Genomic DNA, 72,089 nt, shown 5'->3' on the forward strand with positions numbered 1-72,089 from the left:
CCTACCCAGACCCTGAGATCATCTTCTGAGGTCCTCCTTCGTGTGCCTCCTCCTCGAGAGGTCCAGAGGGTGGCAACACGAGAACGGGGCCTTCTCTGCAGTGGCTCCCCGTCTGTGGAATGCTCTCCCCAGGAAAGTTTGCCTGGTGCCTTCATTACACACCTTTAAGCACCAGGCAAAAATGTTCCTTTTTAACCAGGCCTTTGGTTGATCTGTTTGACACCCTTTTAAAATGTGGCTCTTTTCGGGGGGGGCATGTTATTGGGTATATATGTTGTGAACTTTTCTGTGAACTGCCTTGAGACCTCTGGGTATAGGGTGGTATGTAAATAATAAATAAATAAATAAATAAATAAATAAATAAATAAATAAATAAATAGTGCTATTAAAAAAATGATATCTGAAGGGAGTCACCCTGAAGTTCAGTCATAGACTGCAATTTTATTTTGACAAAATATTTGTGCACTGATCAGTAGAGATTCAAAAATAACAGCTGGCTCCCCCCCTTTTTTTTGCCTGCAAAGCAAGACAAAGAAAAAGGGTCCTATCTTTTTTTCAGATACTGTGGCAAAGAAGTGGCAGCCAACAATGCCTGCCATGTTTTCACAGCAGGAATCCAGATGTGTTTACAGTTTTCATGCCATCATGGCAGAGGTCTGCCAAAAAGAGTGCTTCTTGTCTGTCCCCACGTCAGCAGAAAATTCCTGGCTGCTGTCCCAGGAAGCCCTTGGAACGGGATTTGGCAAAGCAGCTTGCGGGCAACCCTCAATTTGCAATGATTTTCCTTAAAAAACATCTATAGGCATTTAAAGGCTCCCCCAAATGCCAGATAAGGTCATGTAACAAATAGCTAGATGTAAATAGCCGACATACCAAGCAGGAAAGGGAATGGGAAAACATGACCCAGGGGTTTGATGCTTGGCAGAGCAGTGGAAATTTGCCTGTCCATTCATCACAATAGCATCCGAGAAAGGAAGCAGGGAGGCGAGGCAAGAAGCAAGGACACACACAAGCCACATCGAGATGGATAATTCACTGGTGAGACTGGATTAAGGTAAAGGTAAAGGTACCCCTGCCCGTACGGGCCAGTCTTGACAGACTCTGGGGTTGTGCGCCCATCTCACTTAAGAGGCCAGGGGCCAGCGCTGTCCGGAGACACTTCCGGGTCACGTGGCCAGCGTGACAAAGCTGCATCTGGCGAGCCAGAGCCGCACACGGAAACGCCGTTTACCTTCCCGCTGGTAAGCGGTCCCTATTTATCTACTTGCACCCGGAGGTGCTTTCGAACTGCTAGGTTGGCAGGCGCTGGGCCGAGCAGCGGGAGCGCACCCCGCCGCAGGGATTCAAACCGCCGACCTTTCGATCGGCAAGTCCTAGGCGCTGAGGCTTTAACCCACAGCGCCACCTGCGTCCCGAGACTGGATTAGGTGAGCACAATTTAACATTTCTCAGCCAACCGGAGGAAGGACTTTGCAATGTCATTCTCTGGCCATTGTCACTCACACCTTGGCAACATCCAGATTTGGTTGCAGTAACTTTCTATATTTGGAGGAGCTATCTCTGAACCGCATACCAAAACTACAACTGATGAAGATGGCTTTTGAATGGAACGCAGTGTCCTGAACACATAACTTTTGTGTGTTCCCAGTTCGGCTCTGGGGCTGATTCAGAACACTGGTTGTCAGAGGTCTAAACCAGGCTTCCTCAAACTCGGCCCTCCATGTGTTTTGAGACTATAGTTCCCATCATCCCTGACCACTGGTCCTGCTAGCTAGGGATCATGGGAATTGTAGGCCAAAAACATCTAGAGGGCTGAGGTTGAGGAAGCCTGGTCTAAACTGTCTAGGTACCAGGGACTTCATGCCATTCTATCAATATTTTGGACTTGTCGTTAGAAGGTTTGTCCACCTGGGCCCATATTATCCAGTCAGCAGCTTGCCAGGGTCTTCTGGCGGAGGTCTTTATTTATTTTTCCTTGATCTAGCAGAAATTGCATCCTGCTTAATCGTAAAAACCTCTATGCGGTTTACATAAGGCATGCATTAAAAGGATGGGCAAAAATCAGAAGTTTGAAACAAGGTGACTTAAACATTCCAAAATATAAATAAAACCAGCGGTTTAAAATATACATTATAAAATAAAATTCCATATTAAAATAGGTCAACTTTATCTATCTGGGCTGGCCGTGGACCATGGTGTGGAAAGGGGGCTTTTTAGAACTCATATCTCATTGCCAATATTGCGGGGTCAGGACACTGCAAGGAGGAAAGGCTTAAAGCGCTACCTCACGATATGCTTCAGAGGTCCAGATTATGGGGAGCCCGGAACAATTAATAATTACAATTTGGACTACGATTTGGTCATTTTTTTATTTTAGTTTATTGTTTTTAATTAGATTATGATGCGGATATGTTGATTCTACCCGGACACTGAGGTCCAGCGCCGAGGGCCTTCTGGCGGTTCCCTCACTGCAAGAAGCCAAGTTACAGGGAACCAGGCACGGGGCCTTCTCGGTAGTGGCGCCTGCCCTGTGGAATGCCCTCCCACCAGATGTCAAAGAGAACAACAACTACCAGACTTTTAGAAGACATCTGAAGGCAGCCTTGTTTAGGGAAGCTTTTAATGTTTGATGTATCATAGTATTTTAATATTCTTTTGGAAGCCGCCCAGAGTGGCTGGGGAGGCCCAGCTAGATGGGTGGGGTATAAATAATAAATTATTATTATTATTATTATTATTATTATTGGCTATTTTTATTGGAAAATCAATAAAAATGATTTAAATAAAATGTAAAATAAAGCACTACCACCCAATCCAGTTTGATACTCTCCCCCACCTGCTGATTCTATGCTCAAGAAAAACCTACCACACCACTGCAACCCACATGGATAATGTCCCGTGCAGTTTGGCCTTGTGATAACACCATTGCGTAAATCAATGCTGTGCTCTTGACAACACTGCTCCCTGCTCCCACATTCTGCTCTGTGAGTGGCCTGAACTCCAATTGCCAAACAGCTGAGTGGAAAAAGTGACCGAGAGCATGTGTGACTCATTGACAGTGGGACAGACATGCTTCTCAGGCGCTCTTTCTGTTTTCAGGCATACCTAAGGCTGCTGCCACTGCTTTTCAAGCAGGGATAGCCAGCTGCTATAGAGCTGAAACATGCATTTCTTTTTTTTTAAATGCACCGGCCCATTAACTCGCCCTGCAAGCTATGCTGCTCTTGTTCTCCACGAACCTTTGCCAGGACCTTGGCCTTGCCTCGCGTCTGTGGCAAATACTGAATCATCCCTCCTGCCTGTTGAATTTTGTCCCACAGCTGTTAATATTTAACACAGGACCGTTGGCTTGAGGGAAATGAAGGTCTTTGGGGGGGGGAAACAGCTGTTTTATACACCCCGTGGTTTCAAAAACAGCAAGGCTCGTAGCTTGGGGTGATTCAGTCGACGTTATCATTCGTTATTGCTTTTGGGGTTTGGGTTCAATGAACCATGAGCAGAAGGAAAATAGCCCCTGGCAAAGCTGGCACAACAGCAACATAAAAATGTAAGATAAAATACAGTGGTACCTCAGGTTACCCTGTAAAGCTGGGAATTGTTGAAAAGTTTAGACCACAGCGCCACCCGTGTCCCATCCCACTTTTCCTTAGGATGTCCCTATTTTCATTGGATAAATGTTGGAGGGTATGGAGTTACCCGACCCCTGAGCCATCTGAAGGCAATTCTGTACAGGGTAGGGTTTTTTTTTAATCTTTAATGTTTTTATATACAGTGGTACCTCAGGTTAAGTACTTACTTTGTTCTGGAGGTCCGTTCTTAACCTGAAACTGTTCTTAACCTGAAGCACCACTTTAGCTAATGGGGCCTCCTGCTGCTGCCGCGCTGCCGGAGCACAATTTCTGTTGATGAGAACAATTTCTGTTCTCATCCTGAAGCAAAGTTCTTAACCCGAGGTACTATTTCTGGGTTAGCGGAGTCTGTAACCTGAAGCGTCTGTAACCCGAGGTACCACTGTACAGAGCTGGCTGAATCACACTGGCTCTTCTTGTTGTGGGGCAGCGATCCAGTGGGGCTGCTGGTGCAGGTGTTGGAAATGCAACAGCCGCTAAGCCGGTCGAGGTTTTTAGTTTGCACACAAATCAACACCATGTAGCCTGATCTTATTCACTGGCACCCACCCACCTGTGGTTAAATGGAACAAGGTACCGTATTTTTTGCTCTATAAGACTCAGTTTTCCCCTCCTAAAAAGTAAGGGGAAATGTGTGTGCATCTTATGGAGCGAACGCAGGCTGTGCAGCTATCCCAGAAGCCAGAACAGCAAGAGGGATCACTGCTTTCACAGCAATCCCTCTTGCTGTTCTGGCTTCCGAGATTCAGAATATTTTTTTTTCTTGTTTTCCTCCTCCAAAAACTAGGTGCGTCTTGTGGTCTGGTGCGTCTTATAGAGCGAAAAAATATGGTAACTTAGGACCTGATATTTTGAGGTATCACCTGTATGGGAGGTAGAGAAAGGTCAATTGTAATAATAATAGTAATTGTAGTGTTATTACAACCTCAGCACATTGAGATATTATATATATATATATATATATATATATATATATATATATATACACTTTTCAACAATTCCCAACTTTACTGGATTCAAATAACCTTATTCAAGGGCATAAATGTTATTTATGTCCTTAATCGTTTAATCTTTTGTTTTGCCTGGCTGTAAATCTTGATTTTTTATGTGAGTTCACTCTTTCCATTAAGCAGGGCAGCAAATCATTAGACTTTCGCCCCCACGGCAAAATTTGTAGCTCGGGCACTGAGTGCCTGAGTAGATTCCCCTCCTCTTCAAAGTCTTTAAAGTGGCCTCTTTTAAATCAAGCCCATTTTATCACCGGGCATCAACTCCAGTTCTTTGCCAATTGGCTAATTAAGGATTTGTGCTTAATTTAGCAAGTAAAACTTATCTGGCTGTAGCAAGATACTTCCAAGTGCTGCTGTGCCCTTTGACCCGTCACCTGAGGTGTGCAGGCCCTCTGGCAGCAGCAAGAGCTGAAAATATTCTGGGCAGCAACTGCTCTGTCACATCAGAAGAGTCAGTCCCTTTGTGGGCACAGCTTCAGTCCATGGTATACACTTCACCTGATTAAAAATCAAGGCCCAAAATCCCAGAAGCAGCTCTCCTACAATAAAGAAAGATACAGTAAACGGGCAACAATTTGCTGCCGTTTAAAACCTACCCAAAACACTCTGTTTCACTCTGCCTCTTTCTGGAGCCAATCCTGGGTGACATTTGCTGAATGGCTGGGTGTGGGGCTGCCGTTCAGCTTTTGCCTAAGTGGTGGCTATTTAAAAACATGATCAGCCCAGGATCTTCAGTTGACGTCTCTCTAAAGGGGAGTTAAAGCTTGGGAGAGACTCCAGTGATTTCTCTGGACTCTCAAGAGGAGGTTGTTTCTGTTGCAGTTTACAGAGTTTTGGATGCAGCAGTACCACTGATGGAGCTTCCTGGGCCAGAACAGGGCAATGGTGTGGCAAAATTGGTAAAAGAGCCAGAAATCAAATAGGAGAGCTATAAGGGGGGGAAAATAAACAGTGATTATATTCGGATCTTGGCCATTATGAACAGCAGTTCCGCAGGATGAACTGCTGAACAAGCACATCCTGAAGCTCACCTGTGGAGGTGAAATTTTGCTTTGGGATAATTACAGTATTTTTCCATGTATAAGATGATTTTTAAAATTATAAATAAATGCTAAAAAATGGGGGTCATCTTATACACGGATAGTGCAGAGGAGGGATGGGCGATTGGTGGCAGCCACAAGCAGGAGATTGTCAGCAGCGATTGGGTGGGTGATTGGTGGCTGCAGCAAGGCCTGGTGATGATTGGCTGCTGTGGTGGCAATTGGTTGTGTGATTGGTGGCTGCTGGAGGTTGCTGGCGGCAAGCGGGCGGACGATTGGTTTCTTTTGTGAGGCGTGCGATTGGCAGTGGTGGTCAGGAGGGTGAGCTATTGTCGGCAATCCCCACCCCAAAAAAGCTCAACAGTTCTGGACCATCTCCCTTCAATCCTTAATTTGGGGTCCCAAAAAATAGGGGTCGTATTATACATAGGAGCATGTTATACACAGAAAAATACGGTGATTTGGCACATCCTTATGGGAATGGGGGGCTTGTTTTCATTCAAGGTACTGGGCTTACCAAATCATATCCCAAGAAAGGAGTCCTTGTAGGTTGTGCTAGGCAGTTGCAAGCCACGCATTTTATAATTTTGATTTATTATGATCATAACTGCATATATAAAACTGCTTTGAACCTTACGTTGTATAGCTATTACATTACATGTTGACTATTGTGTTCTGCGTTGCAAACTACCCTGCATTCTTTTGATTAGGGGTGGTATATATATTTAACTAATTAATAATGAGCAGATAAAATGGGATTAAATGGTGTGGGATGCACACCAAATGTGCAAAGTAATAATTGGCAATAATAATTGAAGGTTTTTGTTTGTTTGTTTTTTACTAAACAGTATTTTGTTTCTCTAGGGTGGTCAGTATAAACTAGATGCTGAATCTGCAAATACACTATGGTTGCAAGAGAACCACCATTCCCATTAAAGGAATCATCAAAGACCAAACATGCTGATGAAGCGATGTCATTGAACAGATTTGTAAGACTCTCTGAAGGTGAAATGGTGCTCTGGTGCTTTTAAGAATGGCTAGCTGCCCTTCACGATCTTGTGGAAAACAGACATTGATGTGAATTTTAATAGGGGCTTCACTACGTATTTTTGTATTGCAAATAAGTACCTTCCGTCGTCTGAAGCTCCTCTGTATTTTCATTGTTGATGTTTTTAGAATGCCTGGGTTATTTTTAAATCCAGAAGTCATATCTGCCCTCTGACCTAATCGAGCACAGATAGATAACCCATCTTGTCAAAATGCCAAACAGTGCCACAGTTATGAGGTTATAACAAAAACTTCTGCCTTGCATTTAATAAAAAAATATTTAGGCAGCTTGCAATGCAATTTTCCAAAGTAAGGGTGAGGGACCTTTGGCTTTTCCAGATGTTACTGAAACTACAGCTCCCATCATCCTTCACCATTGGCCCTGCTGGCCGAGGCTGATGGGAATTGTGGTTCAGCAATCAACTGGAAGGCAAAAGGATCCTCAACCCATCCTGAAGAATCGAAGATGACAGGATGGCAATTCATGAGCAGTAAAACTGCTGCCGGTTGAGGTAACATGTAATTTAACTTGTCTCTGTCAAAGTGGTGACAATCTGTGAGATGACTGTTGTGTGGAGAATCTGTATGAGGGCTTCTATGGGTGGCTGTTCACCCAGAGAATATGCTGTTCTTGAGCATGGGTGGAATGCATCAGCTTTCTTCCAAAACTTGCTGAGAGGGAGTCATGCATAATAAAAACAGGAACAATGTCTAGGTAAAAGAAAGCATGGGACCAAATGGTGGCGCTTGGTCTGAGGCAGGGCCAGTCCACCCATGAGGCAAGGTGAGGCAACTGACTCAGGCAGCAGGATACACAGAGGCAGCAGATTCTAAAGTCACTCTTTCTTCCCCCCTTGTTCCTGATGCAGATCTTCACTCATCCCTTCTTTCCTGGCAATGGGTGTGTGTGTGTGCATTTTGGGGTTTGCCTCAGGCGCCTAAATATCTTGGGCCGGCCCTGGCCCCATTCAGAAAGAATAAAATGATAGTAGCATCAAGTATTTGAATACGGAGTATAATAATAATAATAATAATAATAATAATAATAATAATAATAATAATTTATTATTATTTATGCCCCACCCATCTGGCCGGGCTTCCCCAGCCACTCTGGGCGGCTTCCAAAAAAATATTAAAATACCGTAATACATCAAACATTAAAATTTTCCCTAAACAGGGCTGCCTTCATATGTCTTCTAAAAGTCTGGTAGTTGTTGTTCTCTTTGACATCTGGTGGGAGGGATTTCCACAGGGAAGGCGCCACTACCGAGAAGGCCCTCTGCCTGGTTCCTTGTAACTTGGCTTCTTGCAGTGAGGGAACCGCCAGAAGGCCCTCGGTCCTGGACCTCAGTGTCTGGGTAGAACAATGGGGGTGGAGACGCTCCTTCAGGTATCCTGGGCAGAGGCCGTTTAGGGCTTTAAAGGTCAGCACCAACACTCTGAATTGTGCTCGGAAACGTACTGGGAGCCAATGTTGGTCTTTCATGGCCGGTGTTATGTGGTCTCGGCAGCCGCTTCCAGTCACCAGTCTAGCTGCCGCGTTCTGGATTAGTTGTAGTTTCTGGGTCACCTTCAAAGGTAGGCCCACGTGGAGTGCATTGCAGTAGTCCAAGTGGGAGATAACCAGAGCATGCACGACTCTGGCGAGACAGTCTGCGGGCAGGGAGGGTCTCAGCCTGCGTACCAGATGGAGCTGGTAAACAGCTGCCCTGGACACAGAATTGACCTGCGCCTCAATGGACAGCTGTGAGTCCAAAATGACTCCCAGGCTGCGCACCTGGTCCTTCAGAGGCACATTTACCCCATTCAGGACCAGGGAGTCCCCCACACCCGCCCGCCCCCTGTCCCCCCAAAACAGTACTTCTGTCTTGTCAGGATTCAACCTCAATCTGTTAGCCGCCATCCAACCACCTCCAGACAGGAGAATCGTCTCTGTTATGTACATTGGACAGAGGCATAGATTCACATTGGAGACCACTTCAGATGGCCAGCGGCAGTAGACAGGCAATGAGCTGGATTGGTAGTGAAGGAGTTTTTGAGTGTGGTTTTGAATTAAGGGAACCTATGGGCCTCCAGGTGTTGCTGAACTAGTTTTCACCAGGACTGGCTCAGGATGTTTCGCTGCTTCAGGCAAAACAGAAAATGCCACCCCCACTGTTCCTGCCTTCATCTGCTGCTTCCCATAGCTGTGGCCTCCTCTTATGTGTCCACCTATGGCTGCAGCCGCCTTCTTTGTTTACCTGCAGCCGCCAGGCACAGAGAAGGTGACTGCAGTGGTGAAGGATGAGATGGTGAGATCTGCCACCTGAGGCAACTCCCTCACCTTGCCTCATGAGAGGGCTGGCCCTGGTTTCCACCATCCCTGATCATTGGCCTTGCCAGCTGGGTCTGGTGAAGGTTTGTTTATTTTCTTATATTTCTGTCCTGCCTTTCTTCCACCATGGAACCAAAGTTGGAGTCTAACAACATCTGTAAGGTAAAAGCTTCTCCTCCCACCCTGGATATTGTGTGCATGTGTGTGTGTGAATAAATCTGTGGTGTGTCACCCTTTCCCCAATATAGGTTGGTCATGATAAAGAAGGAGCAGCAACATAAAGTTGGAAACGATACATTTTGGAGAAAGTTGCTTAAATTAGAAACGCCTACCTGAATAAATTGGAAATCTCTTTCTTTTTAAGAAGTGCAGCCCTGTGTCTTCTAAAAGTGACATTTAAGCTGCAATGATAAATCAATGCCTTATTATTCACTATGTTATTCCTAGGCCTGAGCGCCCTAGTTGCTATGGAGTACTCAATGTAAGTGTCAATGAATCAATCTGGTCCCTGATGAACGGCCTGAGGCCTTTAGAACTGAGCTATTCAGATTATATTTCACTGTGCTGGGTTATACTCAAAGCCACACAGGCGTTTAAAGCATGTAACTTCTCCCAGAGAATCCTGGGTACTGTAGTTTGTGAAGAATGCTGGGAATTGTAACTCAGCGAGGAGGAAACCAGGATTTCCCAGGATTCTTTGGGGGAAGTTGTGTTTTATATGTGCATCAAGTGTGCTTTTAATGGATGTGAATGTGTTCCAAGGGATGTGTTCTAAACTCTGCTATTCCACCCCCGCTAAACACTATTTTAATTTTTCGTCTGCAACACCCAGCATCTTTTCCCACTCACCTGCGGCAGGAGGAGAGCTCACTCAGCCAGCAGTTCCGCAAATGATGAAAGCTTGCTGTGACTAAGGAAATATATTTAGCAACTTCTGAGGATGACTCAACCTGTGGATGTGACACTTGGAACAGCCACCTGAGACTCCTGGAAAAGGTCAGCCTCTAGAAGGCGGGCAGTGACCTATTTCACTCTCACCGTATAGGGACAGAGAAGCTCCCAAGGTTTCACTTTAGAATAGGGGTGGGGAACATGTGGCCCTCCAGATGTTGTGGGATAGCAACTCTCATCAGCCTCATTCAGCATCTCCTCCTTAAAAGAAAACGGTGGTTGTGTGTTTGGTACAATTCTATCCTGGAGTTGTCCCTGACCCCGTTTTGAATCTTGATGCACCGGTTACAGGCCAGTGCCCCCCAAGGCTGTTATCTTTCACCTCTCTGCTGCAGCCAGCCTCAGGCTAGTCATTCGCTTTTCAAGATCGGCTGCTCTTCCACGTGCAACCGGTTTCATCACGGCATGATCTCCTGATTCCCCGTGGTCTTAGCCAAGTAATGGAAGTGAACCAGAGTTCAGGACTGATGAGCAGATTATGAACTCACCTATACCGCAGCTCAAGGCTACCTGGAGCCAATGTCCTTTGAGCCAGCATCTCTCTCCTCCAGCCGCCCTAATTTGAGCCCTGCAAGAGCTGACCGCAGTGACTCAGGGGCAGGGTAACACATACAGTCCAAACATATAAGTGAGCCTTGCAAAAAAACAAAACCCAGCCTTGAAGCTCAGCTGCACCACAAAATGCCCAGGTTTACCACGCACCTATCAACATATCTCTCATTATAGTGTACGTCTGTGTGGACTTTAACCATTAGATCAGGAGTTGCGGGACCTCAGGCCTAGGGGCCCAACACAGCCCTCTAGGCAGCTTCAGGAAGTATGAGCCCCAAAATTGTGGATCGCCTCCAAACCAGTGCTAAAACTTCTGTAGGGCTTTGTAGCAGAAACCCCACATTTTTAGTGCCTCCAAACTGGGTAGCTGATATTCAAAACGGGTGGTTATAACACAGAAAAATTAAGCAACTGAGGCAAGCAAATGTAGCATGTTTGATTGGAACAGCCGGCTTGGAAGGGATCCAAAATTTTGAGGTTCTCAGTTAATGAAGCTCCTGCAGGGCCTTTGGAACTTCCCTCAGGTCACAAACCTCCCAAGCCACATTCTCCACCAGCCATGATTTGCGCCCCCTTTTTGCCTGAACTCTGATAGTGCTTTTTAATTACCTGGATGGCAGATAGAGGGGTGTGTGAGAGAGTGTGCAGAAACCAGCCTACTGTACAAAGGTAAAATTTACATTCATTGCTCCACCCACCTTTGCCCCTGACTCCACCCACCACTGGCATTTCAGAAGGGAATGGGGCCCTCTGGGTAAAATAGATTCCTTGCCCCCATATTAAGTGCTTTGGGAGCTAATGTGGGGAGAGAAGATGGGTTTTAAACATAATAAAGACCCCAAAAACCCTTGTTGACACAGTGGAGACAGTTCCTCCTAGATTTGAGCCTGCCTGCCAGCTCATTCCCTCCCATCCACTCAGCCTCCTTCTCTCCCTTGGGTGGTTGACCAAAATGCAAATTCCACAGAAGACTTTTGCCTCATTTTGATCTTTTGGCAAACAGCAGAGAGGAAATCAGGAGGCAATAAATAAGACGCCCTGAAATCCACTCAAACCGTCACTGAATGAGAGCGACAGACCGTCAGCAAAACTTAAGCAAACAAACCCATCTGCTTCCGAATCATTTCCGAAAATGCTGCCGTACCAGTTTGCAAAAGCACACCCTGCGTAAATCTTCGCTTAAATCAACACGTGAGTCATAATAAATCTGTTAGTCTTTTCATATGATTTTGGTCACACCAAAACTATAATTAGTGAAGTGCAAAGGAAAACACAGTTGAAGCAATTCTTTGGTGCTGTCAAGCACATGGCAGGCATTTTTCAGACTAGTTCATATTGGAAGAGGCTTTTTTATTTTTTCAAAAAGATAGCTGCCCTTAGAGATTAGTGTGTTGCTGTTTTTAATTTTTTAAAAATTATTATAATGCGTTTTATGTGTCTACTGGATATGCATCCTGTTTTTTGAATGAAGCCCTGAAAACAGCTCACCCCACATTCCCAGGCATCTTATCATTTATTGCTTGGTCCCTTTTGCCCTTTATTCTTAATTCCAGTCCCCTTAGGGCTCAGCCAATCTTTATCCCCTCTCTCCCCCATCCCAAATTCCTCTTCTGCTTTCAAGTGTTATCAGCTGCCTCTATCTTGGGATGATCAATTCTTTCCCTCTTTCTTACCCAATATCTTTGATTCTTTCCCCCCCACTACTTATAACCATCCACTGAAAAAACAAACAAACCCAGAACTGGGGCACTCAGATCATTGCACCCAAGCCTCCCACCTAATTCCTTCTGATTCTTAGCCAAAAGCTTTCCTATAGCTTCATAAAAATCAGCGTTTTCCTACTGATATCCCCTCCAGCCAGATCTCCTGCTTCCCTCCATTTAGCAAACATCCTCTCCCATTTCTTGTTCCAATTCTTACTGCATGCGTCCTAGTTTTAATGTGTGCTTTTAAGAACATAATTAGTTTTTAACTGTATGAAAATTAGCAGTTAAGTGTGGTGCTTACTGGTTCTATTTAATTAATATCCCAATTCTGTTTTGCTACATGAAAATTTATGTTTATGTTTGATGCCCTTGTTAACTCTTGGGCTACCAAATTGTGCGCATTCAGGTCTCGATGTCAGAAGATCCGAAAAGGGGTATGAGGATTATGTATGAGAACTGCAAGTTTGTGGGCAAACTGCACACTTCATGGCACACCGTAGGTGGCTTTTTACCATTACTGTACTATTCTTGTTTCTTAGACAAATAAAAAATAAGGATTTCCTAGTTGGAGCCATACTGATTGCATGGCATTTATTGCATCAAGAATATTATGTTTCCATGGACATTTAAGTATGCTAGTTACTTTGTTCTAAAGTTCCTTCTCTCAACAGCTCCTAGAAAAGTCAGTATCTGTTTTGTAATGGATACATTCTGTTACGTAAGTTCTAAGAGTAGCCCTGCTTCTCAACTTTATCTTTTACTTTAGGGAGCAGGAGGGTTTATACAAAGGCTGTTATCATTACACCAGAGCGAAGATCTGGCAAACACACAACCAACCTTTCAGAAATGTTGTAACATTAAAGGTCCTTTAAAGGTTTCTATAAAGGACTGTTACAACTTTTTCCTCTGATCAGCAGAAAGGGAGACTGGTGGAAACGCCAGTCATCTTTTGCAAGCAAAATGTAAGTCTTAGTAAGTTAGAATGGAGAAAGTGTGCATGCTATGCTGGTGTGGGAATAATGTTGAAAAGAAGTTATTGCTAGGGGTGCAATACATAGGGTATTTAGCTCATTTGCCACAGGCAGTCAGCCAAACCAGTAGTTTTCTAACCACACCCTTGGGATGGATTTTGGTTTACCAGGGCACTTAAACTGTATCTTGTGTTAGACATGGCATGCTGTCTCCCCAAACAGCATTATGACAAAGGTCCAAGTAACGTTGCTTCATAAAAATGAACTCTTCACTGACCAGAAGAGGAACTGTGTGAAATGGCTAAAAGCCTACTGTTCCTAACCTTGCTGAAGAATATTCTCACACATTCTTCTCATGCTCAGAATTATTAAAATGTAAGCTTCTGGTCAGATGCCAAGCAGAACTGGGAAACAGACTCCAGTGGTTTCTGATTACTACTTATGTCAAGGACCAGGAAACTGCACACTTCACACACCAAAGCCAATAATATATCACATGCATTCTCATGGCATGGGCCAAGCACTTTAGCATTAACTGGAACGAATCAGTAAATACAGTATTAGCACGAACCCCCCAAAAATAAAAAATCGTCTGCTTTTAATAATGTCTTGATCAGACACAAACTAGAAAGGAAAACCATTACATAAATACCGTAGGGAACTGTTAACAGGTTTTACAACTCTGTACCTTCAATCAATCTGTTTCATTATAGCTGTAAAAGGTGGACACCCGCTCCCTGCACTGATGCTTTGGAGCAAAATCCATGCAACTTCACAAGCACGTTGAATATAAAAGATGAAGTAATGGCAAGATGGATAACTTTTTACTTGTATGAAACAAGTCTCCAGTTATTTTGCTTTTGCAATGCAGGTGGCTATGCATTACACAGCTATCCCAATTTTGAATATACCGTCATTTTTTATTTTTTTTTTAAGATTAGAATGAAAGAGTCACAGGTAGAAAGGTCAGAGCTTTCTCCTCCTTCAGACAATGCTGGAAATGGCATGCTTTGCCCGAAATGCTTTGTATGAAAAACAGCACACACAAGAGGGAAATGTTTCCATTTTAATTCCTTACCCTGCCACAATTGTCATTTCCTAGACCTGGGAACAAGCTTGAAACTGATTAATGCTCATGTCTTGCAATTACTCAAGGCTATCTGAAGCACTCCCATGTCAAGACAAAAGAATAATTTTTGCTGGCCATCTTTTTATTTGTTTCTCTTTAAAACAGGGGTGCCAATGATACATAGTTTCCCAAAAACAAAAACAACAAAAACCCAGAAGGCAAAACAAACTGTCAGAAGACCGAGATGCTACATGCTACATTTAACCTAATTATACTCATGCTTGCTTTGGGGATGAGACAAAGGGCATCATTCAGTAAAAACATACAGTAAAAACAAAATGTCTGGCCATATAGAACTTTCAACCTACAGTAATGTTGTACCTTAATTGCTTCCATGCACACAACTAACATTACAAAAATTGTTTTTAAAAAATTAACACAATTAAGACTTCTAGGAGCATTTTATAATAAAACAATTCCTAATTTCTTTGTAGAGATATCAAGCACCTCCAAATTGCAAATTCCTATACACAGTGAGTGCCTTACTTGAAGTGAAATCTCTTTAAAAACTCATATGGATCACCTCAGAATAAGGGGATGTTATTTCATCTCTATTTCAGCTATGTAGGCAATAAACCACAGTGCTAACAAGAACTTTATCTGTAAAGCAAGTTCAATTTTTTTTATACTTTCTATCATGACAGAAAATATAATTTGCTAAAATAAATAAAACGCTGCATATTAACATTTCCACTATAAAGAAGGCATACCAGAATATTTATAAATATTGAATGATTTCTCCATACCACCTACTACAATAATGTTGGCTAAATAGAAGTGCATTATGAAAAGCACTATGGGTGGTTAATGTTTTGCCACATACTGCTGTTACCTTGAGGTAGATAACACATGCGTACCAAATTCTGCATTTATTTTTCAGTTGCTGCTGGTATCATGTGTCTAAGAAATGTGTACAGTATGAAAAATTCTAAAATACATATGAATGAAAATGTTTCAGGGAAAAATAGACATTTTCATGCAAATATGTATAGTCTCACTGTGTAATTTTCAAGGCAAGATTCTTATTTTTCCTCTGCAAAGCATGAACTGTTTAAACTGAAGAGTGTTTCTACTTGGTTTAGTGCATTTTCTTCTTGTTTCCTCCTGCAATGTGCATTGTTTTGCTCTGTTCTTTACTTTTGTGTGCAAATGACATGCCAGTTTTTAAAAAAAGAATTGTCATGTAAATAAAGTAATTCTGGATTGTAAAAACAATGGTAAACAGAAAACTAAGGAAATTCATACCAAAGTTAACATTATCTGATTTCAAGTAAAAAAATTACTTACAATAAAAAAGAACACACATTTCATGAATACAAAAAGAAATGTCTGCCGTTTAGTTTAGGTGTTTCAGAATGCTGCTGTATGTTTTGTGGGGAATCTGAGGAGATGATTTCATAGCAGACGGCGTTAGCGTGGCCTGTATGGATTTAAGTGGTGACCCAACGGGGCTGTGAAACTGAGGAATACCTATCGCTTCAAGGTGCTTGTTAAAGAGAAATTCCCCACTATTGCTTAAAAAGCTCCCCTCTCTTTCTTTCTCCCCAAGCTTCCCATCTTCTACTGGCTCAGTTTCTAGCATCTCAGCATCTTCCTTCTTGCTAAAAAACCTGTCCAGGTAACTGGTGTATGGATTCTCCTTCTCAATCTGCTCATCCTTTCTGACTTCACAACAAAACTGGTCTATGAGGAAACATTCCTCCCCACCATTTACGAGCTGCCCATCCCATGAATTTTGGTAAAGAGCTTCCAATTGGGCCAAGTTGGCCATTCCTTTCTCCTGCTTCTCTCTGCTTACTGACTTGGATATGCCTTTCGACTCTAGGTGGGACACTGAGCTATTCAAGTCATTTAATTTGTCAATATCATTTGACTCGTGCTGCAAACTAAGCTGAATAGTTCCTGCAATAAACGAATCAAAATCAAACCCTTGATTCTTCTCCTTCTCTTTTTCTGCAAGCTGTGAGGCTTCCTCAAGAGCTATCTGAGCTTTCACCAATCCATTCCTTTCACATTTTGACTTGCCTTTTTTATCTGACTTCTCTTTACTCTGCTCCTTCCAGTTGGAAAGATCTATGATAAGCTTGGGCTCATAGTAATGGTTCACTTCACTCTCTCTCCAGACCAGATTATCTAGGTATGAAGAGGACCTCATTTTGTAATTACAAGTGTGGCTACATTCCAGATCGCAGTACTTGTTTTCATGATGATCTGGATACTGCCAGCAAGGCTCAGTGGAAAAGTGGGTATCAAACGCTGGATCCTCTAGATACTTCTCACGATCGCCATCCAAATATTTGCGAGGGTCTACTTGTACTTCTTCCTCATCAGTCCCATCAGAAAGAGCCTTTGGATCACGCTGAACTTCATCAGCTTCAAAATTGTTATGACTAGGCCAGTCATGGTCTGAAAATTGACTGTCATGATATCTGTAATATTAACGGCTTATGTTAGTAAATTACAGGCATCCACTTGCTTACATAGTGCAGAAGAGTCAAGACAGATAAGAGCAATGAAAACTATGAATAGCCACTCATTTTAGACTCAATGGTATGGCAAGTCAACAGGCGACTTCCCACACTCTTCAGAGAGCTTTAATTTTGAAGCTTTTCTCAGTGACAGCAGAACTCATTCCTTAGCATACAATTTGCGAAAGGACTGCATCTTTATTTAAGGTGATGTGAACATTTCAGTGTCCTATTTCAGTTGCAGATTTCTTAGCAGAAGGGAGAAGAGGAACCTTGACTCCCAACAATCATATTAAAAAAAAAGGTTTTTTTGTTCTAACTGCTGCAATTAGCTTTAACCTGAAACTGCAACAGTTTGAGAACTGTTTCAAAATGACACATTTAGATAATGGTTCCAAATATTGGCTGGTGTCATCAATCAGAGTTATAAAGTGCAAACTCTTATGATAAAGAATTTGTGATGCTTCAGTAAGTACAATGTTAATTTTACTAAATGCTCACAGCAAGGTTTCCTCCCCATTGGGGTATTCACATCTTGGTTATAAAATGGAAGTCAACGTATTTGGGGAAGTACATTAATAAAGATGCCACTATTCTGGAAAGTCACATTATTTTCCCAATACATATTTTGCATTGGAATGTACAAGATTCCATCATTCTGTTGCAAAACTAGCTAGAGAACACCCAGTGCATGTGGACTTTTATCCCCTTAGCTGGTCAGCTGAAGCTAATGGGGTAGGTGGTTTGGGACACCATGCAAATGGTAGCAATTAATTATAATAATTAGAATGGAGAAAATTCTAATCTAATTTATAGGGGCGGGGGGGAAATGAGAAGAATTTATGCGCCAAGATCCCTTTCCTCCTCGTCATGGAAAAGCTTCTCCCACCTCACAGCATTCCATCACTGTTAAAAGAAGAAATCAGCTGGTGTTTCAGGCACAGTTGCAACATGCAAACAGAATGATTTTGAAGCTGTTTACCTTTCCCAATTATAGATGTGGCTGTGACTTTCGTCCATGAGCAGAATATCGTCCACCTCGTCCTCAATGTGGAAAGGATGGCTTGAAATGGGCTCATCAGTTGGAAAAGAGTAAATACTCATATAAGGATGGGACAAAGCTTCTTCTGCTGTCAATCGATCCATGGGACTAAACGTCAGTATTTGTTCCAGGAAGTCCAGTGCTAAAGAGGGCAAAATGAATAGCTGGCTGTTTGTTTGTTTTTTAATCATTCTCTAGTAAGGTAAAGTATGAAATGCAAAAACAATGCTTACATTATTTGTGGACAGGTCTTACTTATTTCAATTTTCTGAGCACTAGAACCAAATATTTAGAGTGCCAGTACTATGCAGAAGCAAGGATGTTTTCTTATTTTTTACAGCCTTTCTCTCATTGTGGAACCTCATTTGCTCCACTCTGCTGCTTGTAGAAGACTATATGATTTGTACGATTGCAAAAAGAAAGCACTCGTGTTTTTAGCTCACTTCTACAAGCAGCAATGAATCTGATAGAGACAACAGAAATAAGTGGGGTGGGTGTAAATATGCCAGGCTTGTCAATACTGTAGCTACTTGCACCTTGTTCAGTACGAAAACAAAGAGTTAGAACCTAGCAGCTACGTAGGTAAACTTTATGAAGTACAGCTCTTTTGTCTCTTTTAGGGTACAAATCACTAGTACTTCCCCACGAGGGAACACAAGAAAAGCTTCTTAAGATTATACACTTTTGTGGACTTATTTGGACAAAATACATAGTGTCCACAGTAACAGCCATCAACGGTTTCTACTACCCACCACGATTATACATTTTTTCCCAACCAGTGCAATTCACTAAGGGACTAAGCTCTCAGCCTTGAACTGCCTGGTCTGATTCTCCACGGAATACTGAGTTTCTGTTTAACTCAGCAAATCAGACAGCTCAAGGGGGAAAATGATATTCCCACAGAACACAACCCTTTCCCAAGAGGACTCAGAAACTGGTATAATAAGACACACAAAAACAACTCAATCCACAATTCACCAGAGATTGTCTTGCCCCCAACATGTGTGGAAGGCAGTGTCCATGGCATGCACTAACAGCCTGAAATGTAGATGCCGCTCTTGCCAAACCAGCTCTCTGATGACAAAAAGAAGGGGGAGAGGAAAGAAGAAGCCAAATTACCTTCAGGGCTAATGCCTGGGAGTAGCTGAGTTAAAGGTTTGTGTGGCTCAGTCATATCGTTTTTAATGTAAACTGGGATTACGCTAAGAAGTTCCTGACGATCTTCCTCATGCACAACAGGAATTGATTCTAAAATCAGCTGCATCTGTTCAAGTTCATGGGCACCTAAATGTTAAGACAAAAAGCACATCAGCCCTGTTCCAGACACCCATTTATTCATCAACACAGCTAAGAAATTCCTTATAATGCTCTATGTACTAAATCCAGGCTTCAGAGGGAGAGTGTAGTTAGTTAGGTAGTCAAAGTAGCAGTACCCACACACATCACAGGCATAGAAGAATACCAAGTATAGAAGTAGTACAACATACATTGGAGGGGGGGAGGCTTAAGTAACAGCCCAATGGGGGCTGAACATGCTCAGTCGCCACAGAACTATAGCTGACTGACTTGGGGGCAAGAAGCAGTGGAATGCCTGGAATCCTGAACAGCAACACCCCAAACTGGAACATTTTGTTGCAGCTTCTACTTACAGGACTCTCATTTCCTACCCTTGGAAAGAGTTAATAGACGTTTCCCATGCAAACTCCAGAAAAAGCTATCAAAGTTACCTCTTCCTGCCATTAATTAGTTACAGACTCTAGTTGGCCATTAGGTTTAACTCTTGACTTAAAAACAGGTTCCTCTACCTTAGTGGTGAGTTATCATTTTCCAAATTAAAATGCCCCCAAAGCAAACAGAAACACCACCCTGTAACACCCCATTCCTTTCCAACATTTCCTTGTCAGTCATTAGTTCAAACGATACATGAAATCATGAAAAAGATCTGCATCATTTTCTGTACATTTCTCAGTCTGTAGTATCAAACAGGTACCAACTAACCTATTGGTCATGCTGATATATAATTATTTGCTATTAAAATGTTCCAAGACAGAATTGCTATGGATTTCAAAACAGCTGTTAATATGTCACACCTCTAGGCACTAACATTCATGAATGGATTAAAAGCATTGGCCACTTTGATTCCAATAAGCTCTTTGCTTTTCCAAACTGAAGTTTTACTGGCTACATCAATATAACGCACAGAGGTCTTATACTTAAAATGACAGGTTTGCACCCATCCTTCTCCACCAACCTGCAAAGAGAGTTTTTCCTGTGAGCATTTCAGCAAAGATGCAACCTGCAGCCCACATATCAATGGCTTTAGTATAGTTGTTGGGCGATAGCAAGAGGCGAGGTGATCTGTACCATTTAGTAACCAATCCTTCGGAAAGATGGCCCTACAGAAAGAGAAATTTTACTTGCATTTGATTTATCACATTTGTAGCCTGCCCTTCCTCCAAGGAGCTCAGGGCAACATATTTGGGGTGATTTCATTTTCACCTCTCAACTCTGGAAGGTCAAAGAGCAGCATGGAGAGGTTTGAAAGCCCTTTGTGAACATCTCCAAGCAGCTGCTTTGCAGGAAATTTGTAGATCTTTGGCACCGCCAGGGTGTTGCTGGCTTTTACTTTGGTTTTATTCTGATGGATCTTTTGTTTCTTATTTATGCCCGTATTGTATTGCCCATTTTTACATACCTTGTGAGAATAATGAGGATCCATGATCCGTGCAAGGCCAAAGTCACCAATTTTCAGCACCAAATCTTCAGTATTAATGAACAGGTTAGCTGGCTTGAGATCTCTGTGCAGAACATTTGCAGAGTGAATATATTTGAGCCCACGTAGCAGCTGGTACATGAAGAGTCTGGCATGTTCTTCCAGTAATGGCCCCTGCTCTAGCAGGTTAGCCAGATCTGTCTCCATGTATTCTTGAACAATGTAAACACAGTTCAGTTCTGTAAGAGAGCCTACATCATCTGTCAGTTGACTTCCGTTGGGACCAAGGATTTCAAACACCTTGACAATGTTATCGTGGTCAAGTCTTCTAATAATTTTGATCTCACGCAGAGCATGTTTAACACTCTGAGGATCTGTAAGCACAATTTTCTTGACAGCCACTCGTTTGTCACAGTCATTATCGACAGCAGAAAAAACTAAGCCATTGCCACCACAGCCCAGAGGTTTCAAGTCCATATACCGAGAACCTACATCAAAACCATGAATGTTCATTAGGCTTTCAAACTTCTCTGCCATTATGTTGAAATTCTTTTGTGTTGTTTTTCCTTTTAAAACTACTAAGCTTCTGCAAACATGTACAGATGCTTCCACTGGTATATGAAGGGTCTTGCAGAAAAAGAGAAGAAAAACTTCAGGTTGAATGCACGATAGTTTTCTGACACTCTCATTGCATTGCCAATCAGGCCTGCTGTATCCCCGTTATAATTAGAACTTGAGCAAAGATAGAGAGGTTGCAGCATTCATAGTTCAAGGAAGGTGCAGCATATCCGCAGACATTAAAAGGAAATACAAGGAAATCAAACGGAATGAAGTGACATACTATAGACTCCACTCTACTGTGCTAAACTGCATTTAACAAAAATGTGAATAAATATGCACGTAATAGGCTTCTATTAACATCCTCCTCACAGTGCAGATACATTCAGTGTTGGACTGGTCCTGAGCAGCTTCATTCTATGGTGTTAAATAAGCACTTTTCTCTCCTCTTCCTTTCTTCTTTTCTTTTGTTTAGTTTGTCAAGGAAGAGGCAGCTTACAAAAGAGGCTGTTAGTTAATGATCAGGTGGCTCCAGCTCACCACAATCACAATCAAAGCTACCATCCATCTTGTTCTGTGAAAACCTGAAGAAAAAAAAAGAAAAAGAAAAGCCATATATCAGCACTCCCAAACCATACATGCTTTTCAAACAAAGAGTGTTTAACAGTGCACTCTTTCATAATTGCTTGCTGTGCACCAGAATGTAAAATACAGGGGCAGAACTAGGCATTACGAATCTTTTGATCTACTGGAGAAACCAGAAGCAAGGCTCATCTCCTTATGAACATGTTGCTTCTGGTTCATCAAGTACTCTCCACCCCACACACAGTAAAGAGAGGCTCTTAGTTGGTAAAGTTCTCAAATTTCTTCTTTACAAGCAAGTTGATATTCAACTACAGAGGAATCTCTACTTACGCACACTTCTCGTTATGTATCCTTCGGGATACGCACACGACAAACCCGGAAGTATTTTTCTGGGTTTTGTCATGCACGCATGCACAGAAGCGCTCTATTGCGCCGCGCACATGCGCAGAACAAGCACCTCTGGTTGTGAAAACCTCGGGATCCAACTGGAGCTCCAGAACGGTTCCCGTCCACAACCGGAGGTACCACTGTATCTGGTAAGAGCTTAGAGTTGAGGCTTCAGCTCACTGGTGTGTGTTTTTGAAAGGGAAGTTTAAGAAAAGCTATTGAACTACCAAAGTGGTGCATGTACTTAAAGGAAACTTGCTCCTCTATGGAGGACCATTTCATACTTGAAGATAAAGTCTGGAAATAAATCTGAAAAACTAAACATGGGGTACAAGAAGCAAAAAAAAGCAAATTCTTCAATTTGCTGTTGATTCATTAAGTTATGTATCCATATGCTTTATGATGTATCCAACATAAAATATAGAATCTTGGTTAAAACATCTATGTGGTCTCACCCTAGCATGGAGCAAATTTTACACTGTTTATGATATTTACAGTGTTGCTATATGGTGGCAGAAGCTTGCAGGAAATATGAACATTGAGATAAAGTACAGTAACTATAAGCTATGTTATGTGAAGAGGCCATATTACTTGGAAATATTGCTGTGGCTAGAAAGAACTTTTATTTATTTCACTAAATTTCAGACTAAGTGGGTTATGCTTGAGTGAAATATTAACCCCTCCCCCCCATTATTCTCTTACACAAATAAGTTCACCCTTTAAGTCGGTGACTTAATGTCCTTGAGCGGAGGACAAGAACGACCCATGGTCAACCCTCTGTGAGTTGTATGTCAAAGTGTGCATGGCCAAAGTGTAAAAACGGTCATATTTTGGAAGTTGGGGGAGGCCACAAAAAAATTAACACCACAGCATCACAGCTGGGAACCTATGGGAATAGCCAATAAAAAACCAAAAGTATTTTTAAAAGTTAACATATTTTTTTTAAAGAAATTATGGGGCCACAAAGTTTTTTTTTGGCATTGTGACATCATAGTAGGACACCAAAAGTACCAGTTTTTAAAATCTTTTTTTTTTTAGTGATAAATTTGAGGGGCACAGCAAGGCAGTAAGGCTGCCCCTCCTTTAAGGTATATCAACCTATCAAGTTAGACACACAGCTTCTCACAGCCTAGCTTGATGATTGTTACTTCAACCAGTGAAATCACTTTATATAGAAATATTATTTTGGAAATCTCTAAATTGTGTTTCAGCATTATCAAGTAGGTGCCTATTTCTCTTTATGTCCAGAGTTTTTGCATCCAGCTACAGTCCTCAAAGGACATATTTTGAAATGCTCTCACTGACGTCCATTTGAGGCATACAAAATTACAGTGGTACCTCTGGATGCGAATAGGATCCGTTCCGGAGCCCCGTTCGCATCCTGAGTAGAACACAACCCGTGACTGCACGTCTGCGTGTGCGCGGGTCGCGATTTGCTGCTTCTGCGCATGCATGCGACGTCATTTTGAGCATCTGCGCATGCAGCGAAACTCAGAACTAATGCGTTCCGCTACTTCCGGGTCGCCACGGAGCAAAACTTGAAAACGCTCAACCTGAAGCATATTTAACCCAAGGTATGAGGTACTTTGAAGAAATACATCTGAGAAATGTTTAATTATCTCAAGAGTAAAATGCTGAAACTGTTTTTGGCAACAGAAGAGAAACCGTCTCTCAACAGTTTGTAACTTCTAGCATGAGAATTTGTTCAAACTATCACCGAGAGTAAAACTGATCACTCAGTGTTGGAAGGAAAGGTAATATTTGCTACAATTTTTTCGTAATAAAGATGTAACATGTCCTTAGCTTACAAACAACTTGATTCCTGTTTCCATTGCTATGCAGATAATCCAACAGAAAAACCAAAGGAGCCCAGCAAGATATTGGCTTGTAGTTCTGTAGAACTACCCAATGATTCATTTGGTTTAGGCTTGTGACAACTTCAGGCTTTAGCTCTCAGCTTTTCTGCAGCTTTTCACCCAGCTTCCCATAACAGTTAAGCAATTATGGCTACAATCTTAGAGCTCGTCATCTTTCAAGCCGTGGCTGAAATTTAAACTATTAAATACAGAATGGTGCTTTGTCAGAAGACCACAGGGCAGGAAATCAAAATGGCAGTTCTGAGTCACAGTTGCATGCTTCAAACAGAAAAGGATGCTATTAAAATTAACTCATTAAGCACACTTTTCTGCCCATTCATATTATTAGTACTAATAATAGTAATGATGATGATGATGATGATGATGAAATATTCAAGTAACTTTCTGGATCTTCCACATGCAAATATTCAAAATTGCCCAGAGCTTCTTATGACACATCAGTATCAGCCCTAAGTTTTAGGATCAGTCACAGCTGCCTTCCTTGAAATGACAGGGGAGGGGAGAGTACTCTACAGGAAGTAAGAGTATTAATCATTTCTGTAGGGCTTTACCATTTTCACCTCATTTACACCTACAATAACCTTTAGAGGCACAATAGGCTGAAAAACTAACTTGCTTAAGGGCCACCCAGAAAGTTTTACCACCAAGCCAAGAATTAGAAGCTGAATTAGAATCTTCTATTCCACATCTAGCTGGCCCTCAACAAAACATCTGTAGTGCAACAAGTGCTGAAGGAAAAATAATTTTACAACAATGCCATGATTGAAACAGAAAGAAAAGGCAAGTGAGTCTTTTCCCCCCGGGTCGTACCTTATTGTATTCAAGGAGCAAAAATTACTTAGCTGGGCTTTTTTAGAATAATAGGAATATTATGCAGAACCCAACTACCAGCCCCACAACAGTCTTCCTGGTTTACCAGAGAACTATGAGTTACATAGAAAATAGTGTAGTTACTTAGGTTCTGAATATAGATTTTCTGTTAGTAATAACACATGCACGGAGACTGCTACCTCAAAACTGTTAGCAACATAACGCTTTCAAACAGATACCCATTAAAAAAGAATATACTAGCCTACCTTTACAAGGAATATTGCATTCCACTATTTTTTGTCAATTTCACAATAAGAGCTCCTAGTAAGGCTAGCATTTTGTAATGACAGTTACACAACTCGCTGATGATCAGGTCATAATAGCAACTCCTATTTTTATTACAAGTAAGAATCTGCAAGTGTTAAAAGAAAGCTGTTATACAAGGGGATAGAAGTCCAATCTCCATATATGTAACTATACAAGTGCTTATGTGGATTCTTTTTTATCTCAGCCACGTTGCACACTGTAGGGAGTGAGTCATCATAAGAACTCATGAAACTGCAGCTCTTTTTCCTCAAACCTCCCACAGAGTCTCCACACATTCCGAAATTGTCAACTTACATATGCTCAAAACGAATATATGAAGGCACAGCACTTTCTCACCAGAAACAAGGGATCAGTAATTCACATCATTAAATAAAGCGCTCCTTTAAAAATGGTATACTGTTTAATCCTTGTCTTGACTTGCTCCCCAAAGTTATTATTGTTTTTACAAGAAGGAACTGCTGAGGGGAAAGACCCCCACCAACCAGCAAATAAGAGGGGTTCACAAAAAGTAGGTGGCAGCACATAACAGAAACTACTACTTCTTGCTTGAATGTTTATATAACCCACTACCTTTTCATTTTCTATGCTAGAAAATAATCAAGTAATTAACCTGGATTAAAGGCAAGTGATTTTAGCCACCCCAAACTGCCTCCAGCACTATCACCATGAAGTTTCAATAGTTAATCTGAGATTAAGGGCCCCTCTGGTATGGACCAATGCAGGCTCATTTTCTTTCATTTAGCCTACAATCCTTTGCACATGCTTCTAAGTTCCATTGCTGGGACATACTTCTGAGTAAAAATGCATAACAGTATCCTGCAGTTACTTGTAAATTAAAGGAGAATATAATTTTCTTCAAAAAGAGACTTCCAATACAGCTTAGTAGGACCTACTCCCATGCCTCTATGTCCTTTCTAAAGAAAAGCTATATACCGGGCTCCTTCTGACTGAACCACACAAACTGTAAAGTGATCCTGGGCCCTCCGAATAAGAGACAGGGAACCAGAACAGCTCCTGCATGTAGCAATCCTGGAAAAGCACTGGCAAAAAAAGTTCACTTGCCTGCAATTATTTTGTCTCCTAACAATCCTTCTGCCACAGCCTCTTTGCCACAATGGATATTTTCCTCCTCCATGTCACTGTTACACACAACTATTATTAAACCCTCTACTAGTTGGGTGGGCCTGATACTTTAAACAAGGTCTTGGATGCCACTGTCACAGAAAAATCTACATTCAGATGTCTTTCAGTTGCCATAAAGGGAAAGGGGTGATGGGGGGAACGAGAGAAAGAGAAAAGGTTCTGGAAAAAAATCTACAGTTCCATTCAACCGCAGGGCCCCCCTTAAAACCTCTGTCGTTATTATGCCGCAACTGCTTTTCACACCACAAGTTGCTGCTATCCTGGGGCAGTTTTTAAATAGAGGAGGCAAGTGCCCATAAGATAAAAGGGAAAGGGGGCAGTCGGGTTCTCTAGTTCCTCTGGATGAAAAGAAACACTGCAGCAGTTGCTTTTAAAGGCGCAGAGCAGGAGAATGGAGGCCGGGAAATGAATGAAGAGTGTCCTAAGGGCGAGAGGGAAGCCGCAAGTGCCGCAGTGCCCGGTGGCCACCGGGGGAAGGAGGGGAAAGAGCAGAAGGGGACAAGCTCCTTTTGGATAGAAAATTCTGTTTCGCAACGGAGACTTCCACGTCAGGCGACACCCGCCTAACGCATCCTTCCCACTCCAGAGATGAAGAAATCCGCGAACGCGTCACTGATCCGCCCTCGTGGTGATCAGAAAACCCCTTTTCTGTCCACTTTAAAAACAAACAAAAAAGGTCGGCCAGGCAGTGTTTACTCGGAAGTAAGCCTCGCCCATTCCCAAGCAAAGCATGCCCAGGGTCGCCAGATTTCACAACGCAACCCTATGCGGCTTTTTTTTTTTTACACGGAAGTAAGATCCGTTCGCGCGTTAAACCCACGCTGGAGGGTTACGATCGCGGATCCTAGGAGAAGAGAGAGGCCCCTTTGCGGGGATCTACTGCACAATGCCAGCCGGGCCTTCGCGTCCTCGGAAACCCGCCCACCGCCTCCTCTCGAGCAAGAACACGGGGACCGAGGGAGAAAGTCCCGCCGAACTCTGTGGGGCTTCCCCGCGAGTAACAAAAACCAGCGCGTGCCTGGGATCGGGGTGCTGCGAGAGGCCTTGTGAATGGCCGCCACGCGGGACCGCCCGCCGCCCCCGAAGCACGTCTCCCCTCGCCGGCTTCCATTGTCCGGGCTTGGGGCGAGGAAACGGGAGACGGCGGGGCTTTTGCCCTTTCCCCGAAGCCGCCGCCGCCGCCTCCTCCTCCACCTCGCTTCTCAGAGGCGGGAAGGGCCGCCACGAACCGGCCCCAGGGTTTCCCTTCTCTCTATCCCACCCTCAACTCTCCGGTCCTCCCTGGGCACGGAGCACCGGCCGCCGGGGAGGCTCCGCCGCACTGCGGAAGGCCTGGCCGGGCTTCCCCCGCCGGGCAGAGGCCTTGGCAGGGCGCGCGGGAGGCGCCAGAACAAAGCGCCTTTGTGCAGTGGCGGCGGCGGGAGCGAGACCGCTCGCACTGCGGCCCGAGCCTCGCCGCCGACTCCCGGCCCTCCGTCTCCGCCTCCCATGCCGGACCCGCCGCCCGCCGCTTTCCCGCAACTCACGGCGCTGCCCAGGCTCATGGAGAAAGGAGAGAGAAGCCTCGGAGCTCCGCCGCCGGGCCTTGGCGGAAGGGTCTGGGCGCCAACGACAGAAGCCCTGCTCCCGCCGCGGCTACTTGCCATGTAACCCGGCTACGAGGACAAGAGAAAGCGGCGGGCGGGCGAAGCGGAGAAGCTCCGCCTTCGGGTGGAGCGGCGGGCGGGCCCGAGCTGAGGCGGCTCCGCCTCGCCAGGACGGGGGAAACGTGGCGGTTGAGGTCAAGGCGGCGGCGGCGGCGGCGCGCGGCCTTGTCCCCGCTGAGGGGAATCTGCGCCTGAGAGGCTCGCGCCGACCGCTCGCCGCACAAAACAGCAGAAGCGGACGACGACAGCCGGGTCATGGCATGACTGTCATACATAATAATAAAAATAACATGACGACGGCGACAGAAGGGTGATGATATGTTAAAAGGCAAACATGATAATGAAGCGCGAGAAGAAAAGAAATTGGAAAAAAGGATGCCTTTCTCTCTTCTGGATGTGGATAGCATAGTGACCCTACAACGGAATTAAGTTCAGAAATCAGGCATAGGCAAACTTGGCCCTCCAGATGTTTTGGGACTACAACTCCCATCATCCCTGACCACTGGTCCTGTTAGCTAGGGATGATGGGAGTTGTAGTCCCAAAACATCTGAAGGGCAGAATTTGCCTATGCCTGGCCTAAATCATGTCTGGACAGATTAGGAAACATCCTCCTTTGCTGAAGGATCCTTCATCTCCAGGCCCACTTTTATCTGCAATCCTATGTCAGAAGTAAGAACCAATTGTATTCGCTGATGAGGCCTCCTTTCTTAGGGAGTTTAAGCCTAAATACATGAAAAATTGGAAAAAAAAAATCCTACAATTTTAACTACAGCCTTCATTTTCTTCTTCCTCTGCTCCCTAACCTGTATCATTTTTTTTTACTTGTAAGCTGCTTGGGGCAGGGACTTGTTCTCTGTGCAGAGACAGAGTACAGAGAGAGATGGTGCTATACATAAATTGGGACTATTTCACAAAGCTTCGAACCCCTTATAGTCTGGGTGATTTACTCTGAAGGAGGGCTTAACTTGAACCAAGTCTAGGGATTTTATAGAGTTTAAAACCACTTATCGTAGCAATCACCATCTGGCACTCAAACCTCATTGAAGCTTGAGGCCCATCCCTTGATTTTAAAACCAGTACAATATGCCATTACATGAATCAACACAGATAAATTTACTCCTTAAAAACAAGTTTGTTTTGTTTACTCCTGTTTCAGTGCATGCTGTAGCCACATCTTATTAGAAGTTAGGAGGAGGCTATTTAGTATTGCCCCCTTCAAATACCCCAAAACACTGTGCCAAGAACAGAATGAATGATCTGCCATAATGGTGGAAAATATATTAGAACTAGAATTAAAGAGATGGGAAGAGGAAAATAAGTAAGAAGAAGAGTTGGTACCTGAATTTGCTTATTATCCTCTTCCCTCCTGACCCTTTTTCTTTTTGAATCCCATCTATTAGATTGTATGTCATTATTTTGAATGACAGACCACCTGAAGGGCACCAGCAGAAAGACAGTAGGTTAAACAAGTAAAGTACAGTAAATAAATAAATGCGTAAATTGTTACATAATGGCCCCAGTGGAAAGACAGTTCTGGGACGGGAGGAGTCAAATGGCAGTTGGTCCCAGCCAGGCTGATGGAGAGAACTATGTATGGCACAATAACATGGCATCATAATGCAGAGTTCAAGGCTGTGATCTTATTATGCAGCAGTCAACCTGTATGGGGATCAATGGGCTAAAACTCCAATCTTTCTATCACCCTGATTGTGAGGTCAATAAAAAGGTATCCGGATAATGGTAAGAGCAATAACCTTGATGAAAGGCGGTTAAATCTGGAGTAACTATGGCCATAACAAAAACATATATGTAAAGTATTACTGTACCGGTTTAACAATCAAAAAGGTAAAGGTACCCCTGACCGTTAGGTCCAGTCGTGGACGACTTTGGGGTTGCGGCGCTCATCTCGCTCTATAGGCCGAGGAGCTGGCATTTGTCCACAGACAGATCATGTGGCCAGCATGACTAAGCCGCTTTTGGCGAACCAGAGCAGGGCACGGAAACGCCATTTACCTTCCCGCCGGAGCGGTATCTATTTATCTACTTGCACTTTGACGTGCTTTCAAACTGCTAGGTTGGCAGGAGCAGGGACCGAGCAACAAGAGCTCACCCTGTCGTGGGGATTCAAACCGCCAACCTTCTGATCAGCAAGCCCTAGGCTCTGTGGTTTAGACCACAGCGCCACCCGCGTCATAGCTTTCCTCAAATAATCCTGGGAACTAGGGTGCTGAGAGTTATTAGCAGACCCCATTCCCCTCACAGAGCTACAATTCCCAAAGTGGTTTAACAATCAGTCCCACTTCCCAGGGGGACTCTGGGAATTGTACCTCTATTTTTTCCTAGCAGGACTCATGCATGACAGACTGAAAAGTAACAGGTGAAGTGCTCCCTGGCATGATGGAGAATTGCTTCACCTGTTGAAGCCAGAGGAGTCTTAGCATTCTGTTTTCAGTGACTCATTGGATAGCTCTGTGATAGGGGAATGGGATGTGACCTTCTAGGCCAGATGCAGCCATCCTTTTTTGGTCCTTCAGCTTTGCTCAATTAAAATTTTGCTCTGCTAAAATGAGTTGCTGGCCAGGGAGGTAGATTGATGACTTGACCATTCTTCACAGTGGGAAAGTGGGAACATTACTCTTTGAGGAGCTATGACACAAAATCAGAGCTTTTCTCCAGGTGGTCTTCAATAGTGCAGTGGACGCTCGGGTTGCAAATGTGATCTGTGCAGGATGCACGTTCGCAACCCGCAGTGTTCACAACCCGCAGCTGCGCACATGCACATGCGCAATTTAGCGCTTCTGCGCATGCGTGACCGCCGAAACCCAGAAGTAACCCGTTCTGGTACTTCCGAGTTTTGGTGGTCCGTAACCCAAAAAAATGTAACCTGAAGTGTCTGTAACCCAAGGTATGACTGTATGCAGTACCAGCACAATTTTTTTCTTTCGATGGCTGCAACAGGGCAGGGCTTGGGAGGTGTCCCCAGTACAGGCACCTGACTGTCACGCTTACACATTGCCTTCCCACTATTTTAAGCTGTGGCAGTAGGTGGGGCCCAGAGCTTTAGGTGGGCATGGAAGGACGGAAAAAGAAGCCTAGAGCGCAGGGGTGGGGGGTAGATGTGGCTTCCATGGTCCCACGCACACACAGTGGTTCACCTGTGAAAAGAGTGGCGGATCACCATGGGCGTAGCCAGTATTTATTTTTTTTGGGAGGGCAGGCTTTATGTTAGGGGGGCAGGACTGAGTTCTCTATGAGGTAATTGGTCAGATAAATATTTTTTATTTATTTACTTGATTGGTGGGGGCAGTTACCCTCTCCCCCCCCCCCCCACAGCTACGTCCATGCAGATTGCCATGAACCTGGTGATTATTGGCACCTTTTTTTCTAGCAAAAAGGCACTGCACAAGACCATGATTAGGGTGACTGGATGAAAAAGGGGGGGGGCAAGGACTCTGCTCTTTAATAGTTGCATACAAGAAAGCATATCAGTAGGCATCGTGTGCAATGCATTAAAGCAGCTCTGTTCTCTTTCACATGAATATCCTATTTCAGTGGTCCTCTCCCAAAGTCCCCTCCCCCCATTTGAAAATTGCTGATGGTCTTGCCGGACCGCTAAGTGATTTTTCTGTTTGTTGTAGCAATTGTAATGTGTGATGCTGTCTGATTTTTATTGTCCTTTTATTGTCGCTTTTATTTCTTGTATTGTATTCACTATTTGCACTTCCATATAATTCAAATTGTTACTCAAGAACATGCAATATAAAAAAATAAATGAAGCAATAAAATGGAGTTAAACATCACAATGAATATTTAACATGAGTATACTGCAAGCCACCTGCATGAAGTTTGCGGACCACCACAATTTAGGAACCCCAGCCTTATGCATTATCGGGAAATCGACATAGATGTGTGAACAGGGCTACAGTTATGATCTGTAAGATGAACCAAGTACGATCTTGCATCTATCACGCTTCTGCCAAGTTCAGACAATAAATTGTATTCTCAGCAGCTGTCTCAGTGGGGAACTCCCTTCCCCTAGTGACTTGCCTGAACATGAGCCTCTGTATCTTTTGGAAGCACTGTAAAACCACTCCTCACAGATACCAGTTAGGAACTATACCTCACAGTGGAGGCTGCCTATTTAAGCTAGTAGAATTAGTTGGCCCAGGTGAAAAAGAGGACAAGGCTCTAATACCTTTGTTGTGTAAAAAAGCACATTTCAGCAGATGCAGCTCTGGGATATAGGAAAGACCTTGGGAAGGAGGGGTGAGACACAGAAAATAACTCCAAAATTGTATGAAGCATCCTACTTTCAGCAAACTTTAGGTCAAAGAGAGGTCACATCCAGCTCCCCAAATGGTTACTTTTTAGAAAATATTTTTTTGTAAAAATTATTGTTGCTCCCACAGATCCCGTTAAAAAGTTCAAGACCCTCCAAATTTGTCCATTTGTCCATTTAATTTTTACGTATTTCATTCATACACACACACACACACAAATACACAAATACACACACACACACACACACACACACACACACACACACAGAGTTATTGCTCTCACACCCCACTGTGATACCAAAAGTTGTCTTTTGTTTTTGTCTCTCCCTCCAAATTTCATAATTTTTTAAACAGTAATGTATCCAGTGCTAGTCTTACTCAAAGCAGACCCATTGAAAGTAATGGCTAATTTAGTTTCATTACTTTTAATAGATCTTCTCTCAGTTAAACCTAGTTGAATACAACCCAAGAATTAATGAAACAGATCACTCCCATGGGTCTTCTACTATGATTTTGTGAAGCCAAAAGGTTATTTTTGTCATCCCCTGAACGTTTTCCTTGCTCTGAAAAAAAATATGAAATTGACCACACCCACTTTTACACTTTGGTAACACCCATTTTGACACGAGTGGGTTCATTTTGGCCATTGTTGGCTTGTTTGAGGGCTGGAACAATTAAATGGATGATATTGCATAACTTTGATTATTCCTGGGACAGTGCTTGGGTTCTGGGAAAGGAAGGATAATAGCAGGTCTCATAGCTGGTCTCTTATCATATGGCAGGTGTGAATTCCTTTTGTTGCATTGTAGCTGACCTTCAACATAGCAACAGAGACAAGGCCTGAGATTTCTAATCATGAGCTTATTGGAAAATGACAAGCAAATCTCCCTGTCGTGTTCTCTGAATAGAGACATATCAACAAGAGATGCTTTGCAAAATTAGTGACAGAAATTGAGGCTGGGTGGTATTCAACTAAGTTTAATGCACAGTGGACCTATTGAAATTAATGGACCTAACTTCATTAATTTCAGTGGGTCTACTTTGAGTAAAAAAATAGCTGACTACCCCCATCTCTCTCTACAGAAGGAAACAAGAGGGACCTCCCTGGTTGATCGCAGAGAGTAGGCAAGTTTATGTCAAAGGATTTGATCTTAGGATCCGTTAAGCAGTTAAAGGATTTTAAAGTCCTAAGCAGAACTTTGACTGGGCCTGGAAATAGACCATTAGACAATGAAGGTGATGTAAAAGGGGATATACATGCTCCTCAAAATTGACTGTGACCAAAGGTTTAGCTGCTGAGTTTTGAACCAGCTGAAGTTTCTGGATATTTTTCAAAGGAAGGTCCACAGAGTATAGTAATCCAGTTTTAATGTAACCTCCATGTGTGTCACCATGGTGAGATCTGCGTTTCCCTGAAACTGTGAACAGCTATTTTAACAGCCTAAGCTGGGCAAAAGCCCTCCTGGTGACCCAGCTGAACCAAGGATGTGGACAGCTTTATAATAGTAAAGAAGACTCACTTTGCCACTGATGGATCGTCCACACCATCCAACTACTCAGAATGGGGTAGGCCAAGAAAGGCACACTGAATAGCACTGCATGGATACGAATGGAGAGTATTGTTTCTTTGCTAACTGCCACTGCCACAGAGGAAGCAACTATACCCTACTATATTGTTTGAAGCACACACACCCCTCAAGGACTTCTGGGAACTGTAGTTTACTCATAAGGGAGTTCCAATTCCCAGCATTCCTTTGCAAACTACACTGCCCATAATTCTTTGAGAGGGGGAAAGTGCTTTGGATGTGCTTTAAAGGTATAGTGTGTACACAGCCAGAGTAAGCTCAGATATGGGCTCTTGTGTTTGTTCAAATTCACCCCATGTTTTCTGCCACCTTCATTCAAGTCATGATCATGTCTTCCTGGTTAATCAAGGAACTAAATGAGCTGTGCTCTTGGGGTTATCACGTCAGCCACCATACTTGGTAATGGCTTGAAGACAAAGTTAATGAGATAAGAGATTGATATGGAGCAATAAATGTCAGGGTCAAGCTTGGTGGCATCAAACTGCAAATGACATGAGGGAGAAGTGGCATGAATGATCATTCATCCCCAAACTCACATTGACAGAGTGCAGAGGGGAACGTTCCCATTTTTGTCAGCATATAGTGACACACAGCGGAGGCCTATAGGCTCTACCAGAGATTTGTAACTCATGGCACTCCAGATGTTGTTGAACACCACCTCCCACTAGCCTCTGACAGCATTTATTGATTTAGGAAAAGCTATAAACCACTATAGACAGCATCTTAAAAAGCAGAGACATCACCTTGCCAACAAAGGTCCGTATAGTTAAAGCTATGGTTTTCCCCGTAGTGATGTATGGAAATGAGAGCTGGACCATAAAGAAGGCTGATCGCCGAAGAATTGATGCTTTTGAATTATAGTGCTGGAGGAGACTCCTGAGAGTCCCATGGACTACAAGAAGATCAGACCTCTCCATTCTTAAGGAAATCAGCCCTGAGTGCTCACTGGAAAGACAGATTCTCAAGTTGAGACTCCAATACTTTGGCCACCTCATGAAAAGAGAAGACTCCCTGGAAAAGACCCTGATGTTGGGAAAGATTGAGGGCACAAGGAGAAGGGGACGGCAGACGATGAGATGGTTGGACAGTGTTCTCGAAGCTACCAGCATGAGTTTGACCAAACTGCAGGAGGCAGTGGAAGACAGAAGTGCCTGGCGTGCTGTGGTCCATGGGGTCACGAAGAGTCGGACACGACTAAACAACAACAACATAAACCACTTAATATAAAAAACACCTCTAAGTAGTGTACATAAACTACTACAAAGTAGTTATCAACAACACAGACATCAAATCAGCTAAATTTAAAAAAAAAGTATATATGCTATCTCTGAAGTAAACAAATTTTTAAGAGGCGTCTAAAACAGGCAAGGGTGCCTGGCCAATGTTAATACTGACACATTAAAATATTGACCCCCCTTGGGTCGATAGAGCACACATAAAGTACAAGTTCCACAGATCTAAGTGGTCAAATAGGCATGTAGGGGACAAGGTGATAGTTCAAGTAAACTAATTCCAAGATGTTAAGGGTTTTATATATTAACTATAAAACCTTGAACTTGGTCTGGTAGCAAATCAGCAGCCCCTGCAATTCTTTGAGCAAAGCTGTACTACACTGATAGGATGTCATTCCTGTCAACACTTGTGCGGCAGCATTCTGAACTAGCTGTTGTTTCTAGACCGATGGTAAGAGAAGCTCCGCACAGAGTGCCTTGCAATAATCTAGGATTGGTCACAAAATGCCTGGCCTATTGTGCTAAAGCTATCCCTGTCTATGAATGGTTGCAGCTGTCACACTTGCTAAAGCTGATAAAAGGCACTAGTAGAATAATGGCCAGGAGTTGCAGTCCAGGAATGAGCAGCAAATCTTTCAATTTTGTTTTCTCTCAACTTCTCATTTGTCTAATCTTAAATTCAGTCCTCCACATTTCCACATAAATTTGAGGGGTTTTTAAAAATTGTAATGAAGATTCATCAGCATTTTAGTGCTCATTTCTTCTAATAAACACATTTTTGTAAAGCAATCTTTCCTAATGTAATGCATTTTTAAAAGTTCCCTTCACTAATATATGCATTATTATGCACCCTCTACCCTAGTATATGCATTTTTTGTACACATTATTTGCCTGGAGAACTGCACTGGAAAATCTGGAAAAGTGCAGATTTTGAAATATGCCTGCGTATTGTTTGTGTATTGTTTCAAAAAGTGCAAATGAGGTAGGTTTGCCTTTAGATGTGAACAGAAGTGATTTTCTCCTTCATCTCTAATATTCTGTAGGGACACAGGTTCCCCACTCCTAGACTATACATTTAACCACTGCACAACAATGAGTATGATCTAAGCTCAAGCTGACTGAAGAAACTGGCAGAAGTTAGTTGTTCGTACTTAGGGCTCATCCACACTTCCGCTTTCCCCAGGGGAAAACCCAGTCTTTACCACTGAATTGGAGCAAATGTCGATCTGGATTGACATTTTTTCTGATTTAGTGCTAAAGAGCAGGTTTTCTGAGGGAAAGCGGCAGGGCAAAGGCACAACCACTTGGACCCATACCTGCATAGAACGGGGCAAGCAGAAAACCACTCAGACCCATTTTTTTAGGCATGGGGCAAGCAAAAGTTTGGACAAGCCCCATGTCTGGTTAAAGGTGCATCTGCTTTAAAGAGACAACAAATTTGGTCCAAGACTTATTTGACCCAGGGTGGGGGTGAGGGGGTTGATGTTAGGCGGCAGCCTGAGCGATTAAAAGACACTTAGAATGGAAACCGACAGGTTTAAGGGTTTTCTTGTGCAACCAGAAGCTTTTTCAAACATAGTTTTTTTCCATGTGACTCACTTTTTCCATTTCTCCCATGGTGTATCTGTCTGTTGACCCCGATGCCCCTTTCACCTCCTGCATCAACCTCCTGCATCAACCACCTACTTTCAGCAGGCAGAAAACATCATAACCAGACACTGGAGAGACCTGTCAGGAGTAAGCATGGCCCAATGGTACCAAATAGTATGGGAAACAGCCTCACTAGAAAAATTAACCAATAAACTGAAACTGACACAGGGACAAATAGAGGAAGACGCCTTCAGTGTGGCTCTCCTTTATCACATACACAGCCCAACAAGACAATGACAAAAGTCCACCAACAACATACAAATCAATACGGCTAACCTGATCCAAAACACCCACCCACCAAACTCACACCTGAAAACAAAGGCCACCACAGCCAACCACAAACAAACAACCACACCCTAGGCCAACCCCAACCTCTCTCACCACCAAAGAAACCACAAGTTAATAGCAGAGAACCTGCACAAGCGATGCAGACACAAAACCCCACATATATTACCGTAAGTAAAATAGAAACATCGTCACCTAACCCCACCCCCACTCACCTTCCCCCCACCTATTCCCCACTTTTCTTCCTAATGTCTCAACAAATGAAACAGATCTGTAAAAAAATGTTACGGGGGGGGGGGGGGGAGACATTGCACATACGTTTGTAAACCAAGAAAACCTTTAATAAAAATACATTTTAAAAAACACACCAGACCTTCCTTTGCATACTACCTTCTACATGAATCTCTCTTGAGCATGCAAATTCTTTTACGACATGGTTACTCAGACGCAAGACTCACTGCGTTACTCAAAAGAAGTTGGTGCACACAAGATCGCAGTTTGGACCTGCCAATGTCCTCTATTTAAAAACTAACAAAACAGTAAAGCAAAAAGATGTCTCATTGTTAAAGAACTTAGAATACTTTTTCAAAAGTTTGACCAAAATGATCTCTACCCAATATAGTTGTAATCTGATATATGCTTACCTGATAGCTAGTTCCACTAAAATCAGTAGAGCTGGCCATTGAGTATTTATTACCTAATTTTCCATGCTACTCTATAATCCAGAGATTGGAAATCTGTGGGTATTCAGGTGCTTTTTGGACTCCAACTCCCATCATTCCTGACCTGGGCCAATGGCAGTTGGAATCAAAAATAATCTGGAGAGCCACAAGTTTCCCAACCTTTTACAGCTAATGCTCTCATACGCATACTCAACAGAACATGTCCCAGCCATGTACATTTTAGATGCTGCCAAGTAGTATTACAGTTCCCTTTTCTCCAAAATTTGGTGAATTGCCAGCTCTTATTTTTTACTATTTTTACCCCCACGTGCTCACAGGCTGACAAGGACTAGACTTTTTTCCTTTACTGGAAGGTTTTTATAGTGCTCCCAGCAATATGTCATAACAACTCTTTGACATAGTCTGAATTTTCTTCAGTATCACCTGGGCCTTTTAAGCATTTTATGAATAAACCATTGACTGTGGATCTTTTTACAACGCCTCTTTTTGATGACGCATTTCCTCTTTTTTTGATGATGTACGCAAAAAGTCTCTGTACTACAGGTCCCTATGAAAATGATGCCTCTTTCGTCATTTTTAACCTAATGACCCCGGATTCTTGCATAAAACTTAAGCAATTGTATATTTCTTAAGCAGTTTGTTGTAAGGAAAGCAATATCAGTCACTTCTGACCTAAAGATACGAGAGCATTGCTTTTCATTGCATCTGGTTGCTTATTTTGCATGTTCCATCTCAGTTACGAAAACTGACATGGAGTTGTACTATAAAATAATACATAGTAGTGTAATCCATAGAAGCTGGGAAGAAGTTAACTGCTGATTAATTTGTGCAAGGTTCAACTTTGGCATAAACCGTGTGTTAAATATCTGCCTTTAACTCCACCCATTAAAACAAACCCTTCAGCATTCAGTAACCAAGAGCTAATGAAAATATTTAAGTTGTAAAGTTTGCCAAGAAGGACTGGTGTTTTGCTAACGTTCGCCAACTGAACAAATCATTAGAATTTGACTGGATACATTCGCTAAACCCAGCAACCTTCCCCAACCTGTTGCCCTCCAGATGTTCTGAACTATAACTCCCCGTGCTAGCTAGGGCCAATGGGAGTTGTAGTCTTAAAACATTTGGCAGGCAGCAGGGTGGGGAAGGCTAATTTAATCATCTTGGCATTTAGGAAGTGATTAGATCTTTATGCTCTTGTAAGAAGCTAAGGTCAGTCTACGTGGTCCCTGTTAAGTTGTGGGCGAACATATCAGACAACAAAGCGATTCTTCAACAGCTCTTGCTTATTCAGAGGCCAGAATAGAACTGAACTGAAGAGCTCAGTCAGCCTGCTTATATAGAGCTCCAGAACAACGTAACTGTTGCAACTTTCTAAAACTATCCAATCACTGAACGTCACTTTCAATCCTTCATTTGCATACAAACTATCCAATCACTGAATGTCACTGTCAATCCTTCATTTGCATACAAACTATCCAATCACTGAATGTCACTTTCGATCCTTCATTTGCATAACTATCTACAGTATCCCCCTGCTGGCCCAGGGTGAGAACTTCAGTACATAACAGTCCCCATTTCTATTTTATCCTCACAACGACCTTGTAAGGTAGGGAAGCCTGACACAGACTGCTCCTGACTATCCAAAAGCTTAATGATTGAATGAGGACCATCTCCCTGGCTTAAGTCCTTCCAATGTACCAACTACTAGAGCGTTGTTTCATGAGAACTAAAACCTCTCTTTCATTCACAAAAAGGAAATTTGCCATGCTACAATTTTTGTCCCAGTAATCTGTCCAAGAAGTTACTCAGTTATTAAAATCCATAATATTTACATTGATTATAAAGGTGACTGGACTGTGATTGCACTATTTGCATGATATCACTGTACAGAGATAATTACTAAAATGGAGAGAGAGATTACTGCTAGTGATAAACATACTGAACTGCAGCTATTTATCAACTTTGCTGTAATTTTATAGATGCATTATCTAGTATCCTGGAAGAATGAACATACTTCCTTCTGCTTAAAATATACAGTGGTACCTCGGTTTTTGAACGTCTCCATTGATGAACATTTCAGTTTTCGAATGCCATAAACTGGAAGTAAATGCTTCGGTTTCGGAAGTTGAACATGCCACGGGGCTTCCTCTGAGCGCAAGATCCTGAGGCCTACCTGTCAGCTATTGAGTTTCCAGTTTTTGAACATTTCAGAACTCAAACGGTCTTCCAGAATGGATTATGTTCGAAAACTGAGGTACCACTGTACAATAAGTTGAAGCTTAATTACTGTCAGTTTGAATTACGTAGAAAGAACCTCTACCAGAAAACTCTTACTTGAAAATCGGACAAATTACAGTTTACAAGCTAAAAACTCTGTTCAGGGGGAATAAGCCATTTTGAAATCTTCTGGAAATTGGCATTTGGTGCAGGGGTATAGATAGAAATGCAAAAGGCTCAAAGCATAGGCGAGTTAAAAATGCACATGCTAATTTATATGTATAGATGCATATTTATTTATTTTTTGTAAATTTCAGATGAGGCAAACCAGCTCTGGCTGTGGGGGCAACAATAGGATTTTCTGGTCCCAGTACAGTGGTACCTCATATGAGGAGGTTAAGAACTTTGCTTCAGAATAAGAACGGAAATCGGGCTCTGGCGGCGTGGTAGCAGCAGGAGGCCCCATTAGCTAAAGTGGTGCTTCAGGTTAAGAACAATCTCAGGTTAAGAATGGACCTCCGGAATGAATTAAGTACTTAACCTGAGGTACCACTGTACAATGAATGTGGTGAATAGGCCACATTCTGGATTAGTTGTTTCTGAGTCATCTTCAAAGGTACCCCACATAGAGTGCACTGCAGTAGTCCAAGCGGGAGATAACCAGAGCATGTACCACTCTGGTGAGGCAGTCTGCGGGCAGGTAGGGTCTCAGCTGGCATACCAGATGGAGCTGGTAGACAGCTGCCCTGCACACAGCTGCCCTGTGCCTCCGTGGACAACTGTGAATCCAAAATGACTCCCAGACTGGGCATTTGGTCCTTTAGGTGCACATTCACCCAATTCAGCACAAAAGATCTGGGGTTCAGACTCCCCAGGCTAGCCCCAAACACCCTAATTCTAGTGTATATACTAAAGATCACAAACACAAAGGGAACTGTAGAAATTTAATTCCTGCAGGAAGATGCCTCTACTTTACTACATAAGCCCGTTGTGTCCTTACTATCCGCAGCACTGTACTCTCTTGAAAAAGGCAGTGATAGATTTACCATACTTTTCGCTCCATAGGGCGCACCTGACCATAAGGCGCACCTAGTTTTCAGAGGGGAAAATCAAGGGGAAAATATTATTCCCCCCCTAGCTCAGGGAGCAGCCTGTCCGCTACTCCAAGGGCTTCTTGGGGCTGCCAGGTGAAGCCCGGTTTCCTCTCCCCCCCCAGCCCCAAAGAGCAGCTCAGGGAGCAGCGGACCCTCTAATGTGGCCAGTCAGTCCCTTCTCCCTCCTGGGGAAAAGCCCGCAAGAGCCGCGGGGGCTTTTCCTGCCTGCCTCACCCCTGCATTCGCTCCATAAGACGCACACACATTTCCCCTTATATTTTAGGAGGAAAAAAGTGCGTCCTATGGAGTGAAAAATACGGTAGTTACTGAAGAAATTCAAGCAGCGGTTACACTTTCAAACATTTCTTCCTGAAGTTATTGCATGAGCTTAAGCCCTGGAGGAAATTCTGGGTTTGTATCTGAAACAGAAATAAATTATCTCTATTTGCTACTACCCAGACAAACGATGAAATCAGAAAGTGCAAGCCAAAATGGTTTCAGGCCTTATATTTGTGCTCTGGGCTGAATAATACATTGCCCAAAGCAATGATGGGGGTGGAGACGCTCTTTCAGGTATACTGGGCCAAGGCCGTTTATGGCTTTAAAGGTCAGCACCAACACTTTGAATTGTGCTCGGAAACGTACTGGGAGCCAATATAGGTCTTTCTATGACTCCCGACAGCAGAATTAGGTAGCAAAACGGACTGTACCACTTCAGATTGTAGGTGTAGGCTTTAGAATTTTGATTCTCCCCTAGCAACTGATCATGCCTCCCCGAAAACCTCCCTTCCCCTTGTGCTTTGTAAACCTTTGCTTTAGAGATGCCCTCCAATCCATTTGTCATCATAGGTTTTGGACCTGCCTTATCTTGCGCTATGCTGCTATAAGCCGTCAGTAAAACAATCTCCTCTGCCCGTGTGCCTTGAGTGAGAGAAATTTCCATTCCCCTTTTTGCTATTGTATCTCACATTACAGCACTTACTACAGCTTCTTAATTTAAATTACCCTGCATGACAAGGCATTTCTCAGACACTATCCCTGATTTACAACTTGGCATTTGAATTATATCGCACTGGCAAATGATAATTTCTAAAAAAGCAAAGTGTGGACTTTGATCTGAAATGGTTATGGGCCCATTCCTGGAATTGGTTTACAAGAAGCAAAGTTATAAACATTTGCTCTTTAAAAAAAAAGTTATTAAAATATTACTAGGTAGAGTTTGCTTTAAACAGTCTTTGCCACTATGGAAGTAAAAGCCCTGCCTATAAAATACTTTATTCCGGGCAAGTTTTTGTTGCACATTCGGAGGGATGAAAACAATTCCTGCATTGCCTTGCCCTCACTCTGACTTAGCTTAAATGGTCCTTAGTGATATTGTCACAGAAACCTCCCTCCCACCACACACACACACTGTAAACTGCTCTAGAAATATTTATTGAAGTATGAAAATCTGTAAAATAAGTTCACCTATGTAATTTTACTGATGACAGCAAAAAGAAATCAGGGTGAAGTAACAAAACAAAAACAAAAAAATGGAGATGAAGTAATAGTCAGTCAGTAAATCACCCCAGTTAAATAAGCTGCAAAGAAGGGATGAAGTGAGAAATTCAAGTCTGGAAAAAGAGTTTGGACCCCACAAGAGTATGATCTTCAGGTGAACATTCAATACAATACCTAACTGATGCTCCAGAGCCAACTGTGGGACAGGTTTGGGGTTTTGGAGATAAGGCAGGGTGCTTTAGCTGGTACCTGGATCCCTTCAGAAGAAGGCTGGACCTCCTTGAACAGGCACCCCCAACCTGTGGCCCTCCAGATGTTTTGGCCTACAACTCCCATCATCCCTAGCTAACAGGACCAGTGGTCAGGGATGATGGGAATTGTAGTCCAAAACATCTGGAGGGCTGTAGGTTGTGGATGCCTGTCCTAGAAGTTGATGCTGGCTATTCTCCACTAGCCTTCCTGCAAACTGATGCTCAGCTGATAAAACCACACTTTCCATAGTAGGAGTTCCCACAAAATCACTCCTCTTGCTTTGGCTCTTTTTTTCCTTAACCATACTGAATACCCAGAAGGCGACTCATTCCCATCTGTGGATTATTTTCCTGCAAATACACTGATGTCACCAATCTCTCTCAAAGTACTTTCCTAGCCTGGCACTGATTCCAACCATTTGAATCTTTGATGGTTGGTGGCTACTGGAATTATGTCACACCCATCAGCCAGAAGGGGGGCGGACGAAGGGGATGTAAAGTTTAGAGTTTGGAGCAGATTGGAGGGCTTTGACTGGCAAAAATACACTTCTGGGACATGCAATACTGTTCTGAGAATTGTGTTTCTTTCACACTAATGTACTTCCTTGGTGCCACAGCACTGCTTAGTGGGAAATGGAATAAAACTGTGACGCCACAGAGCACTAAACATAGTACAGTGGTACCTCAGGTTACAGACACTTCAGGTTACAGACTCCGCTAACCCAGAAATAGTACCTCGGGTGAAGAATTTTGCTTCAGGTTGAGAACAGAAATCGTGCGGTGGCAGCAGGAGGCTCCATTAGCTAAAGTGGTCCCTCAGGTTAAGAACAGTTTCAGGTTAAGAACGGACCTCCAGAACGAATTACGGTAAATTCTTAACCCGAGGTATCACTGTACTATGCTCTGTGGCATCACAGAAGAACGGTATCAACCCAGCATTATCAAAGAAGACCAAAGACCCATCTAGTTAAGAACATACAAAGATCCTGGCCTATCTAGTGCAGCATCTTCTTCCATACCCTCCAGCACGTTGAGGCAAAAACCCTGGAATGCACGTCTTCCAGGGCCACTTTCATGTGCGGGACTGTGACCTGTGCGAGATTGTGGCCCCAAAAGACGTGCTTTTCCCATGAGCACGGTGCCCAAATGTGTGCCTTTTGGGGCACCACAAAAGAATGCTGTCCCCCCAAAAGCACTATTTTGGGGGGTGAGATCATGGTGCTGTGCTCTTGTGTGAGAAAATGGGATGTCTTGGTTTTATTGGGACAGTTAAGGGGGTTATCATTCTCTCAGTGACCAACCAGTTTCCTATGAGGAGCCTAGACATGAGCACAACAGCACCCGCTCAGAAGCTGACATTCAGGGTCATATTGCCTCCAGTGGTGGAGACAGATCATAGCCATCACAGCTAATAGGCTTATCCAGTGGCTGACACACATTTTTGTGTCCCTGAAGCTTGAACAGTTATGAGGGCCCCTTCACAACCAGTAATGAGATCTGGGTAACCACTGTAATCTTCTTCAATGGGGTTGTTCCACAACAGATCATCACATTTTAAAAAACAAACAAAAACTACTACATCTCAGATTTTGGTTAAAATTGTTGTACAGTGGTACCTCGGGTTACATATGCTTCAGGTTACATACGCTTCAGGGTACATACGCTTCAGGTTACATACGCTTCAGGTTACAGACTCCGTTAAGCCAGAAATATTGCTTCAGGTTAAGAACTTTGCTTCAGGATGAGAACAGAAATCATGCTCCGGCGGCACGGCAGCAGCAGAAGGCCCCATTAGCTAAAGTGGTGCTTCAGGTTAAGAACAGTTTCAGGTTAAGAAATGAATTAAATACTTAACCCGAGGTACCACTGTACTGGATTATCCCACATGTCAGAGTCACTGGTGTGAATAAAAATTTCCTATGCCTTATAGTTTTTGGGTTGTGCGACTCAAACTGAGTCTCCTAGACCCCAATTTTTTGAGCAATAAAGTCACTTCTGGGGCCCCTCTGGGACTAGGGTCCCTGAAGCTTAAACTTTATTAGTTTCATGGTAGATTCGCTTTATCCTCCAATAATTTGTCTAATTTTGTCTATTTTTCTTTTAAAGTCATAAAAGTTTGTTAAAAGGTTTGTTTACTTTTGTAGATAGTATCAAAGTCATGGCAAAATGAACCTCATGTATGGATTTTCAGCTCTTTCTGCAGATCAAGTCGAGCCTTTGTGAAGAATGGCAAGTTCAAAGCAAGTCTAAAATAAAAATAAAAATCCACCAGCCTTGCTCACTTAGGAAGCTTTTGTTGTTTGTGGCCATTTGTCTTTTCTGGAGATCTATCTGTTAAGTGTTCCTGACCCTGCAGAAGGTATTTCATCAAATGTGTTAAGTAGAGCAATCCGCTTAGCAGCAGCAGAACATTTTGTGAGAGCTTTAAAATGGGTTACATAAATTTATTTGTAGTTCTAAGTGCAAACTTCTCTTCTGATCACCAGAAAAGATACTGCAGGTTTTTGGTTACAAGGCTGATTTGCAATTTCAGCAGATAGTCACCTGACCCGATTTGGGAGTTCAACTTTGAGGATACGCATGCTGAAACACTGACGTCTGTGCTTACCAAAGTAAAGGTTTTTTTTTTTTTTTTTAAGTACATTGATTTTCATCTGGTGCACTGCTGCAACTAAACTTTATTTTCAGTTAAAAAAAAGGAACAGCAAGTTTCAGAACATGCTCCAGGGTCCTTTGCAGCACTAGCAATGCACAAAGAATGTGCGCTGCTTTGACTTCCAGCAGTGGGGTTTTGTAGGCAGTTCCTGCATACACTGATCATGCTCAGACTGTAAAGGTAAAGGGACCCCTGACCATTAGGTCCAGTCGTGGCCGACTCTGGGGTTTGCTGTACTCCTCTTGCTTTATTGGCCGAGGACCCGGCATACAGCTTCCGGGTCATGTGGCCAGCATGACTAAGCCGCTTCTGGCAAACCAGAGCAGCGCATGGAAACACCATTTACCTTCCCGCTGGATCGGTACCTATTTATCTACTTGCACTTTGACATGCTTTTGAACTGCTAGGTTGGCAGGAGCAGGGGCCGAGCAACGGGAGCTCACCCCGTTGTGGGGATTCAAACCGCCGACCTTCTGATCAGCAAGTCCTAGGCCCTGTGGTTTAACCCACAGTGCCACCCGCGTCCCACTCAGACTGTAAAAAGGTAAAGGTAAAGGTACCCCTGCCCGTACGGGCCAGTCTTGACAGACTCTGGGGTTGTGCGCCCATCTCACTTAAGAGGCCAGGAGCCAGCGCTGTCCAGAGACACTTCCGGGTCACGTGGCCAGCGTGACATCGCTGCTCTGGCGAGCCAGAGCCGCACACGGAAACGCCGTTTACCTTCCCGCTGGTAAGCGGTCCCTATTTATCTACTTGCACCCGGACGTGCTTTCGAACTGCTAGGTTGGCAGGCGCTGGGACCGAGCAGCGGGAGCGCACCCCGCCGCAGGGATTCGAACCGCCGACCTTTCAATCGGCAAGTCCTAGGCGCTGAGGCTTTAACCCACAGCGCCACCTGCGTCCCTACTCAGACTGTAGTTCCCTCTAATAATGAACTTGGGTGTCAAGGGTCAACTGAAATAGAGTCCAAGTGGGGCCAACTGAGAAACTAGAGGGAAGCTATCCGCAAACTCAGGGTAACTTTGAGGTTTTCAAAGCTACGAAAACACTTAAAAACAAAAACAAAACCCCAAACCGTAATAGGGCACCAAACTGAAGAAAAACCCAGCCCAAATGAGTCACAGAATGTCAAGTACTAGTTGGAAAACTGTGGTGTGTGGATGTTTGGATGGAAGGATGGAAGGAAGTACTCTAGACTGGCCAGAACCTTGAACCACAGTGCTCTTATTAAACGGGGAGGACGCATTTCAGCATTGTACCACAGGTCCCATTTGTTATCCTGAAGATAAAAGAAATGTCAGTGGAGGAAGGGCAAAAAGAAAAGATTACACCCAACAGGAAGACACAATTGGCACGGGAATGTGTAACATCAGTAGATACAGATAGGTCAGAAGGGACAAGAAGATGTCCCACACTTGTTATTAAGCAGGTAATTTCAGCAGGAGTGGAATGTTTCTCCTCTTTTGCATCTAAACAATGTCTGAACTTTACACTGCAGCCGGCCCTACCATTAGCAGGAGTGCAGCAGCCACCTTAGGCAGCAGATGTTGAAAGGTTGAGAGTGGGTAGAGCTGCGTGAGCTGCATGGCGCTCTGCACCCACCCAAGCTAGCATGCTGTCCTCGGGTGCAGTGAAAGTCTGTTTCATGGATGGGAAGTTGGGGCCACTATCTTCTCCTTTGCCTCAGGCAGCAAAATGTCTTGGGCTGGCCCTTATCTAGCCAGAGTCCTAAATAAATGATGCTGAAAACAGGTGCATGACCCAGGAGATCCACGGTTGGAGGTTTATCAATATGTATTGTCTATTTTTGCTTTTATATCCGACCTTTCCTGTCAGGGAGCTCAAGATGGCTCTCCCCCTCTTCATGCTATCCGTGAAACAACCCTGTGAAGTAGCTTAGGCTGAGAGATAATGTCTGGCCCAAGGTCACCCAATGAGTTTCTTGCCTGACTGGGAATTTGAACCTTGGTCTTCCAGGTCTTAGACCAACACCCTAACCGTTGCACCACTCTGCACCTAATTTAAAACAGCAACATTAAAGCAGCCAGCGAGGGCTTCCATCATGACTGAATCAATGGCACCAGGGAAAGGGAGTGTTTCCCAGTTTTCCCAATCAAAACCACCCACTTAATGCAGCTATTTATTAACTCTGCTTTGGGAAGAGGGAGCGAAGAGGTCAAAGTCAGGTGGAATGCAGGAGGAATGAGTTGCAGGGTCAGACTCCCTATAATTTATGGAGTTACAATAAGGTAGAATTAATCAAGGTGGAAATTGTGGGTGGCCAATAACACCAATCAGTGGCGTAGCGTGGGGGGTGCAGGGGGGCCGGCCGCACCGGGCGCAACATCTGGGGGTTAGGGTTAGGGGGCGCAAATCCGCGGGCTAGGGGGCGCAAATCCATGAGTTAGGGGGCGCAAATTACTTGCCTTGCCCTGGGTGCTGACAACCCACGCTACGCCACTGACACCAATGCAACACCTGGGATTTTCAATGAGGAATAACAGATGAAGCAAAAGGGTTAAACATGCACAGAGCTCCCCCCGCCCCCATTGGCTGTTTAAAAAGAGAGAGATCCAAACAGAGATCTCTTGCATCACATGTTTTGACCTTAAGATCCAACCCCGGAAGAGAGATTATACTGCGTTACTACTAGCATTAAATACATCCTGATGATGTAAGCTCAGTTTAAATGGGGAACTTTCAACAGAATGTAATAGCCACATTGTGGTGGTGGGGAGATTAAGAGACATTAAAACGAAGGCAAGGCATGCAAATAAAAATAACTTGGGCTGCAATCCTATACGTGCTTAGCTGGGAGTAATTCTCAATGGGTTGCATATGTATATGCACAGTACAATGCACAGGGCAGGATTCTGCCCAGAAATCTTTTTTAAAAATCTTTTTCAATGTGTCGAAAAAATAATAATAATTTCCCACCCTTCACCATAAGATCCTAGGGCAGGCTTCAGCAATTTATAAATACAAAATTAAAATCGGTTTAAAACATGATAATGCTAGATAACATGATATCCCTTTGCATATTGTCTCAGATAAGCAAACTAATTTGGAATAATATGGGATCCTCTCAAGTCTTGCAGGTTCCAGTGCCACGAGTACTGAGTGGGCTAATTGCCACATGAGTGACGAGAGTAATGTCAGATTATATGTCATATGTAATCATATGTAGTAGCTTCCAAATGCATCATGCACATTTTAACATACACAGTTTTCCTTCATACTTTGACAGGTGTTGGCAGTAAAATGCCACTGGCATGTTTTCAGTTCCACCCCATTTTATTTCATGAATAAAAGCCCTCAAATAATTAAGCAGTATATCCTTTCCCATTGATATCATGCTAAAGAGACACTGGTGAACTAACTGCCGATTCCCACATGCCAGAAAATGAGTCTTAGAGCTATTTCAGCATGCTGGTACATTTGACACAACACATTTCAACAATTTCCTATATAAGTTTAATTTTAGCTGATTTAATCTTTGCAAGTCATAACAACTACGAACCTCCAACCCAGACAGTTCTTCTTTTGGCTTTTGAAAGAAAAGAGCATGCATGCCTCCTTACCATTATTGCGATTATCCTGCAGGCTCTTGGATTGCATTTCGACTTCCTAGAGTTAAAAAAGAAATGATTTGAACTGGAAGTGAATTTTTAAAGCAGGCACCCTGAGCAAGTGAAATCTTCAACCAAAAGATTGCCGGTCAAAAATAGAAGTGATCTGGAAGAGGAGAGGAAAGTTATATTGCTGTGATATGAGCCCTGCTAGTCTACAGCTGTTATACTAGCAGTCATTCATCATAATATTTAAATGAGAGAGGAGGGGCGGGCATTTGACTGTTTAGGCCCCTCCCAGATCTTACATAGAGCAAACTCAAACCAATCCCCAAAAGTGAGTAGAAATCAATCTGAGCAAATCAAAGCTGCAGTTTTCAGAACAGAGTCACAAATAAACAACACGATTTTGCATTTCTGTTCAGGGATCCATCCTACTGAGCGGCAGCCACAGTGGGCTAAATTAATCCACAGTTATTCATTTCCTCAAACCTTAATTAAATTACATCTAGAATGAATAGGGTGCTTATTGTTGGTCAGTTGATGTCGGTTTCTTAATTTTGAAGGTTTCTCTGCCACAGGTAATGAAAGAATAAAACCAGCAATTCTTTAAACGCACAAATACACACATACATGTGCAGCAGTTCAATCAAAGCCATACATTTAATGGAAGATTAAAAACCATAATCCAGGCAAATTAGATCCAGTGTTGAAATTTTTCTAGGCAAACAGAAGAGGTCTCTGGCTGGTGCCCAAATGACATGAGTGACATGCCCTCCATGATGCAACCTGGGGGTTTTGGCCAACTAAGTTGTCTCAGAGTAGACTCATTGAAATTACTCAGTGCTTATTTTCTAAAAAAATGTTTAGGGGTGTACTACTCTCATTTTCCTACTCATATTGAAATACTGCCCCTCAATGAGGCCAAACTTATATTCACAAAATGTTTAGGGGTACGTGTCCCCCTGTGTCCCCCCCAGAAAAAACACACTGAAATAAATAGCCAACCCTTTGCCTATTCATGCTTACTACAAAATCTCCTATAGAATTCAACAAGACATACTTCCAAGTAGCAAGTCTAGCAGAATGGGGGAGTGGGAATAAGATGGCAGGTTGCAGTGGGAGGGGAGGCTCTTCCGAACGCTCCCCCTGGATGAAAGATTTGTTGCAAAACAGAAATGAACACAGTAGGGCTTAACTAGAAAATTTCCCCTAATATGCTTACTTATTTATTTTTTGCATTTATACCCCACTTTCCCTCAAGAAAATGGTGTATGTAGGTCTCCCACTCCTCATTTTATCCTCACAACAAACCTGTGAGGTACAGTGGTACCTCTAGTTACAAACTTAATTCGTTCCAGAGGTCCATTCTTAACCTGAAACTGTTCTTAACTAGAGGCGTGCTTTCGCTAATGGGGCCTCTTGCTGCTGTTGCGCCGGCGGCACACGATTTCCGTTCTCAACCTGGGGCAAAGTTCTCAACTTGAGGTAACTCTTCCAGGTTAGCGGAGTTTGTAACCTGAAGCATTTGTAACCTGAGGCGTTTGTAACCTGAGGCGTTTGTAGTTGAGTTACCACTGTACTGTAGGTTAGGCTGAGAGTGAGTGACTGGCTCAAGGTCACACGGTGAGCTTCATTGCCAAGTGGGCATTCGAACTCGGGTCTCCCAGGGTCATAGTCCAACACTCTAACCACTGTGCCACACTTTTACTTGTGGTAAGTCCTTATTTGGGATATCAGTGATTGTGACAGGCTCCCACCCTTCAAAACATGGCAATGGTGCCCCTTGCTTGAAAGGAAGGATCTTTATTCAGGCTAATAACAATACAGGCTCAGCGGCAATCGCATGGGCCAGAAGCCAAGGTTCTGAGATACGTGAGCAAAGCAAGAAGTTCAGAGTGAGAAATAGTGGAATGTCATAACAGGTGATTCGTCCCTCCAGCCAAGCTTTTAAAGACTCTCTCCCTCTACAGTCCTGCTGCACTCATGCATGCATGTGTGTGTATGTGTGGGGGGTGTATCTCAGGGGTGCCCAATACTTTTTCAAAGAGGGCCACATTTGATGAAGTGAACATGCGTGAGGGCCGGCCATTTTTTACGATTTAACCCCCAAGTTGTTTAGCTTCCTTTAGGATTGAAGTTTTGAGCTTTTTAAAGGATTTGACCCCAATAAATAAACTGCCACAGGGGCCGGATAAAACCAGCCGGGGGGGGGGCAGATTAGGCCCCCAAAATGGACTTTGGACATGCCTGGTGTATCTGATCCCACCTACAAAGGTGGTCAGAGGCAGATTTAGGGCAGCGTGACCAATTTCCCCTCACTGGTTGTCAAACCGAGGGGGGTAATGGAGGGTTTCACAGCTATGACATAGTACATGCGCAGGACAGAAGGCGAGAGGTGGGAGTGCCAAATTTGAGGCTTGCACAGGGTGCCGCTGAAATTTGAAATACCACCTCCTGCCTGGATCTCACGACAAGGCTGTCTCCTGTCCCTCTGCCTCCAGCTCCAAAGTCACCCACTCCTGTTCAGCCAGACCATCCCTCTGCCTGATCAGAGTCACCCAACCTCTTTGGTGAGGCTCTGTGCTCCATAGTAGGGGCAGGGGAGGGACACAGAGGAAGGACCTCCCCCCTCCAGCTCTAGCACAGGCCTTCCAGCCCCCATCTCCTCCTCCACCTTCTCTTCCATCTGTGACTGCCAAACCAAGCCACGTCCTGACGGGGCCCACAGAAGATAGTCAGAAAACAAAGCCCTCTTCTCTGAGCTTGGGTGCTCAACAATCCCAGGGAGTGGTGTCGCAGGAACCCCCCCCCCCCCAAATCACTCAGTTTGTACAAACTCCTCTCTCTCTCTCTCTCTCTCTCTCTCTCTCTCTCTCTCTCTCTCACACACACACACACACACGACATACGCTACGCTTCTGTTATAAATTCATAGAAAATCAACCATACATCGGATCTGCACCGTTCCACTTTTATTTTACTCCAGGAAGGAAGGACTACAAAATGGGGAAGGTTTGATACAGGCCAGCCATAATCCCTTGAGCATACCAGCACATACACAGGAGCCCTGCCCAGTTGCTATGCCAACCCTGATGGTCCTAGACAGAAGACCATCAAGGTCACAAAGGACTTGCATATGGGAGTGGATTCAACACGGACTGGAACAAAGGACAATGATCAGATCTTCTCTCTGGGGGCAGGAAACTGCCAACTCCCCTTTGTCCTCTGGAAATGACTCATAGGGAGGGGGAAAGGAGGAACCAGCCAGGTGACAAGATATTCAGGTTACCTCCACAACTCCTCCCTCAACCCCTCCTTTTTGTGATGTGTCAATGATGTAGTCATGATGCAGTTGTGATGTAGTTCTAGAGGTCAGCTTGGGGGATTAGTAACTAATAAAAGTTGGGGGTCTTCTTTTTTCTGGGCTTCCATTTTGTTTCACCTGGTGGCAGGTGGGAGTCGTGACAGTCTTCAATAAAGACCAAGCCTACTGGCTACTGTTTTGCTCTGGTATTCCTGGCTGGTGTCCTTGTTTTTTGTCCAAGGGAGCCCTCGGATTTCTCCGTTAACAGCGGAAAAATCAGTGCCGAGCCAGGGGGATAAATGATGCCAAAGGGAAGGAGACAAACATAGGTACTGTGCCTGTTTAAAGAAAGTAAACCTGAACATACTGAGCCGTTTATACGATTGCATAATTTTATTCGGCTGCTCTGCGTAAATGGTACCACCCACCACCGATTCTGTGTTGGTACAGATTCTTCTTGTTTTGCTCAAGAAAATGACGTTGCCAAGGCATCCCGAAGCAGAGGTCTAACAATATGTTGTTTTTCTTTACCTTTCAAAGAGAAAAGGGAAACATGTACCATTGCAGAGGTCTGAGAAGTGCTCATAACCGCCGAACAACAACAGAACACGGCGTGCCAAACCTGTTTAAATCAACTTCACACAGGGGCTGCTGTGAACGCACTTTGGGTGGCCTTGATGCAGAAAAGCAAACTGGCTTTCTGTGCCTCTGACGTTTGGGAAAGGAGGGTTCTTTTTTTCTCCCCTGGGGATGTGAAGATTCTACTCTCTGTCGAACTGCAAACAGCACAGGCAAAGTGTCTGTGCAGGGCTGGAGTACACAACGTGCAATTAAAACACATGACGCCCCACCCCAAACCTGGGAACTGTAGTTTGGCCCCTCACAGAGCTATAATTCCAGGGGAAGACAAAATCCAGAGGGAATAAATTAGGAGCAGCTGCTGGGAAGGGTTGCCAGTACAGACCTGGCCATACTGGGGAGGTGGCGGCAGGGCAGTGGTGAGGTTGGCATGGTTTGAGGGCACCATCAGGAGGCCTGCCTTGGTTCCCCCGGTGCGTCCAAACTGCCCTGACCTCACTGCCACATCCCTGCCCACTCTGCATGCCAGTAGGTGGGGATGAAGCAGCTGCAAGGAGGCCAAGCTTGTGGCACTACCCATGGCCGCCAGCTGCTGCTGGCGGAAGGAACAAGTTCCTATTTCCCATGTAGATATAGTTTATTCATTTTGTGCAGTGGTGTAGCATGGTTTGCTGGTGTCTGCGGTGGGCACACACTCGTGTGCACTGGAGGTGGGGTGGGCAGGGCATGGAGGGTGAAGGAGCCTCCTGTACCAGCTCAGCCTCACTGCCATCGCTGCTGGAGCGCCCCCCCCCAGCCAAACAGGGCTGTGCTGCACTGCCTGCCCGTCTGTGCGGGGGGGAGCCCAGCCGGCCAACACTGCCCTTGGTGGGTAAATCCCCCCAACACCTGTGGATGCGGTGAGGAGGACACAACAATCACGTGCCCTTCAACTTCAGCCTCACAAAGCTCATTATTTCCTTCAAAGAATTCTGGGCACTGTAGTTCACCCATCGCAGATGAATTATACTCGGAGTTGAGAGTGGATTTCATGTTCTTTATTCAGCTCACAGTGGTGAGGAGGAATGGAAGTTCCCCCAGAATATCTGCCTTATATACATTATTTACACAATGGGCCCCACGTGATTGGCTAATTCTGGGGTTTTCCTGTAGGCCAATCAGGTTGTGGATTCCCTTCCACCTGGAGTTGGATTAGGTGGCTCCTGTGGACCAATCAGACTGCTGCATTCTGGATCCTATTCAACTCAGTACATAACAGCAGAGGTACAATTCCCAGCACCTGCCCACAAATTAGAGTGCCCAGAAGAATGCACTTGGAATGTGCTTTAAAGGTGAAGTGTGTATGCAGCCTCACACAACTTTTTTTCTTAAAAATAAGACAGAATTGTGGAGGGCCACACACACACAAGATAAATAGGTACTGCTCCAGAAGGGAAGGTAAATGGTGTTTCGGTGCGCTGCTCCGGTTTTGCCAGAAGCGGCTTAGTCCTGCTGGCCACATGACCCGGAAAAACTGTCTGCGGACAAGTGCCAGCTCCCTCGGCCAGTAAAGCAAGATGAGCGCCGCAACCCCAGAGTCGTCTGCAACTGGACTTAACTGTCAGAGGTCCTTTACCGTTATCTTTTTACACACTTGCCATTGGAGGGCCAAATGGCACACGAAGCCCCAAATTTAATAGAAGTCACACAAGGGTTGGGAGAATCAGACTGAGACTGCAGTCCTGGGAGGATAGTGGGACTTATTTTCCTCATGCCGTTTCCCTAATTTTTTTTTTGGGGGGGGGAAGCTCCCCCTGAAATTGACATTTGCTTCAACAGAGACACACAGCCAGGGAATGCCATTTTGGATACATATGACATAATTTCCAGGTAAAGTGCTATTGTACTCATGTGGACTCCTCCTCTGTTGTAGGATCCCCATAGCTGCGAACAGAATGCTGGGCCTTTGGCCTGATCCTGCAAGGCTCCTCTTATGTTCTTATACCAGGCATAGGTCAAACTCCAGATGTTTTGGGACCACAACTCCCATCATCCCTAGCTAACAGGACCAATGGTCAGGGATGATGGGACTGTAGTCCCAAAACATCTGGAGGGCCGAGTTTGCCTATGCCTGTCTTATACCCATCAATTTCCAACTCTGCAGTTGTTAAGATGCTACCAAGGCGAGGTACCAATCTTTGCAAGCAAATCTGAGCTGCAGTGTGGACAAGTTCCACATACAGTCGTTTCCTTCCATCTCAGAAGTGCAGCATGCTATTCGGTTGATTTGATCTTGGATGTCAGCCTGACATCTTCCTCTTGACAACCATGAATTGAAGCCAACTCTTTGTTCTTCACCTCGCATGCAAATCCCCACTCTCTCATTTCAGGCTTATGAATATGCTACAGAAGAGCCTTTCTTTGGAACATCTTAGTGTCCCACACAAGTGCTGACCTCCTTCCAGCTGGTCTTCACAATAATAAGTTGTTGTAACAAGCAATTAAGAGCCGTGCAGTGAATGCTAAGCCATTCTAGTAGGCTCTGAGAAAGGACACCAAGCAAATATGACCTCAAAGGACTGCTTTCTCCAAAAGAAGGACTGTGGGAAAGCAGTCGTCCCTCCTGCCATCTCATCTCTTTCATTCTTCCACAAGGCAGGTTTTATTATTGTAAAGTGCACCCTTGCAAAATGCTTTAGGGCCTTTCGAGCCAATAAAACTCCAGCAACTTTCTCTTAGCACTATACTCATCTATTGCACATAATGAACCTGTAGCCAGTGTCCCGCCCTATGCAAAGGAAGGCCAATAAATTCTTGTACCGAGGAGTTTGTGTGTCCGTGTATGCTATATTTGCTGCAACAGTTTTGGATCATTTATAGGGTTGAATTTTTGCTCTGCTGAATATCCAGGACCTGTATAGGTTCTGTTGCACCTATATGGGTCTTCAAGGAGTGGGTTTCATGGCTGGTTGGATGGTTCGTGGCTCCGGAATCATGACTAGGTTGGGATTCGAACTCTAGTCTTCCAAGTCTGAGTCCCACACTGTAACCACCACCTCATACCGGTCTGGTTATTTCACTAGACAGATGAGTTGTGAAGCTGGACAAACAGTTAAATATGCCCTTGAGGAAATAATGTTTCAAGGAAACAAAAAATGCAAATAAAAGATGTGATTGTGGTGTGTGTGTTAAAATAAAACTGTGATAATGGAAATTGTGTTTTTTGATGGGGGCAGGAGGTGAAGTGGTGCATTAATGCACATTGGGCTATTATCATCCTATAATTACAGGTGACAAATAATGCTTCAGTGACCCACTAGTACTGCTTCTTCCCGTACCAATAAAATGGTTTGGACAGTAATGGCCCAGAGATTCATGGGTTCTGCTATGTACAGTCCCTTAAATGGAAAGTAATAATAATGAATATACACTATTCAGCTCCTCCAACAACTATACCATTGAAGGAAATAATGGGTTTTGACCTTATGCACAGGTGCGCTGGTGTGCAAGTGTGCATTCAGTATGGTTTTTTTATTAAATAAACTTCACAAGTGAAATCAAACGACAGATATTTCCTTTACCACTCCCAAATGCCCAAGGTTAAAAGTCAACAGGGAAAGGAGGAAGGTGGAGAAAAAAAAAAAAAAGCCCAGCCAGTTCTGCTGGTTCTAAGACACTCCCACCAACTATGGTGATAATTCCATGACTTAGCAGCACACGAGAAGAAAGGCATAACTAAAATGCTACAACTGGAAAAACAACTGGAAAAAGGGTCACAATAAAACTAGTCTTAGAAATCCTGGACTCAAAGGGTCCATTGCTGAAGGGTCCAGTGACTAAAGGGGCCCATTGCTGGAAACCCCAGGAGGTGGGGCTCCCATTGTGCTCAGATCTTGTGGGCTTCCCATGGGAATCTGGTTGGAGACTGGGAACAGAATCTTGGACTAGATCCAGCAGCTGGCCTGATCCAACAGCTAGACTCTTCCCATGACTTCCCCTTCTGGTTCTTTAAATATTTACTACTTCTGCTTAATTACTATCTTATTTTTATAATCTTACACCTTAATACTCTTATTTTCTTATCAGTTTTATACCAAATCTTCCTTCATGATTACATCTTACAGTCAATTTCATTCCATGTTGTCCTTACTTAACCTTTGATCTTATTTTCTTACTTGTAGGTGTTTAATTAAACCCTGCTAGTGAGTCCATATCTTTACAGTATTACCGTAAATACAACATAAAAAGTTCCCAGTCTTTTTAAAATTCTTCATTATCATTGTCTCTCATTCTTTCTGTCAATTTCGTCATTTCTGCATATCCCATAAGCTTGACTTGCCATTCTTCTTTCGTTGGTTTCTTGTCGTCCTTCCATTTTTGAGCTAGTAGAATCCGAGCTGCCATTGTAGCATACATAAACAACTTCTTCCAGTCTTTTGGTAGTTCCTTTCCTATTATACCCAACAGAAAAGCTTCTGGTTTTTTAAACAAAGGTTATTTTAAACATCTTCTTCAGTTCATTATATATCATTTCCCAATAACTTTTAATTACAATTCCACCACATGTGGTAAAACGTGCCTTCTTTCTCTTTACACTTCCAGCACTTATACTTGTTCTATACATTTTTGCCAGTTTGGCAGGAGTTAAATACCATTGATGTATCATTTTCATATAATTCTCTTTTAAAGTTGGTCTTAAATTATTGCGTTCAGATGTAGCAGTGCTAATACAAGTGTGTGGTGGGGAGGGGGGCACTGCTTTCATTGTGAGTACAAATAGGGAACGAATTCTACTCAGTTCACATTTCAAGGTGATGCTACCTCATTCTGACTTCCTGAAAGAGCAGGAAGCAACTGAAACCTAGCGAGCTCTTGAAATTTGCACTTTTCCAAATTTTGCAATGCAACTTTCCAGCCAAATAATGTGTGCAAATACTGCATAAACTACTGTATTTTTCACTCTATAAGAAGTACCAGACCATTTCCCCTTACTTTTTAGAAGGGAAAAATTGAGTCTTCTAGAGCAAAAAATACAGTAAGTGTGCCTTGAAATGCATATATTAATGTTTACTAAGTTATTGTATTTTAATTTTCTCTTGGAAGCCGCCCAGAGCGGCTGGAGAAACCCAGTATAAATAATATATATTTATATGGGTATAAATAATAAATTATTATTATTATTATTATTATTATTATTATTAGAGTGATAACATGCAAAAAAACCGCACTGTGTTAAAGGGAATTGCTTGTAAAAATGTCTGTCTTTGGCAAAAATGCATGCAGGAATGTATATACTGTATTAGCAGTCGTGGACTCTAAAATATGAATGAATTTTTATAAGGACTTTCCCCCCCAACCCCCCCATTTCCCCCCCCAAACCCCCCTGCATGTGGAAATGTGGAGAGCTGAGCTTAAAACTGGGTAAATGAGGAAATGAAACTGGTGGATTCAACCATCCCCAAATGTGATGGGGCAAGAAGCAGTAATGCCTGTAAAAGGAACCCAAGCCCAAATGTGGATCCAAGCTGAGCTTGGGCTAGTGGATTTTTTCCCTGTCCCTTCCAGCTCTGTAAAAAGAGGGTAGGTCAAACCAGTTTCTTTTAGGAGTCAATAGTCCTGACCAAGTCTGTTAAGTATCTCCTTTTGTAATCTAAGTTTGGGACAATAAATAGCTGGAGACACTTCAGGGAGGCAATAATAGCCAATCTGACGAAAGAGGGCAAGCGTTTGTTCCCCGCTTCCATGGCTTCAGAGGATGTCACCAAGGGTAATCTGTGTGAAAGAGAACAATAGGCTGTGGTCCTGGAACTGCGTGGCTTCCAGACTGTCACTGTTTTCACGTGGGATTCAATTACCTAGTGGCAAATCCAGGGGACACTGCCAAAGTTGATTTGGTGCTTTTCTGCCACAAACCCACTTTCCTTTTAAAAAAAAAAACAACTAGACTGTTTGCAATAAGGAAAGTGACAAGGAAGTGTAGGATAACAATTTCTGGATGTGATGTTGCTAAGCCCTCTTGCAAACAAATGAATGCTCAAATTAACAGCCACCTCGCTGTCTCACCTCACTGAAACTTTGTGCAGACAAATCAGGATAACTGCTCCGTAAACAAGTCATCTGGAAGCAACCCGAGTCTAAGAAAAGCATAGAGGCCCGGATTGCTCTCTGTGATGAATTTAGTGCTGTCAGGGCTGGCGCAATGCATTTTGGTACCTGAGATGAACCACAAAATGGAGGAGATTTACCTCAGGCAGCAGGGTCACTGCCACTACAGCAGCAGCAGAAGCAGGCATTCTGCTGCCCCTGTGAATCCTGTCACCTGAGGCAGTAGCTTCACCTTGCCTCATGGGTGGGCCTGACCTGAGTGCTGTGACACAGGGGATCCCCTGGTAACTTAATGGGGCAGCAGGATCTCTTGGGGTGTTAATGCTGTGAAGTGTTCCCTCATCTAATGCTCAGTCTATCTATCTATCTATCTATCTATCTATCTATCTATCTATCTATCATCTATCTATCTCTATCTATATCTATCTATCTCTATCTATCTATCTATCTATCTATCTATCTATCTATCTATCTATCTAATCTATCCATCTATCATCTATCTATCATCTATCTATCTATCTATCATCTATCTATCATCTATCTATCTATCTATCTATCTATCTATCTATCATCTATCTATCTATCTATCTATCTATCTATCTATATCTATCTATCTATCTATCTATCTATCTATCTATCATCTATCTATCTATCTATCTATCTATCTATCTATCTATCTATCTATCTATCATATATGTCTGCGGCAAAAACGGAAGTACCAGAACGGGTTACTTCCAGGTTTGCCGCTCGTGCATTTGCATTTTCTATCATTGTAAATAAAACTGTATCTCGTAGAAAGACGAGAAGTCTCCAGTGATCTCGTTCAAAGGAAATCAACTCTAGATCATGTACTGGAACACCTGAAACCTCTCATCACTTGCTGGCTGGGGTACATGTATGCATAAGTTTGTGCTAAGGATGCTGTAAGATGTCATATAAGCTGCTCTGAGGTAAGTTAGGAACTGGGCTGGCCAATAAATTTTGTTGCCTGAGTCAGAGCAAATCCTAAAATCTCCTCTCCCACTCCCTGGCAGTAAAAGTATAATTGTAGTAAGTTTAACTACTGTTTGTTGCCCTGTCATGAAACCCTAGATCTGTGGCCTGAGGGTTCTATCCAGCTATGTCCTGCTCAGAGGAGACCCACTGGAGGTAAAGGACATTACTAATTTAGGCCCATTAATTCCTAACTTTTATTTTCCATTTTTTGTTTGTGAAGAAAGAAAGAAAGAAAGAAAGAAAGGTGCTTAACCATCATAATAATAATAATTTAAAAATCAGGGTCGATTAATTTCAAATGGTCTATTCTAAGAATAGCTTGGTTGGATACAACCCATTGATTCCAAGAGGCAACTGCTCCACTCTGTCCTACGGTAGAGCCGGCCCAGGCTTGAAGTCCTTAAAACAAACAAACAAGACTTTTTCAAGGTGCCAAGATACAGTGGTTCTTTATGAAGAAGGCTAACTGAATACCACCCCTGACTCCATCAAAACTCCTTCCCATCTTTAACTAAAGATTGCTAGTCCCATTGCAGTCCACATACAGAACGTTGACAATATCTGCAGGCAAGACCCCTCTCTCTGTGCTCTCTGCTTGCATGCTCTGCTTGTCCATTAAAACGGATCTCATGACTTGCTGGCTACCCAGCTTGTTGCTTCCCTGACCCACAAATGACCCAGTTTTAAAAATAGACATTCGTTTTCATTGCAGCAACCAGACGCTCAATATTATGTTACAAAGTATTTACACAGTAAGGAAAACGAGAAGGGGGGGGGGGGCGGGAAAGTCAGTCTCTTCCTTTCCTGTTAAATAACAAAAATTACCAGGAAAACTGGTAAAACTTAAAAAGTCAAGGTCTCTGGCCCTCCCTTTATGCCACTCTGCTCTTTGTGGAGTAAAACATGACTTTGTCCTCACACAATGAGTCCACTTTGAAACAATGGCAGACCTAAAGTGGTTAGAAAAGTGATGGGCAGATTCACGGGGAAACGTGGGAACATGAGAGAATGTATGAACACAATGCAAGCAAAACAGGATGGGCGCTCATTGTCATTCTAACCTCACCATAAAAAGGGCAGAACAACTGTTCAGGAAAGAGCAAACATAGTCTCACCTCCATTCAAGATCAATAAACAGGCTATCCAGAGGAACCCATGGTCTCTTGCTTATGAAGATGAAGTTGCAGGGAACCAGGCAGAGGGCCTTCTCAGTAGTGGCACCCACCCAGTGAAACGCCCTCCCATCAGATGTCAAGGAGATAAGTACGGTAACTTTTAGAATACATCTGAAGGCAGACCTCTATAGGGAAGTTTTAATGTTTGATGTTTTGTTATGCTTTTGTATTTGTGGGAACCACTTCATGGATCACTGCCTTGCCGTGGCGAAGGGGCTTGAATAACTCAGAGAAGCTATGAACTATGCCAAGCAGGGCACCCACTCTGAATTATGGTGCTGGAAGAGACTCTTGAGAGTGCCATGGACTGCAAGAAGATCAAACCTCTCCATTCTTAAGGAAATCAGCCCTGAGTGCTCACTGGAAAGACAGATCCTGAAGCTGAGGCTCCAATATTTTGGCCACCTCATGAGAAGAGAAGACTCCCTGGAAAAGACCCTGATGTTGGGAAAGATGGAGGGCACAAGGAGAAGGGGACGAGAGAAGACGAGATGGTTGGATAGTATTTGCGAAGCAACCAGCATGAGTTTGGCCAAACTGCGGGAGGGAGTGGAAGACAGAAGTGCCTGGCGTGCTCTGGTCCATGGGGTCACGAAGAGTCGGACATGACTAAACGACTAAACAACAACAAATTTGTGGGAAGCTGCCCAGAGTGGCCGAGGAAACCAGTCCGATGGGTGGGGTACAAATAATAAAATTATTATTTAATAATAAGTTGTATGAGGAAAGTGTGAATATTTTACTCAACAGCTCTGTTACGTAAAAGTCCTGCTGTCTTTCAGAGCCGAGTGATTCAGAAGCACTTGAACCTCCTTTTTACATTTCGATTGCCAAGTCATAAAATACTTAAAAATCCATTAGACTATTTTTATTTACACCCTTGCTCTTTTGCTGTGACGTATGTCGCTTCTCACAGCTCTGACCTCTGACCCTAACAGCTCTGGCCCTGAGCCTTGTCATATTTGGTCACACACATTTGATCTATTTACTTGGCTAACCTTTTTTTTGGCAGAAGATCCTCTCCTAAACTAAGTGTCTCTGCAAAGTGCGAGAAACAATCCCTGCCAAGATCAAACATGCGCAGCAGAACTGCAGGGAGTGCCTGCCACCTTCTTTCTGAGCTATGGACAATCTTGCTGCAACTAACAGAAACGTTAGGAAGTTCTTTGTTTATATCATTGATCTGTCCTCCAAATGTTGCTAACAGAGATAACTGTGCTACTGATTCAAATCATTTCACGTCTTACATGGGCCAATTCAGTAGGTTAAAAAAAAGGTAAAGGTAAAGGGACCCCTGACCATTAGGTCCAGTCGTGGCCGACTCTGGGGTTGCGGCGCTCATCTTGCTTTATTGGCCGAGGGAGCCAGCGTGCAGTTTCCAGGTCATGTGGCCAGCATGACTAAGCCTCTTCTTGTGAACCAGAGCAGTGCACGGAAACACTGTTTACCTTCCCACCGGAGCGGGACCTATATCTACTGGCACTTTTTTGGCATGCTTTTTAACTGCTAGGTTGGCAGGAGCTGGGACCGAGCAACGGGAGCTCACCCCGTCGCGGGGATTCGAAGCACCGACCTTTTGATTAGCAAGCCGAAGAGGGCCAGTGGTTTAGACCATAGCACCACCTGTGTCCCTCTAATTCAGTAAGTAAAGGCAAAGGGTAAAGGGACCCCTGACCATTAAGTCCAGTTGTGGCTGACTCTGGGGTTGCGGAGCTCATCTTGCTTTACTGGCCAAGGGAGCCGGCATACAGCTTCCGGGTCATGTGGCCAGCATGACTAAGCCGCTTCTGGCGAACCAGAGCAGAGCATGGAAACGCTGTTTACCTTCCCACCGGAGTGGTACCTATTTATCTATGTGCTTTTGAACTGCTAGGTTGGCAGGAGCAGGGACCAAGCAATGGAAGCTCATCCCATTGCGGGGATTCGAACCGCCAACCTTCTGATCGGCAAGTCCTAGGCTCTGTGGTTTAACCCACAGTGCCACCCACGTCCCTAATTCAGTAAGTACTGCTCCCCAAAAGGTTTACTGGCCGGTGCATTTCTGAACGCATTACCTGGCTGGAGAACGGCATTGCAAAATCTGGAGAAGGGCAAAATTCAAAGGATAGCTGCGTTTTGCTTTGCGTGTAGCTTTGAGAAGTGCAAATCAGGTCGGTTCACCTTTACATGTGAACAGAACTAAATTTATTCCCCATCCCTGCTCAGAGACACCCCCCACCCTGACAGGGAGGTCTTGGGCCCATCTACATAAGGCCTGCTCATTCTTCTTATCAAACAGCAGCTGCTAACCCCGGATAAGCACCTGGCATAACCACATTTAAACAAGAGGATGGGGGGGGGATGGGGGTCCCCTCAAACCTGACACCACCCCCTGCTCTCAGGTACACATTTACCATGTATTGCACATTTGCTTTTGAACATTGTGGTCTTACAGCGCTTCCATTTATTACACTTGGCCTTTTGCAGGGCAGTTTCCCAAGACATTGCCCCCCCCCCGGCTTTTAGCTACTTTGCAACAACAAAGGCCGTTGGGCCAATGAGATCAGATGGAAGGAGCTGACGCTCTCTTCCCACGGAAGCCCAGGGCAGTTGTAATTTCCTTCTCTGTGTGGGAGCAGATGCAGGAAAGCTTTCTTCCTGTACTCAATGGGAATACCACATTTCCTATTTATCTGCCTGGCTCAGAGCCCATGTGCCTCACCGCTGTGAACGCGGCCGGCTGAATTTCTTTTGAACAGGGCTGCGCTGTGCTCAGGGGGACCAGTTATGCAATGGACAAATTGTTCAAGGCAAGCAGAAGTCGCTATTTGGTATGCCATTGCAACGCTGGAGGGGATGCTCATGGGCTGAATGCCAAGGGGCGCTGGGAGGTGATTTCCCCCCACATCCTTCTCTTTCTCCTTAGCCTGTGGTTATGAATTTCTTTGGGGTGGTTTGGAGCTTTTTGTTCTCTTGATTCACGCTTTTGGAACATGGTGCCAAGATTGGGCAGAAGGTAGATTTCTGAGTGATTTGTGGTAGATTGGTAAATGTTTCTGAATTCCAGTGTGGTGCAGTGGTTCAGGGGTCAGCAAACTTTTTCAATAGGGGGCTGGTCCACTGTCCCTCAGACCTTGTGGAGGGCCGGACTATATTTTGAAAAAAAAATAATGAACGCATTCCTATGCCTCACAAATGACCCAGAGATGCATTTTAAATAAAAGGACACATTCTACTCATGTAAAAGCATGCTGATTCCTGGACTGTCCACAGGCTGGATTTAGAAGGTGATTGGGCCGGATCCGGCACCCAGGCCTTATTTTGCCTACCCATGGGTTAGATCCTTGGACTAGGCATGTGTATGCACTTCTAAAGCACATTTGAAGTATGTACCCGCCCGCCCCATCAAAGAATAGTTTGTCATGAGTTGCTAGGAACTGTAGCTCTGTCCCCAGAATTCTTTGATGGAAAGAGCATGCTTTGAATGGGCTTCATAGTGTGTGTGAAGCAAAGGCCTGAAGAGGCCTGGGTTCAAATCCTCTCTCAGCTATGAAGCCATGGGCCAGTCACTCTCTCAGGCAGCTTAGCCTCCCTCACAGGGTTGTTGCAAAGATAAAAAGGGAGAATGGTGGCAGCTTGTGAGTGGTGATGGAGTAGAGGGGGCAGCCTCCCACCAGTCCAGTATTTCTGCTTGCCAGGTTAGGAATGGAAATACAAGTAATGAAGAAATGAACCGATGCTGCCAATTCTCGTAGTAGACCGGTATAAAGTAAGCAGCACATAAGCAGCACACAAAACACTATCAAACCATTCTACGTACTAAAACTTATATTAATAATCCAAAAATTGAGAGAGCTATGTACAAGATCTACTACAGAAGCCACAAACAGAATACTCATTCATATTGTGTACAAAAGGAAGATTCAGTCTTTAAAGTTCCTTTAGCCAGGATCCTGTAGATATCATCAAAGGTAAGTTTGATCAAATGATGTGTTGTGATGTTATGCACAAGAGCTCCCCCCCACACACTCTGTGCACCACTGCTGGGGAAGGACAATGCACACTGAGCTTCTTGGAAGAAATGGTGGGCATTAATGTAAAAAAACAACAACCTAACAATAGTAAGTAAAACTGCAAAGTTGCTTTCTTTCTTTTTTAACCCCACCCCGAAAACAGCCTATGCCACTCACTTCTCTCTCAATCTCAAGTAGCTTTGAGATGAGCTGATTTTCTTTTTAGCATTCATTCACCCTGGTTTGTTTGCAAAAAGTTTATGGGGAGGTTATACAGCACTTTCTGTTTATTGAGAGTTCATTCTGATTTGTTTGCCGGGAGGTAATATCTAACATGAGCAAATGGTATCCTTACACTTCCCAGTATTTTCCCCATCACTTTCTGTCAGGGAACTGCCATCGGAGCTAGAGGCGGAGGCAAGGCTCCAAAGCGATGCTGGAGAAGGGCCCAGCAGGGAGAGAGGCAGCTCATCGGCTGGGGAAGGAAATCAGCGTAACACCAGGGATAAAGGGGGGCAGATGGGGGAATCGGCGAGGGGGCTCCAGGACTCCTCGCCGGAGACCAGCGGGGAGAGCACGGGTCCTCCGCTGCCCACACCCACCCTGCGCAGAAGACTTCTGTGCAGGGAGAGTAGGCGGAGACTTGGCGTCAAAGAACTTCTTTGCTGGAAGAGGTTCAAGAAACGCCCACTGACGGATTCTGCTAGTGACTGAAACAGCCACGAAGTGAAGGGCTGTCCAGACAGAAAAGGTTTAACCAGGCAACCTAGCCAGGAGTGGCGGCAACTTACGCACGAGCAACCCCTATAACCATTTCACTTTTGTCAGGACTGCCGCTAGGTCCCAGCTCACAGAGGACCAACGCCCAGTGGATATTATATACAAAAGTCTTTATTGAAGTTTAGTTTCCATTTCCAAGCTCTGGGCGCGCAGGCCCACGTCTTAACGCTAGACCGGCTAAGTCCCCTCTGACTCACTGCTCCACCCACACCAGTTTAAGATTCTAGCCTGGCTCCACCTCTTGCGCTGCTCTTTCCTTCGCTGGGTCCTTCTGCCCTCTGGGGTTCCCTCCTTCCTGGACTCCTCTGACGCGGAGCCTCCTGAGTCTTGCCCCTCCCTCCGGCGGGCTTTAGGACCTGGCTCCCTTCCCGGGCTCCCCGCTGTGCCGCGCTCCTGTACATTTGAACTTGGCGCGCGCGCCCAGCCGGTGACTTTCCTTCTGACCGTTTCCCCGCTTCCTGATGTGGGTGTTGCCAAACCTGACTCCTCTCCTCCCTCTGGTGGTGAGGACACTGGTCCCGACTCCTGGGACTCCCCCTCCCCACTGCGCTCTGGTGGAGACGCTGGCCCTGATCTCCAGCTGCTGTTCAGAGACTCCCCGCTGGCCCCTCCCTCTTGAGGTTTCTCCCTTGGAATCTCCCTTGCTCTGGCCACCGGCGCTCCCTTCTGTGAGTCCTCCGATTCGCTAGAGAGGCTTGTGGAATAACTCTGGCCACTGTCACTGCCTGCGCCCCCCTCGTACTCCTCCTCCTCACTCTCCATTTGCTCCCCCTCCTGTGTCTCTCCTTCTGAACCCCTGACATCCATCCCCCCCTCGAAGCCCCCCCTTCCCCCCTCCCCCTCTTCCGGTGCGGGTTCCGGGTGCTCCATTGTTGTAGGGGTGAGTCCAGGATACAGCTCGTCCCCTGAGGCTTGCAACCATCGAGATAAGTCCGGGAAGTCCCCCATGGGCTCGTCGACGACGACCTCCTCCGCTTCCATCTCCTGCGCGGTGTGCTCGAAATCTGCGCTCGACCCCAAATCACCCAAGAGCCCTCCTCCCCCTGTTGTTTGATGGGGGTCCACCTCCCAGGGCCCCTTCGGCATGTCTCTGCGCCAGCCCACCTCGGGTTGGTCCTCCCACCAATAAGATCCCCCCGTGCTAAAACCTGAAAGTGATCCCTCCGGAGAGCTGCCTCCCGGAGCCGAGTCCTCAGCTGACGAGAAACCCCGGAAAGTGCTGGCCGAGAGTGTGGGTGTGAACAAACAATCCTCGAAAAAGCCCGCCGGCATAGGCTTGTGCGGGAAAAGTGTGTGGAATTCTTCCTTGAGCAACTGCTCTTCCACTGCGTAATCCGGCACCCACCTGTTGGCGCTGGCCGGGGTGTCCTCCGTGGCGAGAAGATATTCAATCCCGTCCTCCCCCCACCTTGAGTCTAAAATCTCAGTGGCTTCATTAAGTGGCTCCCCTTTCGGCGACCCCCCTTTTTTGGGCGCTTCTCTGAGCGGGTCTGGCGCCTTCCCCGGTGCTTGAAACCTGTGGGGCTCTCTGTAGGGCGTGAGCACTGATCTATGAAAGACCGGGTGCATTCTGGAACCCTCCGGGAGTGTCAACCGGAAGGCCACTGGGTTGATCTGCGCCTCTACTTGGTAAGGCCCTAGCTGCTTGTGCCCTAGTTTCTTCTTGGCTAACGATCTGGCTGGAACTGCTTGTGCTGCCAACCAGACCCAGTCTCCCACCTGGATGTCCTCCCCAACCCTCCTGTGTCGATCTGCCTGCACTTTGTAAGCCTGTTTTGCCAACTCTAACTGCCTCCTGAGCTGCTCGTGGATCTCCTGCAACTCCGCTGCCACTTCCTCTGCTCCCTGTGGCTCCCCCTCCCGCACCGTGTCCAGACCCGGGAAGGTTCTGGGATGCCTCCCGTAGTTGGCAAAAAATGGGGTCACCCCCGTGGACCCGTGCTTCGTGTTGTTGTAGGCAAACTCGGCCAACGGTAGATAGTCCACCCAGGTCGATGGCTGCTGGTTCGCGTAGCATCTCAGGTACTGCTGCATGATGGCGTTGACCCTTTCCGCCTGCCCGTTAGTTTGCGGGTGTCTCGCCGACGCCAGGCTGACCTTGACGTTCAGGAATCCCATCAGCTTTTGCCAGAAGTTGGAGATGAACTGGCGCCCCCGGTCGGACAAAATAGACCGTGGTAGGCCGTGCACCTTGAACACGTGGTCTATGAACATCTTAGCGGTCTGCTCGGCCGTGGCCACCTTCGCGCACGGAATGAAGTGGGCCATCTTGGTGAACAGGTCCACTACCACGAGCACTGCCGTCTTGCCCCTTGAGCTGGGTAGATCTGTGACAAAGTCCAGGGCTACCCTCTCCCACGGTACGAACGGTGTCTGTAGCGGTTCCAACAGGCCCGCCGGCGGCTGGTGCACAGGCTTAGCCCTTTGGCAGGTGTCGCACCTATTGACATAGTCCGCGACATCCCCCCGCATCTTAGGCCACCAAAAGTCTCTGGCTACTAAGTCCACCGTCTTCTCCTTGCCGAAGTGCCCCGCGCTGGGCGCGTCGTGCAGCTGTTGCAGGACCTTCGCGCGGAGGCTGTCTCCTGGTACGTAGAGGACTCCCTTGCGTAGGAGCAGGCCGTCTCGCACTTGGAATTCGTCGCCCCTCGCCTTGCCACTGCACACCTCCTCCATCTTGGCTCGGGCGAACGAGTCTGTTCGCAGCGCGCGGCGCACCGCGTCCAGGTCCACCGTGGCTGACGCGCATGCCCACGCCTGTGGTGTGAAAATGTGCTTGGCCGCCGCCGGTGCCTCTGCCTCCAGATACTGCGGTTTTCTGGACAGCGCGTCCGCCAAGACGTTGCTGTTTCCTGGGATGTACTCAATTCTGAAGTCGAAATCTGCAAAGAACTCCGCCCAGCGGATGTGTCGCTGGTTCAGGAACCTCGCCGTGCGCCAGTACTCCAAGTTCTTATGGTCTGTGCGGACCTGCACCGTGTGCTTGGCTCCGACGAGGAAGTGCCGCCACGCCTTGAAGGCTGCATGTATGGCCAGCAACTCCCTGTCCCAAATGGTGTAGTTCTGCTCCGCTTTGCTGAGTTTTCTGGAGTAGAAAGCGCACGGCCTCCAGTCCCCCTGGTGGTCTTGCTGCAACAGAACGGCTCCCACGGCCCTGTCTGAGGCGTCCGTCTCCACTCTCATGGGCCTGCTGGGATTTACGTGCAGTAGGTTCTCTTCGGAAGCGAAGAGCTGCTTGAGCTTCTGAAAGGACTGCTCTGCCTGCTCCGTCCAGATGAACCTCTTCTTCTTGGAACTGAGGGTGTCGGTGATGGCCGCTGTCTGCATGGCGAAACCCTTGATGAACTTGCGATAAAAGTTGGCAAAACCGACAAACCTCTGTACTTCCTTCCTATTGCGTGGGCTCTTCCAATCCAGTACTGCACGTACCTTGGCACCGTCCATAGCCAGTCCCTTGTCGGACAGTTTGTAGCCCAAGAAATCCACCTCCGTCTTGTCGAACTGGCACTTCTCCAGCTTGGCGTACAGCCTGTGCTCCCGCAGCCTCTGCAGAACTTCCCTAACATCTCTCTCGTGAGCCTCCGGCGATTCCGAGAAGATTAGGATGTCATCCAGGAAGCAGACGCACTTCTTGTAGAGGAGACCCGCCAAGACATGATGCATGAAGGCTTGAAAGCAGTGGGAACCATTTTTTAATCCAAAAGGCATAACTCTGTATTCATAAGTGCCCAGCGGCGTAAACATGGTTGTTTTCCACTCGTCGCCTTCCCGTACGCGAATGAGATTGTACGCTCCGCGCAGATCCAACTTGGTAAAGATGCGACCCTTCCTCACCGTCGCCAGCAGGTCATCGATCTTGGGCATAGGGAATGCTGAGGGCTTGGTCTTGAGGTTCAAGAAGCGGAAATCAACGACCAGCCTCTTTTGGGGCGTGTCCCGCTTCTTTACAAAGAACACGGGACTGCCTCCTGCCGCCTTGGACTCCCGGATGAATCCCCGCTTCAGGTTGTGATCTATGAACTCCCTGAGCTCTTGCAATTCATCCTCAGACATGGAGTACAGTTTCCCCGTCGGGAGCGTCGCCCCGGGCAGGAGGTCGATCTTGCAGTCGTAGGGTCTGTGGGGTGGCAGCTTATCCGCCTCTTTCTCGCAGAAGACCTCCAAAAACTCCTTGTATTTGTTAGGCACCGCTTGCAACATGCCCAAGTTCAGCTGTGGTCCATCCTCGTGCCCCTCATCTTCCAAGTCCGCCAGGATGCAGTGTTCTGCGCAGTAAGAGGAGCCGAAGGTCAGTTGCCGCTGGTACCAAGCTAATGCCGGGCTGTGCCTATCCAGCCAACTCATTCCCAACACTATGGGCGTGTCTGACAGGCGGGTGACGTTGAAGCTGATGACCTCACGGTGGTTTCCAATGCGCATCACCATTGGCGGCGTCTGCTGTAGCACTTGCCCTCCCAGTAGCTCCCTGCCGTCCACTGTGACGACTTTCAGAGGTACCGCCGCTGGCAGAAGGGCTATGCCATGTTGCTGGAGGAACTGCATGTCTATAAAATCTGCATTGCTCCCCGAGTCTACGGTGATGGGAATTTCCACCAGTAGCCCATTGGGGAGCTGAAGGGATGCGGTGAGCTGCACTACTGGTTTGGGTGGGAGGGGGTCGGTGGGCTGTAAGATCCCTGGGGATTGCTTCACTGACTTGTCTGGCTGGTCCCCAGAGATGCCATCTCCAGCCAGACAGTGGAGTTTTCCTGCTGCGACTCCCTCTGCTGAATTGCGTCTGTTACTGTCGCTGCGGCTGCAGTATGCTTGTGAAACCGCTGGGGACACTCTTTTGCCATATGCTGAGCACTGTCGCAGATGTAGCACTTCCTGGTTCCTCTAGGAGGCTTCATCTTGACTGCTCCCGGAGTTAGGGCTCCGACTGTGGAGTGAGCCTTAGCACCACCTATCTCCATCGGCTCCTCTCCCCCTCCCAGCGGAGGCATGGATCGAGCGCGCGCCGCCTCCTTGGGGAAGGGAGGCAGTCCTTTCGCTGGCGTGCGTCCCAAATGCCCTTCCTCCCTGCCCCAAGGGCGTCCTTCCAACCGAACCCCAATGGAGAGTGCCCGTTCCACCACTTCCTTGGTGGTTTGGGGTCTTCCCCCCCTTGCGATCTCATCTTTCACAGCTCCGCTCAACCCCTCCCAGAACAGGTCTCTGACGGCAGGCGATTCTTTCTCCCAGGCTAGTACATTCACCAATCCGAAAAAACGTGCATGATATTGCCTCACAGTGGCTTTACCTTGTCTTAGTCCGTGAATCTCCCTCCTAGCGATATCCACATCAATCTCAGATAAAAAACACGCATCCATCACTTTAATGAAGGCAGCCGCATTTTGGAGGGCTGGATCCTTGTCTCTCCATAGATTGCGCAGCCACGATTTTGCCTCCCCCCGCAAATGCGAAATAATAAATCCCACTTTCTCTCCCTCATTTTTAAAGTCTTTGTCAAGCAGCTGCAATGTATAAATCACATCTGCTCGGAAGTTAGGATACTCCTGCAGGTCCCCATTGAAGTGAGATACCAGGCTCCCTCCTCTGTTTCCCAGCCCAATCCCTTCTGGTCTGGTGGCTGGGAGCCTCTGTGTACTTAGCACTTCTAACCTGGTTCGCAGATCCTGGCAGGCAGCAGCTGCTTCCTGTTCTTTCTTTCTGGAAGCCGCAATTTCTGCAGTCAACTGCGTCACTGCGTTTTGCAAACTCGCTATCCTCTCTTCGGTAGTCATTTCCCTGTTTTTCGTGAGCTCGCGAAGCACCAATCTTCACCCCTCGCTGCTTTCCCGCACTCCACGAGGTTGCAAAATTGGTGAAAATGGAGAGGGGACTTACTGTCAGGACTGCCGCTAGGTCCCAGCTCACAGAGGACCAACGCCCAGTGGATATTATATACAAAAGTCTTTATTGAAGTTTAGTTTCCATTTCCAAGCTCTGGGCGCGCAGGCCCACGTCTTAACGCTAGACCGGCTAAGTCCCCTCTGACTCACTGCTCCACCCACACCAGTTTAAGATTCTAGCCTGGCTCCACCTCTTGCGCTGCTCTTTCCTTCGCTGGGTCCTTCTGCCCTCTGGGGTTCCCTCCTTCCTGGACTCCTCTGACGCGGAGCCTCCTGAGTCTTGCCCCTCCCTCCGGCGGGCTTTAGGACCTGGCTCCCTTCCCGGGCTCCCCGCTGTGCCGCGCTCCTGTACATTTGAACTTGGCGCGCGCGCCCAGCCGGTGACTTTCCTTCT

General features: G+C 45.0%; 1 protein-coding gene across 5 annotated transcripts; it reads right to left on the bottom strand.

The window, feature by feature from the left end:
• Nucleotides 1–14,413: 14,413 nt before the first annotated feature.
• MAPK6 (mitogen-activated protein kinase 6) lies at nucleotides 14,414–49,168 on the bottom strand. 5 transcript variants are annotated; one of them, XM_083712629.1, is made up of 7 exons: nucleotides 48,922–49,123; nucleotides 29,245–29,338; nucleotides 20,555–21,714; nucleotides 20,111–20,255; nucleotides 18,979–19,143; nucleotides 17,800–18,001; nucleotides 14,414–16,778 (listed from the first exon to the last, which is right to left on the bottom strand). In XM_083712629.1, the coding sequence occupies exons 3-7, from the start codon at nucleotides 21,107–21,109 to the stop codon at nucleotides 15,686–15,688; spliced, it is 2,160 nt and encodes a 719-aa protein (XP_083568755.1). In that variant the 5' UTR covers nucleotides 21,110–21,714; nucleotides 29,245–29,338; nucleotides 48,922–49,123; the 3' UTR covers nucleotides 14,414–15,685. The 5 variants fall into 5 exon arrangements, with proteins under 5 accessions (XP_083568755.1, XP_083568754.1, XP_083568756.1 ...); XM_083712628.1 differs by lacking the exon at nucleotides 29,245–29,338 and having other exon boundaries at nucleotides 48,922–49,168; XM_083712630.1 differs by lacking the exons at nucleotides 29,245–29,338; nucleotides 48,922–49,123 and adding an exon at nucleotides 29,414–29,514.
• Between the last annotated feature and the right edge of the window lie 22,921 nt (nucleotides 49,169–72,089).

The sequence above is a fragment of the Podarcis gaigeae genome, assembly GCF_964106915.1.
Source record: "Podarcis gaigeae genome assembly, chromosome: 14".
Taxonomy (NCBI): Eukaryota; Metazoa; Chordata; class Lepidosauria; order Squamata; family Lacertidae; genus Podarcis; species Podarcis gaigeae.

Excerpts from the sequence above, each read along its gene's own strand:
- MAPK6 (XM_083712628.1), bottom strand. The coding sequence starts at position 21,109 with ATGGCAGAGAAGTTTGAAAGCCTAATGAACATTCATGGTTTTGATGTA. Across the intron at positions 18,002-18,978 it reads CCCAGGCATTAGCCCTGAAG|CACTGGACTTCCTGGAACAA; the intron begins GTAATTTGGCTT and ends TGCCCTCTTTAG. Across the intron at positions 16,779-17,799 it reads CACATCTATAATTGGGAAAG|ATATCATGACAGTCAATTTT; the intron begins GTAAACAGCTTC and ends TTAATATTACAG.